Source organism: Equus caballus, chromosome 6 (genome assembly GCF_041296265.1).
Source record: "Equus caballus isolate H_3958 breed thoroughbred chromosome 6, TB-T2T, whole genome shotgun sequence".
NCBI lineage: Eukaryota > Metazoa > Chordata > Mammalia > Perissodactyla > Equidae > Equus > Equus caballus.
The window spans coordinates 49,757,673-49,829,761 of NC_091689.1; the positions used below are offsets into that span (position 1 = coordinate 49,757,673).

Here is a 72,089-nt window from a genome sequence, read left to right on the forward strand (position 1 = left end):
GAATGTGATTTTTTTCTTCTTTCATAGGATTGTTCTTCCTCAGCATTGCTTTGACTAAATGGGGACTTTTGTATTTCCATTCAAATTTTATGATTTTTTCTATTTCTGTAAAAAATGCCGTTGGAATTTTGATCAAGATTGCATTGAATCTATAGATGTATTTGGTAGTATGGACCTTTTAACAATATTAATTTTTCTGGTCCATGAACACAGGATATCTTTCCATTTGTCTGTGGATCTTTTTTCAATTTATTTCATGAAAGTTTTGTAGTTTTCATTGTACAGATCTTTCATCACCTTGGTTAAATTATACCTAACTATTTTGTCATCTTTGAGGCTATTGTACATAGGATTGTTTTATTTATTTACTTTTCAGATATTTCATTGTTATTGGATATAAACACAACTGATTTTTGTAGGTTGATTTTGTGTGCTGCAACTTTACTGAATTTGTTCATTATTCATTACTTCTAACAGTTTTTTTGGTGGAGTTTTTAGGATTTTCTCTATATAAGATCACATCATCTATACACAAAGACAATTTTTTCTCTTCCTTTCTGATTTGGATGGGCTTTATTTCTTTTTCTGCCTGCTTGCTCTGGCTAAGACTTCCAATGTTACATTCAATAGAAGTGGTGAGAGTGCTCTCTTTTGACTTGTTTCTGATCTTGGAGGAAAAGCTTTCAACATTTCACCATTGAGCGTTATGTTAGCTGTGGGCTTGTCATATATGCCCTTTATTATGTCAAGCCATGTTCCTTCATTAGCCAGTTTGTTGAAAATTTTTATCTTGAAAGGATGATGATGATGTGTTTTGTCAAATGCTTTTTCTGCATCTACTCAGATGATGATATGATTTTTATCTTTCATTCTATTAATGTGGTGAATCACATTTATTGATTTGTGCATATTGAAACATTCTTGCATCCCAGGGATAAATCTCACTTAATTATGGAGTGTGATCCTTTTAATGTGCTAATATTTTTTGGTTATATTTTATTGGCTAATATTTTGTTGAGAATTTTTGTGTCTATATTGATTGGGAATATTAGTTTGTAATTTTCTTTTCTTGTAGTGTCCTTATCTGGCTTTGGTATCAGGGTAATGCTGACCTTGTAAAATGAGTTCAGGAGTGCTCCCTCATCTTCAATTTTTTGGAAAAGTTTGAGATGTTAATTCCTCCTTAAGTGTTGGCAGAATTCCCTAGGGAAACTGCTTGGTTTTGGACTTTTTTTTCTTGAAATGTTTTGGATTACTAACTCAATCTTAGTTGTTATTATTCTGTTCAGATTTTCTATTTCTTCCTGATTCGGTCTTGCCAGGTTGTTTGTTTCTAGGAATTTATTCATTTCTAAGGTTGTCCAATTTGTTGGTGTGTAATTGTTCATAGTAGTCTCTTAACGACTCTTTGTATTTTTGTGGTATCAGTTGTAATGTCTTCTCTTCATTTCTGATTTTATTTATGTAAGTCTTTTTTCTTTTTTTTCTTAGTCTAGGCAAATTTTTAAATTTTTTTTTATCTTTTCAAAAAACCGACTTAGTGTCATTGATTTTTTTTCTATTCTCTATTTCATTTATTTTTGCTTTGATCTTTGTTATCTCCTTCCTTCTCCTAACTTTGGACTTCGTTTGTTCTTCTTTTTCTAGTTCCTTGATGTGTAAAGTTAGGTTGTTTAATTGGGATCTTTCTTTTTATATTAATGTAGACATTTAAGACTGCAAACTTCCCTATTAGAATTTCCTTTTTGTATCCTACAAGTTTTTGTATTCTTTATTTCCATGTTTATTTGTTTCAAGATTTTTTTAATGTTCCTTTTGATTTGGTTCATGGCTCATTCAGAGAGTGTTGTTTAATTTGACATATTTGTGAATTTTCCAGTTTTTTTCTGTCTTGATTTCTAGTTTTATACCATTGTAGTTGGAAAAAATATTTGTTATGATTTCAGTCCTCTTAATTTGTTAAGACTTGTTTTTTAATCTATCATATGACCTATCCTGGAGAGTTTTCTGTGTGCTTGAGAAAAATGTATATTCTGCTGCTGTTTGATGTAATACTTTGTGTACGTCTGTTAAGTCCATTTGATTTTAAAGTACAGTTCAAGACCTGCATTTTCTTATTGATTTTCTCTTTAGATGATCTATATGTTATTGAATGTGGGGGATTGAAATCGCCTACTATTATTGTATTGTTGTCTATTTCTCCTTTCAGATCTGTTAGCATTTGCTTAATGTATTTAGGTGCTTCAATGCTGAGTGCATATATAATTATGATTGTTATATCCTCTTGATGAATTCACCTCTTTATCATTATATAATGATCTTATTCATCTCTTGTTGCACCTTTTCACTTAAAGTTTATTTTGTCTGATATAAGTATAGCTACCTCTACTTTCTTTTAGTTTTCCTTTGCATTAAATAGTTTTTCCATCCTTTCTCTTTGAGCCTGCATGTGAACTTATAGCTTAAGTGAGTTTCCTGTAAGCAGCATGTAGTTAAGTCTTGTTTTTTATCCATCCAGGCATTCTATGGCTTTTGATTAGAGTATCTAATCTGTTTATATTTAGAGCAGTTTTTGATATGTAAGGACTTACTAATGTCATTTTATTAACTGCTTTTAGGCTCTTTTGTAGCTGCCTTGCTCCTTTTCCTCTCTCTTGCTGTCTTCCTTTGTGAATTAATGATTTTTCATAGTAGTATGATTTGATTCCATTTTATTTTAATGTATTTATTGTAGCTTTTGCTGTGTAGTTACCATGAGGCTTACATAAAACACCTTATAACTATAACACTCTATTTTACACTGGTAACTTCTATTGTGAACAAAAACTCTACGCTTTTAATGCCTGTCTCTCATATTTTTGAACTCACAATTTACCCCTTTTTATGTTGTGTATTCATTAACAAATTATTATATCTATAGTTATTTTTAATAGTTTTTTCCTTTAACATTTTTACTAGAGTTAATTATTTTCCAAACTTTTGTGGAAAAGGTCTAGTGTTTCTCAATTAAATATGATATTTGCTTCATTAGACAAAAAAACCTGTTGTGTTTAAGACGTATCCATCAATTTCCGCTTTATTTTTTAACAATAAATTGTAGGATTTTATCAATTACATTTTTTATATCTGTTAGCTCTCTTAATAAGATATATCTGGACTTATTACTTTTGAATAACCCTTGCATTCCTAGAATAAACTCAACATGGTCATGGTATATTTTGGCTACTAACAGTGTAATTAAGATTTTTAATGGACACTCTTATAAGAGTAATTCTTTTTAATTCTTTTTACTTTTTGATGGCCAAAGTCTTCTACTGTAACCTCATAAGTTAAATTATGCCATTTCTCTATAGGACAAAATATAGGATAATGAAAATGTTATTTTCTCCATAATTCTAAATCTTAATATGCCTCAAGTTCGGGCCGTGAAGGTCATTCCATGATGCTTAGGAGAAATAATTCAGTCTGAGTTGAATTTGAACAGGCTTCTACATCCTATTTCCTAACATTTTGTCATAATCATTTGTTTGTCTGATTTTATAAATAAATAAAAGGCATTTTTATTACATGTATTGAATGCTTGGAATGTATTCGTTATCATTACTAATTTTACAATGCTCAAAAATAATCTGAGAAATGCAGGCTATTCATTAATTGAATTCTGATAAATCTTATTTTGCTATCTTTGCCAATATTGTGAAAAGAGAAAAACTGTGTACTATTTCTCTGAAACACTGTTCTACTTGGTTTATCATGCTCTTTCTTGACAGAGTTTGGCAACTTCAAATGTAGTTTCCCTATTCCTGCAGGTTAAAAGGGTATTTGAAATATGAATTTTAGTATTAATAATTCAATTTATTGACTGAGCAATAAAGATAACCACAGTTATGGGGAGTGATTTCTTATCAATTATTATAATGCATTTGCAAAAATTATCTTTGCTAAAGACAAACTATTATGCAAAATATAGATGTTCATTCATTCAGTACAAACTAATTACTCATATGCGTCTATAAGCCAGCCTCCATCACATCTAAGTCTTCTTTAATGAGGTTGAGAAAAATAACAACATATATACTCAAGGTACTAAATGTGACTATTTCCTTTCTATTTAATGCTATCAGTTTTTTGATTAATAACCATCACTGAGTTCACACTCTTATCTGAACCTAGCAGTGTATGTATATAAAAAATAAAACTTCTAAAAAGTTTACCATCTAACAAGAAGCTGAAGCATTGCTATTGTATGAATTAGGAACGGTTTTAGGATTTTTTTTTTAGATTAAAATGGCAAGTACCAGGAGTCGTATTTAGTTCTGATTTGTATTATATCGTTAGTAAATGAAACGGGTCAAATGACTTGCAAATATTACATTAAAGTGAATGATTATTTGGAAAGCATTTATTTGTGTGAATATGTATGAGTGTATCTGTAAGTGCACATGCACACACACGAGTATGTTTGTGTATGTGTGGGTTTGGGGACTTACTAGGCGTACAGATTAAAATTCTTTTTCCCACCAGTCAATAAGGTCATTTATTAGCGAATTCTTAACATTCAATATAACGTGTATCATAGCTTCTGACCATCCAGAGTATTTTCATTATTAAATATGTATTTTTCTATTTATTTAGGCTTTATGCCTTTGATTACCTAATATCCTTTGAAATTCAAAACCAATATTATATACAATCCTAGTATTACAATTGCTATCAGTTCTTGCAAATGTGCTTTCATAAACTAATTCATGTGATTAATCTCTCAGATTATAGTGAGATGTTGCACCGGTACAAAATCTTATTGGGAATATCTGGAACAGTAAATGGTATTCTCGTTTTGACTTTGATCTCCTTGACTCTGTTGGGTAAGTTAAAAGATCTTGATTGAATAAAAATATGAAAAGGGTTTACATTTTTGTGAATCTTTTTTATATCCATTCATTCATTCATTCATTCATTCTTCGTTCCATTCACAAAGATTTAGTACAGAACTAGCATGTATAAAGCAGTATATTATGCTCCATAGTAATGTGTTTATATGTAGTCAAATCAGATAAGCATCTTGTCCTCACATAGCATATAGGCTAATAGGAGGAAAGTATGTGTGTGTGATGTATATCTGGAAACTGTATTTTTGGATTTCTTAGATACTTATGATTAGATAGAGTTTCATTTTTTTCTTAAAAATTTTTATATATTGTATCTTAGATTGTATTTAGTTACTCTTGTTTTGAGCCAACAAACATTTATTGAGCAACTACTATACACCAAACATTAATACAAATTCCTCAAATTAAAAGAAGGTAATAATTATGGTGAGAAATCTCACGTTTTAGTGGAAGAAACAGGTTTTAAAAAAATAATTATGGTATAATGGGGTAAACACAGTGTAGCTTCCAGCAAAACGTTAAGAAAGCATGGAAAGAGCATGCATACCCCCTCGGGCAGGAACTTTGCTTTATTTGCTACTGTATCGCCAGTTCTTAGGACATTGCCTAGCACAGATTAGATGCTCAACAAACGTGTGTTCTATAAATGAAATGACTGTGTAATGTTTGAAATTATTTTTGATTAAATGGACACGAAAATTAAAAATAAACTTTTTAGTTATCTAATTTCCAGTTATCTTTATCTTGTTCCAGTCATCAGAATCATTCCAAAGAATCTGTTTTTGAGACTTTGCACAGAGAAGATATTTATCCAACCTTAAAATAATCCTGTTTTCAAGTTTCTCAGGGTGTGTTGCTAAAATGCCAGAAAGGAAATAATTCAAATACCACCCAGCATGATGATATTGGAAACCTGAAAAGGAATAGTGACACGAGAGGAAACATAAGTAATAAGGACACAGGCCACTGTGTTTCAAGAACTGCAGACCACACAGGTATCTCTCAAGGCTTTGGTCTATAATAGTTTAGCCTTTTGTACTGTCTAAGTTTGAAAAACCCTATTGATTAGATTCAATTAACAAATAAAGATTTGATATAAATCTACTTTTTGCTCAAAACTTGATCCATATATATATATTTTTTATTGAGGTTATGATAGTTTACAACATTGTGAAATTTCAGTTGTACATTATTATTTGTCATAATCTTACAGGTGTGCCCCTTTACCCTTTGTGCTCACCCTCTTCCCCTGGTAACTACTAATTTGTTTCTCTTTGTCCATGCGTTTATTTATCTTCCACGTATGAGTGGAGTCATATAGTGTTTCTATTTCTCTATCTGGCTTATTTTGCTTAGCATAATATCCTCAAGGTCCATCCATGTTGTTTTGAAAGGGACGATTTTGTCATTTTTTATGGCTGAGTAGTATTCCGTTGTTTATGTATATACCATATCTTCTTTATACAGTCATCAGTCATGGGAGGTTAGGTTGCTTCCACATCTGGCAATTGTGAATAATGCTGCAGTGAACATAGGAGTGTCTAAGTCTCTTTGAATTGTTGATTTCAAGTTCTTTGGATAAATACCCAGTAGTGAGATAGCTGGGTCATATGGTTTTTCTACTTTTAAGTTTTTGAGAACTTTGCATACTGTTTTCCATAGTGGCTGCACTAGTTTGCATTCCCAGCAGCAGTGGATGAGGGTTCCTTTTTCTCCACAACCTCTCCAACATTTGTTATTTTTTGTTTTTGTTATTATAGCCATTCTAATGGGTATAAGGTGATATCTTATTCTAGTTCTGATTTGCATTTCCCTGATGATAAGTGATGGAGAGCCTCTTTTCATGTGCCTATTGGCCATCTGTATATCTTTGGAGAAATGTCTGTTCATATCCTCTGCCCATTTTTTAATTGGCTTATTTGATTTTTTTTGTTGTTGAGTTGTGTGAGTTCTTTATATATTACGGAGATTAACCCTTTGTCAGATATATGATTTGAAAATATTTTTTCCCAGTTAGTGGGTTGTCTTTTCATTTCACCCATGTTTTCCCTTGCCTTGTAGAAGCTCTTTAGTGTGATGAAGTCTCACTTGTTTATTCTTTCTATTGTTTCCTTTGTCCGAGAAAAGGTGATGTCCAAAAGATCCTTTTAAGACTGAAGTCAGAGAAGGTACTGCTTATGTTTTCTTCTAGAAGTCTTATGGTTTCAGGTCTTACCTTCAAGTCTTTGATCCATTTTGAGTTTATTATTTGAATGACATAAGAGAATGGTCTACTTTCATTCTTTTACATGTGGCTGTCCAGTTTTCCAAACACCATTTGTTGAAGAGACTTTCCTTTCTCCATTGTGTATCTCAGCTCCTTTGTTGAAGATTAGCTGTTAGTAGATGTGTGGTTTTATTTCTGGGCTTTCAATTCTGTTCCATTGATCTGTGTGCCTGTTTTTGTACTAGTACCATACTGTTTTGAATATGATAGCTTTCTAGTATATTTTGAAGTTAGGGATTGTGATGCCTCCAGCTTTGTTCTTTTTTCTCAGGATTGCTTTAGCTATTCGGGATCTTTTTTTGCCCCATGTGAATTTTAGGATTCTTTGTTCTATTTCTGTGAAGAATGTCATTGGTATTCTGATTGGGATTGCATTGAATCCGTAGATTGCTTTAGATAGGAGGAACATTTTAACCATGTTTATTCTTCCAATCCATGTGTGTGGAATGTCTTTCCATCTCTTTAGGTCATCATCAGTTTCTTTTAAGAAAGTCTTGTAGTTTTCATTGTATAGGTTTTTCACTTCCTTGGTTAAATTTATTCCAAGATATTTTTATCTTTTTGCTGTGATTGTGCATGGGATTGTGTTCTTGAGTTCTCTTTCTGTTAGTTCATTGTTAGAGTATAGAAAAGCAATGGATTTTTGTAAGTCAATTTTGTACCCAGGGACTTTGCTGCAGTTGTTGATTATTTCTAGTAGCTTTCTGATGGAATTTTTAGAGTTTTCTATATATAAAATCATGTCATCTGCAAAGAGCAAGAGTTTCACTTCTTCATAGCCTATTTGGATTTCTTTTATTTCTTTTTCTTGCCTAATTGCTCTGACCAAAACCTCCAATAAGAGTGGTGAAAATGGGCACCCTTGTCTTATTCCTGTTTTCAGAGGGATGGCGTTCAGTTTTTCCCCATTGAGTATGATGTTGGCTGTGGGTTTGTCATATATGGCCTTTATCATGCTGAGGTACTTTCCTTCTATACCCATTTTATTGAGTGTTTTTTTTTTTTTTTATCATAAATGAATGTTGGATCTTATCAAATGCTTTCTCTGCATCTACTGAGATGATCATGCAGTTTTTATTCCTCACTTTGTTAATGTGGTGTATCACATTGATTGACTTGTGGATGTTGCATCATCCCTGTGTCCCTGGTATAAATCCCATTTGATGATGGTGTATGATCTTTTTAATGTATTCCTTTATTTGGTTTGCCAATATTTGTTGAGGATTTTTGCATCTATGTTCATCGGGGATATTGGCCTGTAATTTTCCTTCTTTGTGTTGTCCTTCGTCTTGTTTTAGGATCACGGTGATGTTGGCCTCATAGTATTTGGTAGGAAGTGTTCCATCTTCCTCACAATTCTGGAATAGTTTGAGAAGGATAGGAATTAAGTCTCCTTTGAATGTTTGGTAGAATTCTCCAGAGAAGCCATCTGGTCCTGGACTTTTACTTTTGGGGAGGTTTTTGATTACTGTTTCAATCTCTTTACTTGTGATTGGTCTATTCAGATTCTTTATTTCTTTTTGTTTCAGTTTTGGGAGGTTGTAAGAGTATAAGAATTTATTCATTTTTTTCTAAGTTGTCCAATTTGTTGGCATATAGTTTTTCATAGTATTCTCTTATAATCTTTGGTATTCCTCTGGTATCTGTTGTAATTTTTCCTCTTTCATTTCTATCTTTATTTATTTGAGTCTTCTTTCTTTTTTCCTTCGTGAGCCTGGCTAAGAGTTTGTCAATTTTGTTTATTTTGTTGAAGAATCAGCTCTTCGTTTCATTGATCCTTTCTACTGTCTTTTTTGTTTCAATTTAATTTATTTCTCCTCTAATTTTTATTATTTCCCTCCTTCTACTGACTTTGGGATTTGTTTGTTCTTTTTCTAATTCGTTTGGTGTAGCTTAAGATTGCTTATTTGCGATTTTTATTTTTCTTGACTTGAGCCTGTATTGCAATGAATTTCCCTCTTAGGACCACTTTTGGTGCATCTCAAATGAGTTGGTATGGTGTGTTTTCATTTTTATTTGTCTCCAGATAATATTTGATTTCTCCTTTGATTTCTTCAATGATTCATTGGTCGTTCAGTAGCATGTTGTTTAATCTCCACATCTTTGCTCTTTTACCAGCATTTTTTTTGCAACTGATTTCTAGTTTCATAGCATTATAGTAGCAAAAGGTGCTTGATATTATTTCAATCCTATTAAATTTATTGAGGCTTGCTTTGTTTCCCAATTTTTGGTCTATCCTTGAGAATGTTGCATGCACACTTGAGAAGAATGTGTATTCTGCTGTTTTTGGATGGAGTGTTCTATATATATATATATCTATTAAGTCCATCTGGTCTAATTTTTCATTTAATTCTACAATTTCCTTGTTGACTTTCTGCCTGGATGATCTATTCATTGGTGTAAGTGGTGTGTTGAGGTCCCCTGCTATTATTGTATTGTTGTTGATGTCTCCTTTTGGTTTTGTTAATAGTTTTTTTGTGTACTTTAGTGCTCCTGTGTTGAGTGCATGAATATTTATTAGTGTCATGTCTTCTTGGTGGAGTGTCCCTTTTATCATTAGAAACTGCCTCTCTTTGTCTCTCTTCACTTGTTTTGTCTTGAAATTTACTTTATCTGATATAAATATGGTGACACTTGCTTTCTTTTGTTCACCATTAGCTTAGCGTATCATCTTCCATTGCTTCACCCTGCGTCCGTCTTTGTCTTTGGGGCTGAGGTATATTTCCTGGAGGCAGCCTACTGTTGGGTCTTGTGTTTTAATCCATCCTGCCACTCTGTGTCTTTTGACTGGAGAATTCAATCCATTTACATTTAGAGTGATTATTGAAATGTGGGGGCCTAATGCTGCTATTTTATTGCTCGTTTTCTGGTTCTCCTGCATTTCCTTTGTTTCTCGTCCCATGTATTTTGCACTACTAATTCAGTTAGGGAGTTTGCTATGCCGATTTTCTTAGTTTTCTCCTTATTTGTAATTTGTGTCTCTGTTCTAATTATTTGTTTAGTGGTTACCATGTGGTTTGCATAAATCAGCTTATAGATGAGATAGTCCATTTTCTGATAACCTCTCATTTCCTTAGACTAAGCTAGTTTAATCCCTTTCCTCTTCCTCTTCTAAGTTGTTATTGTCATGTCTGTTTTCTTCTTGTGTTGTGAGATTATGTTTAAAATGACAGAATTATATATATTCTTGGTGTTTTCCTTCTCTTTATCTTTAATGTTATAATTAAGCATTTGCCAACCTGTTCTGATGGAGAACTGCAATTCTCTGATTTTGTTTACCTACTTATCTCCTTGCTCAGGGTTTTGCAACCCTTTTCCTTTTATTTTTAGATATGAGGGCCTTCCTGAGGATTTCTTGTATGATGGGGTCTTGTGGCAATGAACTCCCTTAACTTTTGTTTATTTTGGAACATTTTATTTCTCCATGATATTCAAAGAATATTTTCGCTGGATAGAGTATTCTTGGCGGAAAGTTTTTCTCTTTCAGAATTTTGAATATATCATTCCACTCTCTTCTAGCCTGTAAGGTTCCTGCTGAGAAATCTGCTGACAGCCTGATAGGGTTCCTTGGTAGGTTATTTTCTTCTGTCTTGCTTCCCTTAGTATTTTTTCTGTCATTGATTTTTGCTAGCTTTGCTACTCTATGCCATGGAGTTAGTCTTTTTACATTGATAAAGTTTGGAGATCTATTGACTTCTGTCACATGGGTTTCTAGCTCCTTCCCCAGGTTTGGGAAACTCTCAGTTATTGTTTATTTGAACAAGTTTTCTGCTCCATTCCCCTTCTCTTCTGCCTCTGAGATACCTATAATCCTTATGTTGTATTTCTAATTGAGTCGGATATTTCTCAGAGAGTTTTTTCATTTCTTTTTAGTCTTAGTTCACTCTCCTCCTCTATCTGATTCATTTCTATATTTCTGTCCTCCACACTGCTATTTCTGTCCTCAATATTATCAGCCCTACTGTTCAAGCAGTCCTGATTTTTCTTAATCTCCTCCATTGTGTTTTTCATCTCCAACATTTCTGATTGGTTCTTCTTTATAGTTTTAAGCTCTTTTGTGATGTAGCTCCTGAATTCGTTGAGTTGTCTGTCTGTATTCTCTTTTAATTTGCTGAGTTTTTTTAATGATAGCTATTGTGAATTCTTTGCCATCTAGGTTATAGATTTCTGTGTCTTCAATATTTTTTTTGTGGGTACTTGTCATTTTCCCTCTGTTCTGTAGATTTAATGTATTTTTTCATACTGCTTGGTGGCATGGATTTGTGACTCCATATTGATAGAGCATTTGATTACTGCTTCCACTTGCTGCCACTGGGGGAAGGGGGCAGGACCTATGTAATCTACATGTACCAGGATCCCCATAAGCTGCTCTTGACCAAGCCTGGGCCATTCCTTGGAATTGCAGTGGTCCTGTAGGGTCTCCTGTGAACAGTCAGAACAATCACATGGAGCTGCAAGTTGCTGCAGCCTGCTCACACAGACCTGCCTAGACACACTCCCCTCTTAGGGACTGCAGCAGTGTTATGGACTTTCAAGGAAGTCAGGAACTTGTTCATCCAGACTTGTAGCTCCACCACCATCTGGTCCTAGGTTGTACCAGTTGTTGTGCTTGTTGGTTGGGGCCTCTCCACTGAATCTGAGCCTGTGCTCCTCCCTGGGCCTTTGGTGGGATTGTAGACTCTCCCACTGGTCAAGAGAGTGATCACACAGGGGCTCAGGGCTGCTGTCTCCTGCTTCCACAGTCCTGTCAGTTGTGCTGCCCCTTTGGGGCTGCTGTGCTACTGTGGACATTTGCAGTAGCCAGGGTACTTTCACTCAGGCAGCAGATACACTGCCATGTGTTCCCTAGGTTTGCTTGCCCAGCCATGCCATGTCTGCTCCTAGGTCACATCAACCTTTGTGCTTGGTGGGCGGGGCCACTCCACAAGAGCCAAGCCAAATGTCTCCCTGGGGCCACTGTGGGATAGTGGATTTTCCCAGTGGACCAAGAAGTGATCATGCTGGGTCTCAGGATCATCGCTGCCCACTACTGCAGTCCTGCTGGATCTCACTTGCCCTCTTGGGGCTGCAGCAGACCTATGGACGTTTAAGGCAGCCAGTGGTTTGCTCACCCAGCTGTGCTGCATCTGCTTGTAGGTCACACCAGCCTTTGTGCTTGGTGGGCAGACCCTCCTTACCAAGTCTGAGCCCGAGTCACTCCCTGGGGCTGCGTTGGGACTGTGGATTTTCCCACTGGTCCAAAGAGCAATCACAGGGCCTCAGGGCTGCAGTCATCTGTTTCCGCAGTCATGCCCAGGCACATGCCCACTCTCGGGGCTGCAGCAGTGCTATGAGCACTTCAACTGGGAGAGAGTCGCTCATGGATACTGGGCTGTCTGGGGGCCAGAGAGTTCTCATTTATCTCCATCTCTCTCCTGGGAGTAGTCCATCCACTTTCCTATGTATAGCAGCATGGGTCTCTCAGTTGTCCTGAGGTGGTGTGTGAGTATCCTTCATTGATCAATGAATGTGCATTTACTTGTAGTTAGAAGGGAGAGAGACAAAGAAAACTGTTCACTCTGCCATGTTGCTCTTGTCACTTTGATTCATACATTTTTAAATTTTTTTGTGGTGGGAAGAGAGCTGTAAAAATGTATACGGCAAATAGGCTTTTTCTTCCAGGAATTTAAAATCAAGTTGAGACACATAAATATGGAAAGTCAGTTGTGATTATAAGGCAGTATACAGATAACTATTTTTTTGTCTCTTACTTATTTATCCTTTTTGTGAAATATGAAATGGATAAAAGTAGGTATGTCTAATGAATTATCCATTTTGATTTTAAGCTTAGAACCTCCAATCACACAGAATTTTGGAAAGCTGTCCCTTCTACTACTAATTTTTTAATTTTAGTTTACTTTTTAACACTTTACTCTTTGAGCTTTCGACATTTATTTTATAGTATTATATGTGAGGAAGGTTCAGGTCAATTTATTTTATAAGTATTCAAGAAAGAATTTTTCTCTGTTCCACTAGCTTCTATTGTCCCCTTTATCACATATAAAAATGTCATATATATTATAGTTTACTTATTGACAATTTTCCTTTGGATTATCTATCTGTTTTGCACATACAATTCCCAAACCAATTGAAATATTGTAATTTTACCACATATTTTACACTCTGACTGGCTAATTCCTTATTATGTTGGGTATCCTAAGGGAACATTTCCAGAGGTAAAGAAGCTTTGATAGGTAAACATAAAATCATATAGATGCCATTAAACATTCATTAAGGTCTAAATACTGTATGCCAAACTATAAGATATTAATTTCTTTATTACTTTTTTCTTCTTTTTTAATTGAGGTAATATTCATAAGAATAAGGTTAACCATTTAAAATTAGACAATTCAACAGTGTTAGGACATTCAAATGTGCAATCACCATATTTACCTAGTTCCAAAACATTTTCATCATCCAAAAAATAAATGCTGTATCCAATAAGCAATTACTCCCCTTTACCTCTCCCCTTAGTCACTAGCAACCACTAATCTGCTTTCTGTCTCTATGGATTTACCTATTCTGGATTTTCATATAATGAAATCACACAATATTTGACCTTTTGTGTCTTACTTCCTTCACTTAGCATAATGTTTTTGAATTCACCCATGTTGCATCATGTCAGCACTTTATTCCTTTTTATGATTGAATAATATTCCATTGCATGTATATACTACAATTTATTTAAGATGACAATACTAACCTAAGTGATCTGCAGAGTCAAAAAGATCCTTATCAAAATTCTAATGGCTTTTTTTGAAGAAATGGGCAAGGTGGTCCTAAATTTCATATGGAATTGCAAGGGATCCTGAATAGCAAAAACAATCTTTTAAAATAACAAATTTGGAAGATTCACACTTTCCAGTGTCAAAACTTACTACAAATCTACTGTAATCACAACAGTGTGGTACTGACCTAAAGATAGACCTCGAACAGTGGAATAGAATTGAGATTCCAGAATTGAGCCCATACAGCTATAACCAAATGATTTTTGACATGGGTGCCAAAATTGTCAAATGTGGAAAGAATGATCTTTTCAGTAAATGAGTCTTGGTCAAATGGATATCCGCTTGCAAGGAATGAATTTGAACACTTAGCTCATACAACACAGAAAAATCAATTCAAAGACTTAAGTGTAAGAGCTAAACTATAAAATTTTTAGAAGGAAAAATGATATAAAATCTTCATAACCTTGAATAAGACAATGATTTCAAATAAGATATCAAAAGCACAGGTGACAAAAGAAAAAAGTAGATGAAATAGATGTCATCCAAAGTAAAGAATTTCTTCATGAAAGATTATTACCAAGAAATTGAAAAAACAACACACCAGGGTTGGCCCCATGGCAGAGTAGTTAAGTTCATTAACTCTGCTTTGGTGGCCCAGGGTTCGCTGGTTTGGATCCTGGGCACAGACCCATACACCCCTCATCAAGCCATGCTGTGGCAGCATCCCAAATAGAAGAACTAGAATGAGCTACAACTGGGAAATACAACTATGTACTTTGGGGGAGAAAAAAAGAACAGAAAGATTGGCAACAGATGTTAGCTCAGGGCCAATCTTCAAATCATGTAGCAAATAGGTGTGTAATATCCAGAATACATAAAGAACTCTTATAACTCCAAAACAAAAAGAGAAAAAGCTCAGTTAAAAAATGGGCAAAAGACATAAGCAGACATTTCTCCAAAGAAACTATACAAAACTATACAAAACTAGACAAAGCACGTGAAAAGGTGCTTAACATGATATGCCGTTAAGGAAATGGAAACTCAAAACCACAATGAGAAAGTGTTTCACATTCACTAAGGTAGCTATAATCAAACAGCAACAGCAAGTTTTGGTGAGGATGTGGAGAAATTGCTCAAACATTGCTAGTAGGAATGTGACATGATGCAACACTCGGGGAGACAGTTGGGCCGTTTCTCCAAAAGTTAAACATAGAATTCAAGCAATTTAAGTCTTAGGAATGCACCAAGAGAATGGAAAACATATATCCACACAAAAATTCATACATGAAGGTTCATAGCAGGATTATTCATAACAGCCAAAAAGTGGAAACAGTTCAAATGTCAGCAGGTGATATATGGATTAACAAGTTGTGCTACCTCCTTGCAATGGAATCCTATACAGACATAAAAGGAAAGAAGTACTAATACATGCTTCAATTGGATGAACCTTGAAAACATTATGCTAAGTAAAAAAGCCAGACACAATAAGCTACATATTATATGCTCTCATTTATATGAAATGTCTATCATAGTCAAACCTATAAAGACAGAAAGCAGATCAGTGATTGCCAAGGCTGAGGATAGTGAGAATGAGTAGTGGCTCCTTAATGTTTATGGGGTTTCATTTTGGCATGACGAAAATATTTTGGAATTAGGTAGTAGTCATGTCTGCATAAACTGTGGATGTACTAAAACGTAAGGTGTTTGCACTTTAAAATGGTTAAAATGGTGAATTTTATATTACTTAAATTTTACCACAATAAAAAAGGAGATTGTAATGGTTGCAAGTTTGAATAGTTTTCTTGGTCTGCACTTATATTTTTACATATACTTCACTGTATCTCATTATTTGTGAAAAGTCTCAGATATTTTCAATTTGAGAAGACCTCAAATTAATTTTAATTTCTGAAAATCAAAGGACTTGATGAACTTGTAATTATAAAGTTAAAAGACTCAATCTCAATATTATGTAATATCAAAAAGGAGATATTAAAGAGAGATTTACACACATAAAACGATAGCGATTCTAAAACTTTCACATGGAAGAATTCTAGAAAAGTGGTATAGAAAATATTTTATCTAATTGCTTGAGTAGTATTAATGCACTATATATCTTAATTGGTTTATGTTACTTTAGTAATTATATTAGACCGTGGCCTGGAAAAGAATCCCTTTATGTCTAGGTTTTCCTTCATCTTACTAAGTTAGTTTTCTTAATGCCCATGGGTTACCATTTGTATTTTGGATACCTTATGAGTCTGAACACTTTGTTACGAGTGATTTTGTCATAGCTCCACTCTTATTCATACAACACATAAGAATTATTATCACTGTCAATTTTCAGAGATGCATATGTAATTTAATTTTTCTGTGTTTCATCCATTTCCCTATAGGATTGTGCCCATCAGAATGGCTCAAATATCAAGAAAAGTGTTATTGGTTCTCTAATGAGATGAAAAATTGGAGTGACAGTTATGGGTATTGTTTGGGAAGACAATCTCATCTACTAATCATTCAGGACCAACTTGAAATGGTAAGTGGTTTAGTATTGTGGTTAGGGTATTAGTCTCTTTGCAGTTAAAAATGCTTTTCCTCAAATTTCTTCCCACCACTCCATTAAATTATCATTTATCTTGATTATTGAGGTTTTGGTGCCCTCTTAAATTTCTTGCTCAAAGCCACTGCCTCAGTTGACTCATGCTAGTCCTAGTCTGAATACCTGTATTCAAATGTAAGTAGTGTATGTGTATATATATATATATAATATACATTATATGTTGTGTGTGTAAATAAGATATAAAATTATTATAAGAATCCTCATGCAGAATGCTATGTGTCCAATAAAATTATCAAATCTTGCTTAGTATGTTTGAATTATTAAAATAGTCTGTTCATTTAGTTATTCATCACCCACTTTTTTTAGTCTTTTATACAGAAAAACCTAAAACAATCAAATTATGTGTGGATTGGGCTTAATTTTACCTCCCTGAAGAGGACATGGACCTGGGTGGATGGTTCTCCATTAGATTCAAAGATGTGAGTCTTTCCTAAAAGGCAATCTGATTTACTCTTTACTGTAGAGTTTATCTTCATAAAGTCCATAGGCTAATCCCCAAATCCTGTGATTAATAATCTTGAGATAGGAATATTATGCTGGATTATCCAAGTGGACCTAATGTAATCACCAGAGTCCTTATAAAAGGCAGGAAGTAGGCGCAGAGTCAGAGAAGGAAATGGGAAGACAAACACAGAGGTCCAAATAATGTGACTGTGACCTACAGCGTGCAGGGAGCCTCTAGAAGCTGAAAAAGACCATGAATGGATTTGTCCCTAGTGCCTGCAGAAGGCATCTCTGCAGACACTTGATTTCAGGCCTTAAGATCAATTTTGGACTTCTGATCTCTTAACCGTAAGATAACAAATTTGTGCTGTTTTAAGCCCCTAAATTTGTGGTAATTTATGTAGTAGTGATAAGAAATGAATACACTATGGTAACCAACTTAACCATTTTATTGTGTTATTTTCCCTTCACTCATTTCACGATTAAATATTACTCATTTTCTGTATCACTGCACCAAATTAATCAACGGAAGTCAATTGAAGATATTTTTTGGAATGGAGAGTAAAATTATGGGTGTGTGTCTTCTGAGGGTAGAACTGTACCACTGAACATTACTTGATACTCACTTACGAAGATGCTAACCTAGGATTTTTTTCTTATGCCAGATTCACTCAAAATTACCTTTAATATTGAATTTTAACTCTACGAAAATTTGCTTACTTGCCCCCTATTAATTTGGAAGCTTCGATGATCATGTGCATCTTTTCCGTGATTCTTTCTTAACCTGTCTCCTCGTTTTAAATAAATCATGGATACTACAGTATTTTATAGATAACTCTATTATTGTATTTAACACACTGTTTTATGGATAAATAATACAAAAAATATACAATTTATTTACGGTTTAAATGGATCAGTTTGTGTATTGAGTTTTTTACAGGCATGAATTCATTTAACCTGTATAATGATATCATGAGGTAAATGCTACTGTCACTATTGTATAATTAGATATGAGAAGCCAAGAAAGGTTAAACAAGCTGTCCTTGTGCACTTTATCTTAATTTTTAATCTAGTGGACCACATGGAACAAGGGAAAGAATATTAGAACCGGAATATGGAGACAAATTTATTCTCAGCTCTGTCATTTGCAAACAAATGCTCTGGGAGCTCTCTGACGATCAGAGACAGCAATAATAAGTTACAGAGATATTATAATATTTAATGAGTCAAAGTATTTGAAAATGCCTTAAAATTTTGAATTACCTTTTAATTAAAGGAGCATATTAGCTAAAAACACAAATGGTGTCTTCAACAACGATTAACAATGTATTTCTCCTCTCTTCTGCAGATTCTTCATAAAAGGTCCAGCTAAAGAAAACAGCTGTGCTGCCACTAAGGAAAACAAAATTTACTCTGAAACCTGCAGCAATGTTTTCAAATGGGTTTGCCAATATTAGAATTTAAAAAAAATGATAATGGAATAATCAATGATAAAATCTTTTGCCTATTAGGTTCTAATATTAATCTTTAGGGGTAAGAATTTAAAACTGCAATTGAACGCCAAAATAGCTTCTTTATTTTCCCTCAATCACCTACATTGGTCCTAGACTTGGAGTAACCCATGTCAACAATGTAAAATACACTTTTCCCATTTTTTATGTGATAATGTAATCCAGTGTGAGCTCATGCATTCATATTCAGAATTTTTGTTCACTTTTTATTTTACAAGTGTTATCAAATTATGCCTACTTTTCTATATTTTGCTTTTTGAATTCTTAACAATATCCTATACAAATTTTGTATAGATCTGAGTTGCATTGTAGTGTGGATTTATACATTTTTCACTCATATTGATGAGCATTAACTTTGTTTCCATGTTTTTGCTACTATAAACTACGCTGTAATAAATATTCTGAATATTTTCTTAAGTAGTAGCACTTTTATTTCTATGACATAAACTGTAAAACTGGAAATTCTGCGTAAAAAATGTTAAATATGTTCGTTTGCTTTAGATTTTATGTAATTTTTATCTAAATTTAGAAATTATCATGAACTTCTAAGAAAATTACAGGTACAGAAAAAAGAACTTATCTTTTTCCTGAATGTTTTGAGAATTAGTTTCCAAATTGATGCATTTTATTATAAAATTTCAGGTATCTTTGGGTACTTTTGTGTATAGTTCCTACAAAAACAACTCCTACTTAACTACAGTACAATTATTAAAATCAACAAATAAACATTGACACAGTACTACCATGTAATTCTCAGACTCACCTCAAGGTTTGCCAATTGTCAAGATAATGTTCTTCAAAGTAAAACATCCAGCTCGGAATAATTTTCCACATTTAGTTACTATGTCTTTTTAGTCTCCTTCCATCTAGAAGAGTTCCTTAGCTTTCCTTGACAATCAGAACTTTGGCGCTTTTGAGTACTACAGGCCAGTTATTTTGTAAAATTTTCTTCAATTTGAATTTGTCTGATTATTTCTCTGGTTATATACAAGTTAAACTTCCTTGGCAGAGAAGTGATGCTGAAAAGCTTTATTTTTCTCGCTGCATCCTTTCAGAAGGTGTACATTTTTATTTCTTCCCTTATTGATGACATTCACTTCATTCACCTGACTAATGTAGTCTCCACCAGACTTCATTGGAAAGTTACTCTTTTTCCTTTGTAATTAATTAATATCTTGTGGGTAGTGACCAAGATGACATTAACATTTTCTCAGCTTGACTATAATTTAGACAAGCTTCTTTCTTCCTGACTATCCACCTCTGACCTCCCTTTTTTTTTATATAGCATTTACTTTACAAAACTTGTAACTGTAAATTCTTTCTCTGTTTGAGATTTAAAGTTTTTTAAGAAACCTCTTGAAACTTTTACAACCTGGAAATGTCCTTTTCAATGACCTGCAAGCCATCTCTTTGAAATAAAATCATCAAGAAAGATAGCACCTCTATTTTTCAGCTTCTATGGGAGGGTAGAGGCCTAATTGCAGTAGATGCCCAGCTCCCAGATGTAAAACTACCTCTTATTATGAAAATCTGATAAAGTTTAATTTTCCTTTGGGTAAAGCCATTTAGCAAACACGGATGATGTATGATCTCCCCCTCACCTCAGCTCTTAAAGACCCTACTTCCCTTTGTTTCAGAAGATTTTAATTCAGACTGAGTTCTGGCCTATCTCGTCTATTGCAGTAACTTTTGAACAAAGCCTTCCCTAACCGTGTAACATTGTCAGTGTAATTTTTGCTTTGACAGGAGGTACTTCTAAATTTTGCAACTATCCAGCTCATCATCAAAATTTCTATTTATTCATTTTTGTGTTTGTATCTTTGTGGGCTCTCATTTTCACATCCATATTGTTCAATGGATTATAATCTATTTTGATGGTAAAATTGTTCCAAACCTATTCATGAGAGTGACCATTCAAGTTCACATTTGTATCCTTGATCTCCACAATCCTTTGCTGGTTTGTAGCTTAAAAAAAAGAAATGGTAATGACCTCACCAGACAACCAGCAACCATTTTTACCACTGTTTGAACTAGCCTTTATGTTTTAGCCTGATTCATACCATTAATGAAACAATTAACCAGACATGCATAAAAAGTATAACTTTGTTTCCTTTTCCAAATACTTTGCTTTTCTTTGTATCTTTTAAAATGTTATATTTTATTTTCTGTCTTCTCATCTGGAATTTAAGCTTTACGTGGGCAAGAGCTTTTCCCTGCTTGTATTCCTATTGTATCCCTATTATGCAAAGCAATGCCTGGAGAGTTATGGTTCAAGATGACAACACAGAAAGATCCTGAACTCACCTCTTTCCACAGACACACTGAGTCTACAACTACATGTAGAACAGTTTTCTCTTTAAAAAAGCTAAAGGCTGGCTGAGAGATGACTGCACATCAAGAAAATGAGAAGAGAACCACATTAATGTGAGTAGGAGAGGTTGCGACATAGTCTTGCCATAAATTTCACCCTTATCATAGTGACCCACAACCAGGAGGAAACTCTAAATCTGGAGCTTCTTGAAGAGTGAAGGGTTTGAACTCTACATTGGGCACCTCAGCTTTTAAGACCCGCACCTGAGAGATGAGTCCCCAAAACATCTGACTTTGAAAACCAAAGGGGGTCACATCCCGAGACCCACAAGAATGTAGAAATTTCAGAAAAGGCTTTTAAAGGGTTCACACATTCAGACTTACCCACCCCAGGGCCCAGCTCAGAGGCAGCCAATTGTGTTCAAACTTAAAGTGAAGAGGGCTACTGGCTTATATGAAGTTGTGGTGTGAGGGACAGGCATCTAACTTAACACACACATACAAGAGGCTGCTGGGGCACTCTCCACAGATGGAGATGGGTGGATGCCATCTTTGCACTCTCCCTTTGCTCTGCTCTCAAACACCAGTATCTCCTGAAAGGGAGCTTTTACATTCATCTGGTGCCCCAAGTTTTTGTGGCTACTACCCAGGAGACAGCTCTTCACTGTCTGGCTCTGGAGGCCAGGAGGGCTTGCATTCCTGGTCCCATGGGACTGTAGTAATTGGTGTTACCAAGAAAGGAGCTCAGACACCTCTCTGGTGCCCTTGTTTTTGTGACAGCTGCCAGAGTACATCTCTACGTCACCTGGCTCTGGCAGCCAGTGTGGCTTATTCTCATGGGTCTCACAGGACTGCAACAAATGGAGTAAAAGAGTTCTTAAGTAGCACCCACTCCCAGGGCACAGAGATAGGCAACAGACCCAGGAGCTCTTTCTGTGAAGGAGGCCCATTAGCTAATCAGTGTGGCTGTGATCTCAGGACCAGATTTTTAATTAAATTTGCATCTAGGGGCTGGCTGTAATCATTTCCAGAGAACTCAGAGGGTGGGCACTACCTTCACGTTCTCCTTCTGCTGTGTTCCAGAGTGCCAGTGTCTCCAGAAGGGAGCTTTACACATGTATGGTGCCCTGATATTTATATTGGGTGCCCTTATTTTTGTGGCTGCTTCCCAGGGAACACCACAAGATCACCTGGCTCTGGAGGCCAGAAGGGCTTATACTTGCAGCCCCATAGGACTGTACATATTTGCATACTTTAAAAAGCTGCTACCTAAGAATCTTGATTCAAATCAGCCTGAATCTAGGTGCTGAGATCTTCCTGTTAGGGACACCAACAGGCCTTGGCACATCCTGGATTACTAGGAGCTATTAAAAATATAATATGCTGGTTGGACAGGCACAAAGATTTGAAAGACAGCAAAGAGCTAGGCAGGATTGAACAGCAAGGTTTACCTCCTACACAAGGCCACTCCTTAAAGACTGGGAGAGCTGGTTGTTTCATCTACTGTATAGAAACTAAGACAGAGAGTCAAGAAAAATGAAGAAATAGAAGAATATGTTCCTAATGAAAGCACAAGATAAAAATTTCGGGAAAAAAAGCATTAAAGAAATGGAGATAAGTGATTTACCTGATAAAAAGTTCAAAGTAATGGTCATAAAGATAATCATTGAACTGGGGAGAAGAATGGATGAACACAAATGAGAATTTCAACAGAGATGGAAAATATAAGATCGAACCAAATAGAACTCACACAACTGGAGAATGTGATAACTGAACTGAAAAATACACTAGAGAGGTTCAACATCAGACTAAATGAAGCAGAAGAAAGGATAAGTCAACTTGAAGACAAGGCAGAGGAATTCACCCAATCAGATCAAAAAGAAAGTAGAATGAAAAAAAGTGAAGATAGCTAAGACACTTACGGGACAACACAGAACGAACTGACATTTGCATTATGGGTCTCTCAGAAGGAGAAGACAGAGAGAAAGGGGCGCAAATGTTATTTGAGGAAATAATGGCTAAAAACTTCCTTAACCTGGGGAAAGAACCATACATTCAGATCCACGAAGCCCAGAAAGTTCCAAATAAGATGAATCAAAGAGACCCATACCAAGACACATTGTAATTAAAATGTCAAAATTTAAAGACAAAGAGAGAGTATTAGTAGCAGCAAGAGAAAAACAAATTGTTACATTCAACAGAACCCCCACAAGACTATCAGCATATTTTTTTGGCAGAAACTTTGCAGGCCAGAAGGGAGTGGCACACTATATTCAAAGTGCTAAAATAAAAATACATCTAACCAAAATATTTTCCCCAGCAAAATTATCATTCAGAATTGAAGGAGCAATAAAGAGTTTTCCAGAAAAGCGGAACCTAAAGGAGTTCATCACTACTAAGCTGGTATTACAAGAAATGTTAACAGGACTTCTTTAAGCTGAAAAGAAAGAGCTCTGAATAGTAAGAAGAAAATATATAAAATCATAACTCACTGGAAAGGTAAATAAATAATAAAGATAGTGGGTTAGTCACTTATAAAGGCAGTATGAAAGTTAAAAGACAAAAATAATAAAAATAACTATGATTACAATAATTAGTTAAGAGATACACAAGATAAAAAGATGCAAAATTTGACACCAAAAACAAAATGTTGGGGGTAGGGACGAATAAAAATGTTGAGATTTATAATGGGATCAAACTTAAGTTTTTATCAACTTAAAATAGACTCTTATAGCTATAAGTTGTTATATGTAAGCTTTGTGGTAACCACAAGGCAAAAACCTATAATAAATACACAAAAATTAAAGACAGAGAAATATGAACATACCACTAAATGAAGTCATCAATCACAAAGCACACCGCTAAATAAAGTCATCAAACCACAATTCTCCAAACAAAAGGCATAGAGTGGCTGGATAGATTAAAAATCAACACCCATCTATATTCCGCCTATGATAGACTCACTTTAGAAGTAAGAACACACTCAGACTGAAAGTGAAGGGATGGAAAAAAATACTTCTTATAAATGGAAACCAAAAGAAAGCTGGAGTAGCTATAATTGTATCAGACAAATAGATTTTAAAACAAAGACTGTAATAGGAGGCAAAGATCGTTGTTACACAGTGATAAAGGAGTCAATTCAACAAGAGGATATAACATTTGTAAATATTTATGCACCCAACATAAATATATAAAACAAATATTAACAGACCTAAAGGGAGAAATAGCAATACAATAATAGTGGGACACTTTAATACCCTACTTATATCGATGTATAGATCATCCAGACAGAAAATCAATAAGGAACATTGGCCTGAAATGACACATTAGATCAGATGGACTTAATAGATATATACAGAACATTCCATCCAAAAGTAAAAGAATACACATTATTCTCAAGTGCGCATGGAACATTTTCCACAATAGCTCATATGTTAGGCCACAAAACAAGTCTTAATAAAGTTAAGAGGATTGAAATCATATCAAGCATCTTTTTCAACCTCAAAGGTATGAAACTGGAAATTAATTACATGAAGAAAACTGGAAAAATCACAAATTTGTGGATATTATAGAACATGCTACTGAACAACCAAGGTGTGAAAGAAGAAATCAAGAAAGGAATAAAAAATATCTAGAGAAAAAATATCTAACATAGCAAAATTTGTGGAATGCAACATCAGAAGTTCTATGAGGGAAGTTCATAGCAATAATGCCTACCTTATGAAACAAGAAAAGTCTCAAGTAAACAACCTAATTTTGCACCTCAAGGAACCAGAAAAAGAAGAATAAATGAAGCCCAAAATTACTAGAAGGAAGGAAATACAAATATTAGAGGAGAAACAAATGAAATAGAGACTAAAAAGACAATAAAGAAGATCAATGAAAGCAAGAGTTTGTTCCTTGAAAAGATAAACAAAACTGATAAGCCTTTAGCTATATTCACAAAGGAAAAAAGAGAAAGAACTTAAATAAATAAAATCAGAAATGAAGAAGGAGTTGTTACAACTGACACCACAGAAATACAAAGGATCATTAGAGAGTACTATGAACAATTATATGCTAACAAGTTGGATAATCTAGAAGAAATGGATAAATGGCTACAAGCATACAATCTACCCAGACTGAATCAGGATGAAATAGAAAATCTAAACAGACCAATTACTAGTAAGGAAATTGAATCAGTAATCAAAAACCTCCTGACAAATAAAAGTCCAAGATCAGATAGCTTCACTGGTGAATTCTACCAAACATTCAAAGAATAATTCATAACAATTCTCAAACTCTTACAAAAAATAGAAGAGGAGGGAACTCTTCCAAACTCAGCCTACGAGGCCAGCATTACCCTAATACCAAAACCACGCAAGGACAGCACAAGAAAATAAATTACAAGCAATATTCCTGATGAACACACATGCAAAAATCCTTAAGAAAACATTAGCAAACAGAATTCAACAATACATTAAAAAGATCATACACTATGATTGAGTGAGATTTATCCCTGGGATACAAGGATGGTTCAACATCCACAAATCAATCAACATGATACACAAGATTAACAAAATGAAGGATAAAAATTATATGATCATCTCAATAGATTCAGAAAAAGCACTTGACAAAATTCAATGTCCATTTATGATAAAAACTCTCAAGAAAACTGGTATAGAGGGAATGTACCTCAACATAATAAAGGCCATGTATCACAAGCCCAAAGCAACATACTCAATGATGAGAAGCCGAAAGATTTTCCTCTACTGTTAGGAACAAGACGAGAATGCCCACTCTCACTACTTTTATTTAACTTGCTATTGGAAGACCTAGCCTGAATAATCAGGTGAGAAAAAGAAATAAAAGGCATCCAAATTGGAAAGGAAGAAGTAAAACTGTCACTATTTGCCAATAACATGATATATATATAGAAAATCCTTAAAATTCCATCATAAAACTTTTAGAACTGATAAACAAATTCATTAAAGTTGTAAGATACAAAAATTAATATGCAAAACTCTGTTGTTACACTAATAACAAACTATCAGAAAGAGAAATTAAGAAAACAATCCCATTTACAATTGCATTAAAAAGAATAAAATATCTAGGAATAAATTTAACCAAGGAGGTAAAAGACCTGTGTATTGACAACTACATGCCATTAATGAAAGAAACTGAAGGCAGAAATAAATGGAAAGATATTTTGTGCTCATGGATTGGAATAATCAATACCATTAAAATGTCCATACTACCCAAAGCAATCTATAGATTCAACGCAATCTCTATCAAAATTACAGTGGCATTTTTCACATAAATAGAAAAGTAATCCTAAAATTTGTATAGAACCACAAAGTACCCTGAATAGGCAGAGAAATCTTAAGAAAGAAGAACAAAGCTGGAGACATCGTATTCTCTGATTTCAAACTATATTACAAAGCTATGGTAATTAAATCAGGATGGTATTGACATAAAAACAGACATATAGATCAGTAGAACAGACTAGTAAGTCCAGAAATAAACCCACGTATATGTGATCGATTAATTTATGACCAAGGAGCCAAGAATATATAATGGGAAAGATTAGTCTCTTTAATAAATGGTATTGGGAAAACTGGACAGCCATATGCAAAAGAATGAAGCTTGACTGCTGTCTTACAAAATACACAAAAATTAACTTAAAGTGGTTTAAAGACTTGAACATAAGATCTGAAACCATAAAACTAGAAGAAAACACAGGTGGTAAGCTCCTTGACATTGGTCTTGACAATACAGTTTTGAATCTGACACCAAAAGAAAAAGAAACAAAAGCAAAAGGAAACAAATGGGACTACATCAAACTAAAAAGTTTCTGTCCAACAAAGGAAACCATTAACAAAATGAAATTCAGGCAACCTACTGGATAGGAGAAAATATTTGCAAATCATATATCTGATAAGGGGGTAGTATCCAAAATATATAAAGAACTCATACAACTCAATATAAAAAAATCCACTTAAAAAGTGAGCAGGAGATGTGGATAGACATTTTTTCAAAGAAGACATACACATGGCCAATAGGTAATCATCAAGAAAATGCAAATCAAAACCACAATGAGAGACTTATACCTGTTAGAGTGGCTATTATCAGAAAGATAAGAAATAGCAATTGTTGGTGAACATGTGATGAAAAGGGAACCCTTGTGCACTGTTGGTGGGAATATAAATTGGTGCAGTCACTAAGGAAAACAGTATGGTAGTTCCTAAAAAAATTAAAAATAGAACTACCATGTGATCCAACAATTCCACTTCTGGTTATTTATCTGAAGAAAAGAAAAACTCTTGACTCCTTGTATGTGGAATCTAAAACAAAACAAAAGTCAAGCTCATAAATATGGAGGTGGTTGCCACAGGCAGAGAGTAGTGTGTAAGAGAAAACGGTGAAGGGAAATCAAAAGGCAAAACACACACACACACAAGAGCATTTGCACACACTCTAGAAGTTTGATGAAGGTACAACACAACTTTTGTTCCTTAGGGCCTAGTGTAGTAAATAGCAAGTAGTTTACACTTAATAAATGTTATTTGAAACTAATCAAATCAAGTTTAATTGAATCTAGCTAAAATAGAAGTATAAAGAAAAAGCTATGAGAGCAACAGAGGAAAGCAATTTCTAATTCTACCTGGAGGAATTAGGAAAAGTCAAAACAAAAATAAAGCAAAATATATTTTAATAAGTTGTATGAACCATTTTAACAATGTAATTTCATTTCGTGTGGCAAACATTTATTTAATTTAAATAATAAATGCTGGGGGCTGGTCCAGTGGTGTAGTGGTTAAGTTCACAGACTCCTTCTCGGAGGCCTGGACTTCGCAGGTTCGGATTCCCAGAGTGGACCTAGTGCTGCTTGTCAAGCCATGCTGTGGTGGCATCCTACATAAAATAGAGGAAGATTGGCACAGATGTTAGCTCAGTGACAATCTTTCACAAGCAAAAAGAGAAAGATTGGCAACAGATGTTAGCTCAGGGCCAATCTTCCTCACAACAAAAAGAAAAAAGTTAGCGATGTTGTTATTATTCCCAATGTCATAGCTCTCAGGAGTTTTATTTTATTGAAACAAGACGGATCTTCTGCAGTTTGCAGCTCCCTAGCACCATTTACTCAATTCTGATTACATCATGCTGTCCATCAATATTCTTTTCCAGTAACTCTCTCAACGGTTGCTATTGTGCCTTATTGCTGACCCCCCCAAAAAAATCTACTCTAAAATATGCATAAAAATGTAAACCATAATTAATTTTCTAGACACATTAAATTTATCATTCACAATTTTATAGCATAGATGTAAACAACATGTTTTCCAATAGTGTCTTCATCAAATTCTGTAGGCCACAATCTTTGCCTTCCTAGAAAAAAGTTTAGGGTAATCACATTCACAAATTTAGATGTAAGAATATTAAAAAAGAATATCAGCAAGAATCTATCTAGAATAAAAATGATATCACATCATGACCAAGTTGAATTTTGTCGAGGAATACAAAGTTTTTAACATTAGAAAACTTATAAATGCCATTTACCACATTAAAAGATTAAGGAAGAGAAACCATGAAGACATCAAAAGAGATGCAAGAAACAAAATCATATAAAAAAATTAAAAATCTCTTCCTATAAAAAAACTCTTAGCAAATAGGAATAGAAAAGAACTGTCAACCTAAAAAAAAAAAAACTAGATAAAACACTACTAAAGTTAAGATGTTAGGAGCATTTTCTATAAAATGTGGAAAAAGTGAAGCGTGTTCACCGTTAATATTGTCCTGGCAATCCTATACATTTTAGTTAGACAAGATATAAGTAATAGTTATAACACGGGAAAAAATAAAACTTATTAGACTCTATCTTTTGCAGTATTTAAAAGAAACCACAAATTATTAGAATTTTTGAGGGTTTTCAGAATGGATGTTTGACAGAAGAAGAATACCCAAAACAGTTACATTTCTATATAGAAATAACTATTTTAAAAGATAATAAAATTACATAATTGAAACAGCAAAAATATTAGATATGTATAATAGGGATACATATAATAAATAATATGCAGTAACTTTGTGGAAAAATTGTAAGATACATAAGAAGACAAAAATCAATACAAGATATATATCATAAATGAATAAGAAGATATAAATATAACATTCTCAAAATTGACATATAGGTTCTATGAAATTATAAGATTCTTCTAAAATTGATACAGAAAAGCAAAGATTTAGGCCATTTGAAAAGTAAAAAAATAAGTTAAATGAAAATTACTTTAATAATTATGAAGACGTTTTATCAGGCTATAACATTAAAACAGTAAAATGTTGAGAGTTAAGTTATACAGAAGGAAAGAAAAAAGTTTACAGATATTAAAACCATCTTACCCACGGTTTTAAGTCCATCATCAGAAACACTTACGTACTTAGTGTACTTTTTTTCTGCAAATCCATTTTCTTTCTGTGTAGCATCTAGCTGTTGCCACACCATCATCATTGAGGTAGGCACATTTTTCATTCCCTCTCACAGTAAACCTGTAGAAAAGAGATTAAGTACTAGGAACTAGGGAGTCCCAAGATTTCTCCCTTGCCCAACGTCATATTTTAAAAAGATATTACCCATCCAGAGTTCTGAAAAAGTGTGCAGTGACACAGTCCTCTCCCGATAGGTTAAGATATCTCTACCAAATTGAACTATAAGAGTCTGTCTTCCAAAATTTCGTATTTGTTAAACTGACATTGTTAGTTACATGTAATCGACGGAACTACCAGTTCATATAAACCAATGGTTCTTAACTGGAGGTCATTTTGCCTTCCCTCTACTCTCTGCAAGGGATACTTGGCAATATCTAGAGACACTTTTGGTTATCATAAGTTGAGGGGAGAGGGAGACAATTGTTTGTGTCTAGTGGATAGAGGCCAGAGATGCACAAGAAAACACCCCCTCCCCACAGCAAAGAATTGTTCAGTCAAAAATGTCACTAACATTTCTACTGAGAAATTCTAATACAAAGTAAGTGGCTAAGTGGATAGTAGTCACCAATTTAGGTGGCTATGCTGAGGTCATGTGTGCAGTAGACTCAGATCTTTAGATCCAATTTTCAATGTTATAAAATGGAAGACATGAAGCCCAGGATAAATTGCACTGTCAGTGCAAATAAAATCAGGTTAAAATGAACAACAGATTTAACTTGACCTGTAAAAAATGTCAACAGATAACAGGAAATTCGAAAAACAGGTATGGAATTGGAAAAGACAGGTTAAAATCAGGCAAAATTTTAATTGTTTTTGGACTGTGCTTATGAATCTCAGGTCTTTATTTCCAAAATAATCAAGTAGGCGATCTTTCCTTATCCTGATTTCCAGCTTCTCTAGCTGACCCTTAGAACTAATCTCAATACATGATACAATCTTCTGTATGTCATCTTTGCAACATGCACACAAACCTTGGGCTGTAGTGAAATGTAGCTAATGCATAGGTTCTAGAGAAGGTTGTGCTATCTAAATTTAAATAATGTCAGAAAGAAAGAAACTTACCATTTGTTAAATACGGTTCCATTTACCCATTTTCTTATTTGATTTTCTGTCATCTCCAGCCCAATCCAGTGATCACTAGTGCATTTGTGTCTCCTGAGAAAGTGCTTTTGAGACAAAATAGATTGCATCATTTTACTTGTCAGTTTTTTCTGTCATCTATCTTGTCCCTCTTGCTTTGCAGATTGTGAGGGGAGGCGACATATGTTCAACTCCTGGCTATGGGATTTTGAAAAAGAATTTTACCCTCTTACCCTCAGTTTTCTTATTTGTGAAACAAAGATGTGAGATAAATTTTCTTTAAGATACTTTTTGATTCCAAATTGATAAATATTCAACATGAAAATCTATTCCTCCAGGATTTTTAAACTGTAAACTCCTGGAAAGTTACCCTTTGCAATCGAGCTCTTGCACAGTATTCCTAATCATCAGATATTTATTACAATATTTTTACACTTCCCAGTAAATACTAGTATATTAAGTTTAATGTTATATTTTACTTTAACTTCTCTCTCAAAACAATCACATGTGCTCATGCACACACACACACACACACACACACACACACACACACATGCCTCATGTATCCAATTCCTTTAGAATCTAATTATCAAATTTTATTTTTCTGCCAAATATTTTGCTTTCTAAAGGAATCATTCAGGGAAAAAATATATATTTTCCTGATATTTCTTCTTTTTATTCATTCAATGTCGAAATTTCTTGAAACCTGAGAGCTTTTTCACCATAGAATTATATTATACACAGAAAGTCATTGAGTCTACTCCCCTACTAAATAGCTGGGAAACCGTAAGCTTCACATTGTATCATTTCATGTTTCAGTTTTATGATAAAAACAAGGGAATTATGGTAGATCACAACAATATTGCCCATTCCTATGTAATAACAGTGACACTAATAATATTTGGCATTTTAACATAGCATCTTCTGCAGCATTTCACGAATATATTTGAAAAAAAAGTCAATTCATTAGTCTAAGTTTTGGGTTTACAAAGGAACAGATTAAGAAAACATTGTCCCTGTATTCACAGGGATTCATTTATAGTGAGGAAAATTATATAAACATAGAGTTAGAAAATATTCTACCAGATAAAGAGATGATACTGAGTATTGTAAATACAAAGTGAAATTCGAGTTTATGGGAAGAAGCATCTGAGTCTCATGAGACCCTTTCACATGGGATGTGCTCTAAGAGGTAAGTCTGCAAGAGAGGAGGAGAAGATTCCATATAAATATAGAGGGCAAGGGAGAAGAGGGCAATTCATATTTGAGGTTTAGGGAAGAGATTGTTAGAAGGCAGAAAGAAATATTAGAAAGGATGAATGTATTGGAAACCAACAGGATACATGTTATTGGATAATTGGGAAAATTGGGTGAAATTCAGTAGTTTTGGTCCTGGTGACAGGGAACTCAGAGGTGCATTTCCTAGAGCCTGTCCTATGAAAAATGTCAATCGTTATTTGTTCAATAAAGATTTGCCCATGTAATCCATGTTAAAGATGCAAGATAATTTTAAATAGGTGGAAATAAATATGGGAAACAATTTATGAAACAAGCTTCACCTCATTTTAACTAAGGAGAACATTTTGTAATTTAAACAAATATATGTAATATTCTAATCAAACTATTTTAAATAAACAGTCCTTTAAAAAATTCTTCTACACATTGCTTTTATCACTCCTTCACGGATAACTTTACCTCATTCTGTTTGTCACTTAAATTTTGCCCAGATTATGTAGCACATAATAGCCATCTATGACCTTCAAAATATCTCAGGATATTACATGATCAAAGTCTTTTTTCTCTATCCAAACAGTACAATTATTCTCATCCGATAAGTTTAATGATTTCTGTTAAGCTCAAAAGTAATTATTTTTGTATACTTCTGTTCTTTGTGTTTCACTATATTCACCATTTTTGTCAGCCTTTCCTGATAAGATTCCTATAAATGACAATTTTTAAAATATTTGCTTTATTTCTCTATCCTTCAAAAATTTTATTAACACATTATTTTTCTATCTTGCTACTAATTTAACCTTGTTTTTCCCCAAGAGAACTGTAAAGGGCAGTTTAAGGATTTCTCAGAATGTTTATTTCAAATCTTGCAAAATTCAGCAGCAAAACTGCTGACTACAGAAGATCTGCCTACTAAATTGAGCCTGCATCTTACTTTTTAATTTGCAGTGTCTATTCTTAACATATCTAGTTTTTCACATTCTATTCAGATTTCTATACCTTTTGTTGCCCAAAATAGTTTAGTTTCTTTGTACTGACCTATACATTGCCCCCACCTGGTTCCCACCCATTTAAATCAATCTTCAGGCAGATTGCATACGGATGCTTTGTTCACTCCAGAAGTAACAAACAATTCTCTTTTACAATGTTGACTTCTGTGCTGTGCTGCTTTACATTTTAAGCACTTTTTAATAGCACATTATTCACAATTTTTAAAAAAAAATAAGTCACATTACCTCTTATATTGATCCTTTACTTTAAAAGAGACTAAACAAAAGTAAAAGTAAATGCTTACCACATAAGTGACTTGGCAAAGAACAGATTTCACAAGTGCAGAGGTTCAGAGTTTCACAATCCCATGTGAAAGATCTCAGAAATTCTCTTTACTCATAGGATTTTTGCCACGTGAATCAATATTTATTCAATAGAGATCCACTAAGCTTTTAATTTGTACCTGTCTTTATGCTACAGCAAAAGATACGACTTCAAATAAATCATGGTATCTGCTCACCGGAAGCTCACACCCCAGTCTAGGGGGCAACTTCAATTACACACCTACTACATTACTACTGGTGGTGAGTGCTCTGATGGCTGTTGTCATGGGACCTCAGGGACAGATAGCAAAGCAAAACTGAGAAGTCAGTGGAAGGTTCTTTGAAGAGAGTGGAATGGAGAATTCCATTTTTCCTGAGGCAATTCTCTGTTCGTGGAGTACTGGCTTTTAAATGCTTTCCAAATATTATCAAGCTCTTCTATTTATGCTCCTTAAAATATAAAGATAGCTATCAATCTACTACTTGATATAAGTCTTATACTAACCAAACAAAATATCACCAGGTTTTTCAACTGTATCTCACATGGCATGCTCTGAACATCTTCAATATTCTGCGTATATAGACAGGCATGTGTGAAAAGTTTTAAAAATCATAATTGCATTTGAATATTTCTAATGCCACTATTCAAGATAATTCATAAGAATGCATATTAAATTAGTTACCATTTCTTCAACGGTGTCAATCATAGTTAGGTCAGTATGTTGTGTGGAACAATTGTATCTACTTGAATTCCAATCCCCTTCTTCTTTAGAGAAATAATAACATTTATCTTGGAAACCAATCCAATCATGTGGGCAAAAATGTTGAGTTTCTGTACCTAGAATTGAAACAAACACATATTTTAAGGACCAGATGAAGTAATGTGCTACTGTGTTTTGAGATCATTGGGGAAGATAGGATTGCAGTGTAAAATATTACAATCATGATCCAGAAGTGCATATCTGTCATACAACTAGTTGAAAAACCAATTTCATTTTAGGTTAAATAACAGCAGTTCAGGCTTTGCCAGGACACCCATATTCCTTTCAATTCCAACCACAGTGATACGCAGGCCTTCCTAGGGCAACAGGTGACTTCACTTGTGTTAAGTCACCTTTGCCATTTCTTCCTAAATGGAATATAATGAAATCCTAGTACTATCTGGGAGTAATAAAAATATTAATTTATGAGGAAGGGGTGGAGCAAAATGGCGGGGTGAGCTGACCCGGGATTCTCTCCCCTCCAAAATACAACAAAAGATTGGAAGAACTGAATTTCAGAGAATAAACATAATGCCAGCTCGTTAGAGACCTACAATACCAAGAAGGCGGAGATCATAAACCCTACTTACAGCCTCGGAGGCGCTGGAACGTAGGAGGGAACATCGCTCCCTCCCCTAGAGTCTGATCGCTGCGGCGCAGGTCGGGAAGGAGCGGGGGAGGGGCCGCGCGACCGGGGGATCATCCAGGACTCCTGCCGCTGATTCAGTGGAGACCCACTGACGGGGGGAAAGCTTCCATCCACGGGGACCCCATAAACCAAGGGCCTTGGGAGAACAGAGAACAGAACTGATCTGAACCCAGACCGGCGCGTGTAACAGCCCCTCCCCCCCGGCAAAGCCAGTGGGCTCAGCCATCTTGCCCCACGGCGGAGAGCTAACACGCCGCTCTTGACCCCCATCTAGTGGCGACAGGCTGTAACTGCAACCAAATTCTACCACCATGAGAAAAAACCGCTCGTCTACCATCCAGCAATTTATAAAAGCCCCAGACCAGAAGGAAAACAATAAAAGCATAGAATTAAGTCCTGAGGACTTGGAATTAGGTAAACTAAGTGATAATGAGTTCAGAGCAGCTATAATCAAAAAACTCAATGAGGTAGAGAGAAAGAGAAACAAGCCGAGTTCTGGAGTTACTTCACAAAAGAGTTTGAAATCATAAAGAAGAATCAAAGAGAATTACTTGAGATGAAAAACACAATGGACCAGATAAAACAGAATACGGATTCCCTGAATGCCCGTGTAGACAACATAGAAGAGCAAATTAACATAATTGAAGATAGAGAGGCTGAATGGCTCCAGACAGAGGAAGAAAGAGAACTAAGAATTAAAAAAAATGAGGAAAATCTCCGAGAGATAATGGATTCAATGAGGAGTAAGAACATAAGGATCATAGGAATTCCCGAGAATATGGAAAAGGAAAATGGAGCAGAAAGTGTGCTTAATGAAATTATTGAAGAGAACTTCTCAAATCTAGGGATCAACGGAGAAATGTGTGTAGAGGAGGGTTTTAGATCTCCTAGATTTGTCAATGTAAAAAGAGCTACCCCAAGACACATAGTAGTAAAATTGGCAAAAAGGAAAGATAAGGAAAAATTCTCAGGGAAGTAAGAAAAAAAAAAAAGAGAATAACCTATAAAGGAGCCCCTATCAGACTGTCAGCAGATTTCTCTACAGAAATCCTACAAGCTAGGAGAGAATGGAGTGACATATTCAAAGCTTTAAAGGATAAAAATCTTCAGCCAAGAATACTCTATCCAGCAAGAATTTCCTTCAGATATGAGGGAGAAATTAAATCTTTTCCAGACAAACAAAAGTTAAGGGAATTTGTAACCAAAAGCCCTCCATTACAAGAAATCCTCAAGAAGGCTCTCATACCTGAAAAAAGAAAAAAGGGAGAAAGGGGACACCATCCACAGACTAGGGAGACTGATGGATAGAACCAGAACAGGATAGCAATTATTCAATTATAGCATTAGGGTAAAGGTAAGGAAACTACCAAAGCAAGGATGATCTTATCACTCTAACTACAAATTAATAAGACGAGTTGGAATAAAAAATGAAAATAATTATTTAGGAGGGGAAGAGCAAAGGGTCTAAATCAGTATTGGTCAAGTAAGTAAGAGACCACCAGAGAATAGACTATATTATACACGAGATTCTAAATACAAACTTCAAGGTAGACACTAAAATAAAGTACAGAACAGAGTCGCAAATCATAAATAAGGAAAAATCTAAGAAACCCAGCATAAGAAATTGCAGTATTAAATGGGTAGTTTAAAGCAAACAGGAAAAGAAATGCAGGAAAACAAGATAATGAGCAACAGATTAACAGCATTAAGTCCACATGCATCAATAATACTCTCAATGTGAACGGATTGAACTCTCCAATAAAAAGACACAGAGTGGCAAAATGGATTAAAGAACAAGATCCAACAATTTGTTGCCTCCAGGAAACACACCTCAGCCCCAAGGACAAACACAGACTCAGGGTGAAGGGGTGGAGGACAATACTTCAAGCAAATAGCAAGGAAAAAAAGGCAGGTGTTGCAATTCTTATATCAGACCAAGTGGATTTCAAAATAAGACAGGTAAAGAGAGACACAGAGGGACAATATATAATGACCAAAAGGACACTTCATCAAGAAGAAATAATGCTTACAAATATCTATGCACCCAACACAGGAGCACCAAGATTCATAAAGCAGCTATTAACAGACCTAAAGGAAGATGTTAAAAACAACACAATAATAGTAGGGTACCTCAACACCCCACTCACATCAATTGACAGATCATCCAGACAGAAAGTCAACAAGGAAATACTGGAGCTAAACGAAAAACTAAAACAATTGGACTTAATAGACATATATAGATCACTTCACCCTGAAAGAGCTGAATACACATTCTTCTCAAGTGCACATGGAACATTCTCAAGGATAGACCATATGTTGGGAAACAAGGCAAGCCTCTACAAATTTAAAAAAATTGAAATAATAACAAGCATCTTCTCCGATCATAGTGCTATAAGGCTAGAAGTTAATTACAAGAAAAAAGCTGAGAAAGGCACAAAGATGTGGAGACTAAACAACACACTACTGAACAAGCAATGGATCATTGAAGAAATTAAAGAAGAAATAAAAAAAAACCTGGAAACAAATGAAAGTGATAGCATGCCATATCAACTCATATGGGATACAGCAAAAGCTGTATTAAGAGGAAAATTCATTGCAATACAGGCACATCTTAACAAGAAAAATCCCAAATATGCAACCTTAAAGCACACCTAACCAAACTAGAGAAAAAAGAACAAATGAAGCCCAAAGTCAGCAGAAGGAGAGAAATAATAAAAATCAGAGCAGAAATAAATACTATTGAAATGAAAAAGGCAGTAGAAAGGATCAATGAGACAAAGAGCTGGTTTTTTGAGAAGATAAATAAAATTGACAAACCACTAGCCAGACTTACAACGCAAAAAAGGGAGAAAGCTCAAATAAACAAAATCAGAGATGAGCGAGGAGAAATAACAACAGACTCTGCAGAAATACAAGATTATAAGAGAATACTACAAAAAACTATATGCCAAAAGAATGGATAACCTAGAGGAAATGGATAAATTCTTGGACTCCTACAATCTCCCAAAGCTCACTCAAGAAGAGGCAGACAATTTGAACAGACCAATCACAAGGAAAGAGATGGAAACAGCAATCAAAAACATCCCAAAGAATAAAACCCCAGGACCAGATGGCTTTCCTGGGGAATTCTACCAAACTTTCAGAGAGGATTTAATACCTATCCTTTTCAAGCTATTCCAAAAAATTAGGGAAGATGGAACACTTCCTAATACATTCTATGAGACCAACATCACGCTGATACCAAAACCTGACAAGGACACCACGAAAAAAGAGAACTACAGGCCAATATCACTGATGAACATAGATGCAAAAATTCTAAACAAAATTTTGGCAACCAGAATTCAGCAATTCATCAAAAGGATCATACATCATGATCAGGTGGGATTCATACCAGGGACACAGGGATGGTTCAACATCCGCAAATCAATCAACGTGATACACCACATCAACAAACTGAGGAATAAAAACCACATGATCATCTCAATAGATGCAGAGAAGGCATTTGACAAGATCCAACAGCCATTTATGATAAAAACTTTGAACAAAATGGGCATAGAAGGAAACTACCTCAACACAATAAAGGCCATATATGACAAACCCATAGCCACCATCATACTCAATGGGCAAAAACTGAATGCCATCCCCCTGAAAACAGGAATGAGACAAGGATGCCCTCTATCACCCCTCTTATTTAACATAGTACTGGAGGTCCTGGCCAGAGCAATCAGGCAAGCAAAAGGAATAAAAGGAATCTAAATAGGGAGGGAAGAAGTGAAACTCTCGCTGTTTGCAGACGACATGATCTTATATATGGAAAACCCCAAAGAATCCATTGGAAAACTGTTAGAAGTAATCAACAACTACAACAAAGTTGCAGGGTATAAAATCAATTTGCATAAATCCGTAGCATTTCTATACTCCAGTAATGAACCAACAGAAAAAGAACTCAGGAACACAATACCATTCACAATCGCAACAAGAAGAATAAAATACCTTGGGGTAAATTTAACTAAGGAAGTGAAGGACCTATATAATGAAAATTACAAGGCCTTTCTGAGAGAATTGGATGACGACATAAGGAGATGGAAAAACATTCCATGTACATGGATTGGAAGAATAAACATAGTTAAAATGTCCGTTCTACTTAAAGCAATCTACAGATTCAATGCCATCCCAATCAGAATCCCAATGACATTCTTTACAGAATTAGAACAAAGAATCCTAAAATTCATGTGGGGCAACAAAAGACCCCGAATTTCTAAAGCAATCCTGAGAAAAAAGAACAAAACGGGAGGCATCACAATCCCTGACTTCAAAACATACTACAAAGCTACAGTAATCAAAACAGCATGGTACTGGTACAAAAACAGGTGCATAGATCAATGGAACAGAATTGAAAGCCCAGAAATAAAACCACACATCTATGGACAGCTTATCTTTGACAAAGGAGCTGAGGGCATACAATGGAGAAAAGAAAGTCTTTTCAACAAATGGTGCTGCGAAAACTGGAAAGCCACATGTAAAAGAATGAAAATTGACCATTCTTTTTCACCATTCACCAAAATAAACTCAAAATGGATCAAAGACCTAAAGGTGAGACCTGAAACCATAAGTCTCCTGGAAGAAAACGTAGGCAGTACACTCTTTGACATCAGTATTAAAAGGATCTTTTCGGACACCATGCCTTCTCAGAGAAGGGAAACAATAGAAAGAATAAACAAATGGGACTTCATCAGACTAAAGAGCTTCTTCAAGGCAAATGAAAACAGGATTGTAACAAAACAATAACCCACTAACTGGGAAAAAATATTTGCAATTCATATATCGGACAAAGGCTTAATATCCATAATATATAAAGAACTCTCGCAACTCAACAACAAAACATCAAATAACCCAATCAAAAAATGGGCTGGAGACATGAACAGATATTTCTCCAAAGAAGATATACTGATGGCCAATAGGCATATGAAAAGATGCTCATCATCGCTGATCATCAGGGAACTGCAAATCAAAACTACACTAAGATATCACCTTACACCCTTTAGAATGACAAAAATATCTAAAACTAACAGTAACAAATGCTGGAGAGGTTGCGGAGAAAAAGGAACCCTCATACACTGCTGGTGGGAATGCAAACTGGTGCAGCCACTATGGAAAACAGAATGGAGATTCCTCAAAAACTTAAAAATAGAACTACCATACAATCCAGCCATCCCACTCCTGGGTATTTATCCAAAGAGCTTGAAGTCAGCAATCTCAAAAGTCCTATGCACCCCAATGTTTATTGCAGCATTATTTACAATAGCCAAGACGTGGAAGCAACCTAAGTGCCCAGCAACAGACGAATGGATAAAGAAGATGTGGTACATATATACAATGGAATACTACTCAGTCGTAAAACAGAACAAAATCATTCCATTTGCAATAACATGGATGGACCTTGAGGGAATTATGTTAAGTGAAATAAGCCAGCAAGAGAAGGATAATCTGTGTATGACTCCACTCATACGAGGAATTTAAAATTATGGACTAAGAATAGTTTAGTGGATACCAGGGGAAAGGGGGGGTGGGGGGTGGGCACAAAGGGTGAAGTGGTGCACCTACAACATGACTGACAAACATTAATGTACAACTGAAATTTCACAAGATTGTAACCTATCATTAACTCAATAAAAAATATTAATTTATATTAGACTGTTATAAATCTAGGACACGATTTAATCTCAAGAAAGCAATGAAAATAATAAAACAGAATATAAACTAACAAGATATATGTGTCAAATTGCCTGTTGTCAACTAGGTACCACCATGACTGTATGATTTTGGGTTAACCAATGAAAAGAATCCACTTGAGATTTGGAAGGTGCAAGTAAAACAGAAGACATTATTCTTGGAGATCTTGGGCATTGGAACTTCACAGGCCTTTTCATGAGTTTCTCTTTTGTAGTCTTGGCAGTCAGATATGTTAGCTTCTTAGACTTTTCTCTAGTCTCTGAGTTCTCCAAACATGTTAACGCTTAAGCCAAAATCATTAGTGACTATTTCTCCTCCAGCTAAACAGCCTTTCAGACCATCACTCTCCAGCTCCTCCCAGTCATGTTTCCCTAATTCCTACACTAAAGTCCTATTCTTGTAACATTTGCAATGTATGTTTTCCTGAACACATCCATATAGAATCAGTTTTTGGTACCAAAAGTGGTGCTAAGGGAAGAGAATCTTAAGGATGAGATATGGTATTGATTTTTCAATGTAATTCACTTTAAAGACATTGATCCAATCACCAGTTGTAAATGGGATGCTGGTGATCTATGGTCCATAGTGGTAAAACAATTAGTTAAATTTTCAGCTATAGTCACCTGATGCCAAGTACCTATAAAAGTTAAAACCTTTAACACAATTCTCTTAATCACTGATATAATAAGAAGCAAAAAGAAGGATAATAATATCTGAACACTGTGATTAACAAAACTAAGCCAGTTGACATACATAGGGAGCTACATGCAGCAACAAAGTGCACATGAAACATTTACCAGAGCAGGCAATAAAGTGGCAAAAATAAATTTTAAAAGATTGAAGACATTTACAGTATGTCACCTGACTGCAGTAGACTTGAGCTATATATCAGTAGAAAAGAAAATTATACTATCTTAAAATTAAGAACTGTTCATTGAAAGATATTATACAGAGGATAAATTTGAACTTCATAGGGGAAGAAGATATTTACAGTAGAAATACAAAAGATTTTTATCTAGTATGTTAAAGAACTCATGACTCAAAAAAAAGACAGCTAACTCAATTAAAATATGGGCAAAGTATCTGAACACACCCATTACAAAATATGAACTGTTTGACTAAATTAGTCTTTAGTGACTAAATGAGCAATAAACATGAAAAGGAGCTTAACGGTATAGGCCATCAGAAAAATATCAATTAAAGCCACATAAGATATCAACACACACTCACTGGAATGGCAAAAATGGATAAAATTGACAGCAAAGTGATGACAAATATGTCGAGCAACTGGCATTTTAATAGCATTATGGTTAGATTATCTACTATTTAAGGTATTATCTACTAAGGCTAATCTATGCAAACTCTATGGTTTAATAATTCTTATAAGTACATTCTAAATGATGTTCACTATTCACTAAAAGACTAAAAATATAAGTATATTCAAAGCAACACAATTTGCAGTAGTCAAAATGTGGCATAATTCAAATGTCCATCAAAAGTAGAATGATTAATAAATTAATATATAACATGGAGTACTCTACAACCGGGATCTGCAGACCACAACTTGAAGCCAGACTCAGAGCTAAGAATGATTTTTACATTTTAAAATAATCAAAAATAATTAAAAAATGAAAGTAATTAAAAGAGGAAGAAGATTTTTGACACATGAATATTATATAATATTCAAATTTCTGTGTTCAATTTGGCCATGCTCCCTTGTTTACATATCTTCTGTGGATGTTTTTGGCTACCAATACAGAGTTGAGTAGCTACAACAGAGATTGTATGGCTAACAAAGCCTAAATTATTTATTATCTGATCCTTTATATAAAATATTTCCCAACCTCCTTTTACAACAATGAGTCAATGAATTTCTGCTACATGTTATAACATGGAAGAATCATGAAAACATAATGTGGAACAAAAGGAAAAAGATGCAAAGGATACATGCAAATTGCATGATGTTATTTGTACAAAATTTTTAAATGGGTAAAACTTGCCTATGGCAACAAGTGAAAATAGTGATTACCATTGGCATGAGAAAGTTCAGTGGGATGTGAGATTATCAGGGTGAACAATTTTGTCTTAATCATTTTTGCATCTCCCAATGTCTTACATAGGTTATGTAGTTCATAACAATTCACTCAGTGATACTCATTAAATATATTATGAATAATGAGAAGGGAGTGGGAACAAGAAAAGACTGTGATTGAGACAGAAAGGAACAGGATTATATAATAGGAAGCCCTGAAAAAAAAAATAAGTGAAGATATAAAGGATGTGATTTACTCACCTTTTAAACAAATTGAAAAATAAAGAATAGTTAGAACTATTCCCAAAACAAGTCCAATAAAAATTAAAATACACTTCTCCTTCATGTTCTTAATACCTGAAAAATCAAAGAAAACAAATACCTTTAGATTAAGAAACAGGCAAAAGAAAGACTAAATTTGCATTCATAACTATACCTAACAAACTATTTTAGGCAATTTATTATGATTTTTGAGGACATCTTTATATCCAATCCAAGATTTTGCTGTCATAGTCCAAGGAACGAAGTATGCATGACTCTTTAGGGTAGCATTTCCTTAGCCTGGCGCCAACCCCAGGCCTTCATGTCCTTCCTCTGTGGTGAAATATAGCTCACCCTAACATTCTTTGAATGTTTCGAAGAAAGTCTGCTTTCTAACAGATGAAAAGTTTATTTTAAAGGATAGATAGCATAGTATATTGAAAGGTCATAGAGTAATCAATCCAAAGTTTTGAGATACAGATTTTTGCCACAAACAAGCAAAGGGAAGTTGGACAAGTATTATTTCTTTTTCAGGTCATATATTTCCTCATCTGCAAAATCAGTAGAACAGAATAAATCTCTGGTGAGGGATTGTTTTTCTTTTATTAGTGCCCATTTAAGAAAAAAATATGGTTATAAGTTTTTTGAAATGAAACATTTATATTGTTTTACATGATTACGAAATATTCATCCTTGTAAAATTTTATGAAATTTAAAAAAGTGTGGAAGTTACTATGAGATAATATAACTTATTGAAAGCATTTATCATTCCCATTTTTTTTTCACTTAGTGAACTAGTTATTCTTTCATTAAATAAACTTTTTCCTTAGTGGATATAGGAAAGAAATGAAATTTAAAATGCAACTAAATTTATACTACTTAGAGATAGCCAGCATTATCATTTGGGATAACATCCTTCCATCCATACATCTTTCTAATCCTGTTTTAACACACATAGCCTCCCTCCCAAAGACGCATAATTTTAAATGAATGCAATAATCATGTAGCCATTGTTTTATAATCTAATGTTTTCAGCTAACAATTGTTCTTCCCATGTGTGGTAGACTGTTAAAAATGGCCCCAAATGAATCACGCCTCCTTGTGTCCACCTCCCCTTTGACACATGATCTTGCTATACTTCCCATCAAGAGGTACACTGTATCTCCTGAAATTTGAATATGAATTGGCCTTGTGCCTTACTTTGACCAATAGAATGTGGTAGAAATACATTCTGAGACTTTAGAGCCTAGGTCTTAAGAGACCTTGCAATTTCTCCTTTTACTCTTCTGAAGTCCAGCCACCATCTGAGGAAGGCCAAGCTTACCACTAAAGGGGCCCAGCCACCATCTGAAGAAGACTGGGAGAGAGAATATGGAGGATAAACATATTAACCCAACCACTATGGCTCAAATCTGTGAGTGATGACATTGTGGATCCTCAGTCCCTGCCCAAATATACCAGCTGGCATAAACATAGAGGAGGCATGAGCCATCCCCATTGAATTTTGTCCACATTCCTACCTCATAGAACCGTAAGGAAAATGGTGGTGGTTGTTTTAATCCACTAAACTTTGGGATGGTTGTTCATTCAGAGCAATAGCTAAATTTACGTATTATGTAAAAGTATATTTTGATATTGTAATTTTAATGGTTGATAATATTCTATCATATGGCTACACCATTAAAAAAAACACCAACAAACTAATCCTCTTCTTTTTTTTTTTTTTTGAGGAAGATTAGCCCTGAGCTCATTACTGCCAGTCCTCCTCTTTTTGCTGAGGAATCCTGGCCCTGAGCTAACATCTGTGCCCATCTTCCTCTACTTTATATGTGGGATGCCTACCATATCATGGCATGCCAAGCGGTGCCATGTCCACACCCAGGATCCGAACCGGCGAACCCTAGCCGCTGAGAAGCGGAAAGTGTGAACTTAACTGCTGCATCACTGGGCCTGCCCCCAAACTAATCCTCTTCTGAAGGATATTTAGGCTGCTCCATCCCTTTTTTAAGCCAGAACTAGAACAAGTGTAATTTAAATGTCTTGCATATTTGTCTAATTATCTTCTTAAGAAAAATTTTCAAAAATAAATAAATTGCTATATATTGGTTGAATGTTCTTCCAAAAGTATGGTACTAATCCATATCATCATGATTAATGCATGAAAATGCTGATACCCATAAAAATTCATGAAAAATTGATTTTTATAGAGTACCATAAAGAGTGAGAGGGAATGCAGCAAAGAGAATATCAGCATTGTTTTTGAGGCACCAAACTGTTATTATTTCAACTATCTGAGAAATATCATTATGGAATTACATCTAACTTCATATATTTATGCCAAATTTCTGAAAAGTCTTATCATTAGCTGTGAGTTTTTTCTGTTTGGAATTTCAAAGCTACACAATAAACATGAACTGTAGTACACACAATGCTTCACTTTTGAACCAGCACTGTGTTATTTGTTCATCCTTTAACAAAATGTTTACTTGTTAATGACCTATTATGAGCTAATTTCCATAATACAATAGTAGACTAAAAAGACATAATCCATACCCTCCTGGAACTTACAGTTGGTGCAAAAGACTGATAAAAATGAATTTGAAAATACAGATTGAAGCGAGTGTTAGAAAGGCAATAAGCATGGTCCTCTGATCGATAAAGGGGAAGCGACTAAAAGGGATAGTCAGGAAGGCCATTTGTGGAAATGACGCTAAAACCAAGACCTAAAATATGAGCAGTGGCCATCTATGCAAAATAAACAAGAGAAAGCACTTCAAGCAAAGAGAGCATGTACAAGTGCTTGAATCAGGAAAGAACTTAAAAGAATGTAGCAAAGTGTAACAAGTGTGACTGGGTCAGAGGTACCAGGGGAGAATAGTGACTACTAGGAGCAAAACCATGCTATGCTCTGAATGCCCTAGGAAAGAACTCGATTTGCCTCTAAGTATAATGGGAAGCTGCTAATTTTTTATGAGAGTGTTTGATATTACCAGATCTACATTTTTAAAAGTTGTGTGTGTGACTACTGGCTGGAGAGCCTGTTTAGGAGACTGTAAATAACCAATTAAATTACAGTGATGGGGGCCCGCCCAGTGGCACATCAGTTAAGTGCACACGTTCTGCTTCAGCGGCTTGGGTTTCGCCAGTTCCAATCCCGGGTGTGGACATAGCACCACGTGGCAAGTCATGCTGTGGTAGGCGTCCCACATATAGAGAAAGATGGGCACGGATGTTAGCTCAGGGCCAGTCATCCTCAGAAAAAAAGAGGAGGATTGGTAGACGTTAGCTCAGGGCTAATCTTCCTTGGGAAAATAAAAAAATTATGGTGATGTCTTAAATAAGATCTGTAACAGAGAAGATGGAAAAATTCAGCTGGAACACGTGAAGGTCATTGTTGTCCTTGATAGAGTGGTTTTAAGGAGTAACGCAGGAGGAAGTTAGATTGTTGGAAGTACGAAAGTGAAATCAGCATGTAGACTCTCAGAGAACTTTGCTTTGTGAAGCAGAACAAGCAAAGAATTTGTTAGTGGAATGAGATTAATAGTTATAGCAGGATTTTTTTAAAAGATGTAACACATAATGTTTCCATGCATTTGGGGATTATTTAGTGCAAAAGGGATAGATTGCTGGCACAGGCAGGAAAAGGAGGGAATCATTAAATTAAAAAGAATAATTCTTGCATAGGCTAGAAGGATTGGGGTCTTATTGGACCACAGATGGAGGGATTGCTCCCAGGTAAGAGAAATGACCAGACCTGCAATGTAGGAAAGGTCAAAATGAGGATAAACATAACATATGTCTGTCTTTTCAGCCTTTTTGGTGCTGTACATGACTCAGTTCAGAGCTTGAGTCCAGGTTCTTTCTAATGAGGTTTTTAATCACCTTACAAATATTATCTTATTAATTTCTTTAATTCCATATTAATTTTCCTCAAATATCAAGGTATCAAGAAATCAAATACTTGTTTTCTCTTTTCTATGCCGTCAGTCAAGTCAATAGGTCATTATGGTATCCTATTTGTCTGTCCATGAACTGGCATAGTGAACAAAAGGATATTACAGTTTTAAATATTACAATTTCAAAATCTTGGTCAAATGTTTACAGTGTATAATTTTATTTTCTTACCCTATTTGAGCCTATATCTCTTCATCCATTAAATAACACTATCTCTTTTTTTTTAATTAAAGGATATAGATGTGCTATGTTTTCAAACAGTCTAGCTTGCACGAGGAATTAAATAAAAGAAAGTTTTTGTTATTATTTTTTTATGGTGTTAGCTCTCCCATCTTTCCATATTTTAACTATTGTGTGTGGGGGAAGGTGAAGGTTATTTGTTGCTATATTAAGTGGAATTTTTAAATACACTTTCCCATATGCAATTTTTATACATTTTAAGTAGGTAGCCAGGCTCATTTTCTTTTCTTCCAGAATGACTGTTGAAAGAAAACCCAAACCTGCTTGAAATCAGTGACCCTTGAATTTGCGGAAAATTCCTAGCTTGTTAAAGGGATTGTAGGGGAGGAAGACATTTCCTCTACCCTCTCTGTGTTCTTCTGTCCAGAGAATGAATTAAATTCACATGAGACAGAATAACAGGCGAAAATTAAACAAAGCTTTTTAACATGTATACATGGGAGAGGCTCAGGCAAGCTGAGCAGCTTGCCAAAATGGCCACCACCTTAAATATCATCTTCAGCTAAAGGTAAAGGAGGATGTTGAGGGTTTGGGGGAGTTGATCATGGGAGATTACCACACAAGTACAGTAAAGAAAATGCAGATTTAAGTCCTTGCCTTTGGTATTGATTAAGAGTTTCTGGAGATAAGGTCATCCCCCTTATTCTTGGTACAGAGAGGCAGACACCTTTACAGATGGAGATTTCCTTTACAGTGTAAATGTCTCTTAACAAAGGGTAAGTAAATTCTACTTTTCAGAGTTGCTTTCCTGTCTGCAGTTTGTTAAAAGTAACCAGCCCCAAATAATCCTCATGCCCAAGAGACATATCTTGGGGTGGCCAATTCCAGTCCCCCACAGGATGATTAGGAGAATGATAGATGGATTTAAAAAAGAGGAAAAACCTCTGAGCCAACAGGAGGAAAGAAGGGAATGCACATCCTGACAATATGAGAAATGATAGTTTGCACATACAGGTTGAAACGAAATTAAATATATAGTTGTATTTAAAGTATTTTAGCTTGATCCTCTCCCTTCTTCACCATGTTTTGACATAAAGAGCCCTGGATGATTGACTTTGAAAGATTTTCCTGTTAGATTTAGAATTTGGATCTTACGTACTCTGACCTTGCTATTTGCTTGGTTAGTATTGCTACATCCAATGCTACCAAGTTATTTTCTAAGTTATTTTTAGTACCTTTTCTTTCCTTATTCATCTTAAGGTTGCCAGAGACATTACTAAGGATATCAGGATACCAGCATTTGTTTAGACAGGAGTACAATAGGGAGATAATCCTTCTGTTATTAAGAACCTCTAAAGTCTAGTTTATCTTGATTCTACTCTCTGGGCATAAACAATCTTTTAAAATATTGGCCAAATTTTTCATATCATGTATGCATTTGGGGCATTGAATGAGTATGTGGATCAAATTTAACATCTTCTCCAGTATTGGTTTTATTAACTACTTAGTAAAAATGAAACTAAATCCTGAGCTGTTTTAAGCTACGATTAATCTCTCTCCATTATCAGTTAAGATAAGACAAAGTGAATCTGAATTATAAGGAAAAAGAGTCAGTTACAAATCTAAATTTTGTTATCATTTTTCATTTATGGAGATGTTAACTTAAAAAGTATTCTTCTTTTGCCTTGATACAAAAAATACAAAACCCATGTCATGTCTTTAAAGGGTTTTGTTTAACGTTATGCCTCATAATTTCAGTAAGTAACTTTCATTTTGAACAGCTGAAAATGTCCTTACCTTGCTTCTTCTGTGTTTCTTTTCCTTGGTTGCTGTTATCATTTTCTGGTCCTCCTTGAGCCGGTGCAGCTACTTGCCTGCTTTGTGTCATATCTTCCAAAACCTGTCTTAAAAGTTTTTACTTTACTCTAAAAATGTTTTTGTTGTTTTTACAACACAGCTCCGGGCTAGAGTTATGCTGCTATTGAAAAGTAAAACAAGTTTTTATGCGCTATTTCTCAAAAGGGAAGTAATCTTATGACTATGATTGAGTTGAACTATCATTTACCACAATGCCTTCCTGGAGGGCGGAGGGCAAGAAGAAAACAAACAATCTTTGCGGGAAAGGAAGGAAGTTCGCTAAAAGTGAAGAATGACAAGCTCATATACTCTTAAAAGATGAATCATAGAGCAAAGAATCTTCTAGAGGAATTTGTTTTCAATTGTCCCAACAGTGTTCATAATTAAGGTCCTTCCAGAGCCATAAGAGATAAGGATACCAATTAATTAAAAGACATGCTTTAGGACGTTATAGATTAATTGTCATGTTTTAAGAATGACCATCTTAAAGGTGATGAAATCAAAAAAAGAAAAGCTATGCTTTAAACTGGCTGCTGAAACAGAAACAAAACCATTTCCTCTCTCTATCAAACACAATGAATATTACATATGTTCATATATAACATTCATATAATATATACTATTCATATATATTATATATGAATTTTATGTATATATGATATATTAGAGAGGAAACTAAAAAGAAGCAGCTGATGTTCTTTAAGCTGTTTCAGGATTAACACCACAGGGACACTGTGAGGGGAAGAGGAAGTGAGAACAGAGAGGAAAGTAGGATACAAAAGAATGGAAAGAAAGAAAATGTGAAAAAAATAAGAAGTACAGGATTACACTCTTCTGGGTGGCCTCAAATATATAGCTCTGGTCACTTCTGCCACCACCTAAAATAAAATTTTGCAAGGTAAAATACAGAAGGAAAGGAGAGATAGCAAAGTCGTTATTTCCATTTGGGGACAGAAAGAAGACAAATATTGGGAAAAAAATGAACATATTCTACCTGTGTCATCACCAAAAAATTCTGTCCATAGGACCATTAGAAATGTATGTATAGGAGAATATAGAGATTGCACTATCATCTTTGAGTGAAATTTAGTTTTCTTCCTAAGGGAAAAAAAGTTATATAAAATTTGACTCAAAATATAAAATGTTCCCATCACCTTGAAATGTTCGCTAATGTACCTTTGCAGTTCCTCCCCTGATCCCTGGAACCAGGTAACCATTATCCTTTTGTCAATGGAGATGAGTTCTCCTGATTTTAGAATTTTACATAAATAGAATCCCACAGTAAGCACTCTTGTGTCTGGTGTCTTTTGCTCAGCATAATATTTTTGGGTTTTATCCATGTTGTTGCATTGACCAGAAGTTCATTCCCTTTTATTGCTGAGTAGTATTTCATTGTGTGAATATATAATTATTTGTTTATCCATTACTCCATTGAGTTGTTTCCAATTTTTAGCTATTGTAATAAAGCCAACATAAACATTTGTGTAAAAGTCTTTCTGTGGACATATATTTTCTAATCTTTTGAGAAAATACCCAGGACTGGAATTACTAGGTCATATAAAAAATATATGTTTGTGCCCTCTCTCTTTTTTTTGGAGTAAGAACACAACATGCAATATGGGAAGTGATGGATATGTCTATTACCTTGATTGTGGCGATGGCATCATGGATGCTTGCATATGTCCAAACTCATCAAACTGTACATATTAATTACCTCAAGTGTTTTGTATATCAATTATACCTCAGTAAAGTTGTTTTAAAAAAGAAAATACATGTTTAATTTTATAAACATACAGCATTTTCTGAAGAGGTTGTACCATTCCTACCATGAATGTAGAATGGTTCCAGTTGTTTCAGATCAACAACACAACATTCGATATGGTCAGTCTTTTTCATTTTAACCATTCTAGTAGGTGTGTGGTGGTATCTAAATGTAGTTTTAATTTGCATATCTCTAATGATCTGTTGAGAATTTTCTCATGTGCTTATGGAAATTTATATATCTTTTTTTGTGAACTTTCTATTCAAATATTTCACTCATTTTTATGGGATTATTTGCCTTCTTATTATGAATTGTAATATATACATGTAATGTGTTATAACATAATATATAAATAATATGGAAATATGTGCTTTTGTCAGATATAGGTATGACAAATACTTTCCACCACTTGTAGTATATTTTTTGACAAAATCTTTCCCAAAAATCTTAAAATAACTAGAACCCTCTAAAAATGCTGAACCCCCTAAACCTGTGAAAGTGGTGGGTTCTCCCCGTTAATGTCTAGCCTTTCTCCTTGCTTCAAGCTGATGTCGAGTCCTCTGCTATGAAAGAAACTACACACCTACCTTACAACCATCGCTTCCTTCCCCTCCTGATCATAGGCCAATAATCAAGGTTAACTGCCAGCCTTGATTAGGGAGAAAAAGGATTATACTCAGAACGAATTCAGACATAACCAATACGTAATGACAACAACCTAGAGAGTACATAATGGGATTGGATTCTGAGGGTGCTGGATCAAAGAGAAACACAAAGCTCGATAAGGGAGATTTTTTTCCACATTGGAATACTCTCTTGAGACATAAAATTAAATAACTTGTCAAAATGTTGTGAGAGAGTCCTGATAATCTAAAATAACTCCAAGAAGCTTGAAGAAAGCAATGGCCCATGCTAAACAGAATAAAATCCCAAAATTGCTGTAGGAGATAGTTGATGAGAAGATAAACATGCTTAGAGAAGGGGGCATTCTAGAGTGGATATACTCAATATGGACAGAAAATTCAGCAGATGACTATGTCCTATGGGAAATCTATTAACAAAGCAATGAGGAATGCACTGGTGAATGCACATAAGCATCATGAAAAATCTTATGGCAGTTCTCCTTTGTAGGCCAAGGATTACAATAGGGGATGTTCTCACAGAATTGGATTTACAGATAACATTGGTAGTGACAGGATCTTGAAGTAGTAGAGGTCAAGTGGCACAGCTCAACTGTGAAACGAGACAGACACAATTACTGTAATGAGTGGTGAGTTTGGAGTAGCATACAAGATTACTGGCCCACAGAAAGTTAAAGAGTTATCAAACACTCCCAGGGGTAAGACAGATAGATATCCAAAAAGGATATTTCTACTTGTGTGCTCGTCTTTAATAACTGGTGCTACAGAGAAAAAAAAAAAATGCCCTAGTTTGTAACATGTGCTGATTTCTGTGATGTAATTACTTCCACCATGGCTGTTTTTGAGCTACCAATGTGACATCACTGAACACAGAGTTGAGAAGAGATGTGCAGTAGTACACCAGTACATAGTATTTCTGTTATATGGGTATGACATATGTAAATAATTTCATGCATAGATAATAGTAAAATATAATAAAAAGCCCCATTGAATTTTATTGTAGATGGGGCAGGATTTCAGAAATACTGCCTTACCTTAGTTTTATTAATTCCAGAGGGCATTTTAATTATGATTAAATAAGGCCTGATAAATATTCATAAATTGAGTTCTAAGTATCTTTTGCTTTTAATGTAATTTATTAATTTAAGTTTAGATAATGTAATTTTTAAATAATAACTATTTTTAACAATTGGCTCACAAAATCCTGAAGGTTTAGCAATCACATCTTGCAAGCGTACCACTGGGTTTTGCTCAACATCTACAATAGAAAGAAGTCAAAGATGAATGTACAGTAAGCTAAGGGCAACCATCCCCCCAAAAGTCATAAACTATTATCCGACTCTAGTTCTACCTGAGCCAGTTTTATGACACAGGACCCAATTATTGAAGGAGAAGGCAGGTCCTCAGAAGGAAGACCTCTTCAATACCATGACTAGTGTAAATATTAATGATTCCCCCAGTCCATCCCCAAAGGGACTTGTATTAGTCTTCTTTGCCTGCCATAACAAAATACCACAGGCTGGGTGGCTTAAACAGCAGAAATTTATTTTCCCATAGTTCTGGAGACTGGAAGTCCAAGATCAAGGAGCCAGAGGACTGATGTCTGGTGAGATCTCTCTTCTTAGCTTGTAGATGGCTGCCTTTCCACTATGTCCTCATATTATTTTTTCTTTGCATGCATAGAAAGAGAGCTCGCTAATATCTCTCCCTCTTCCTATAAAGACATCTTCCTGTTAGATCTTCCTAATTAGATTAGGGCCTAATCTTCCTATTAGATTAGGGCCCAACTCTTATGTCTTCATTTAACCTTAACTATCTGCTTAAAGGCCCTATCTCCAAATACAGTCACGCTGAGAAGTAGGATTTCAATATATGACTTTTGGGGAACAAAATTTAGTTCACAATATTCCATCTTCTGCTCCCCTCAAATTCACATCCTTCTTGCATTTTAAATATATTCACCCCATCCCAATTGCCTTAAGAGTCTCAACTCATCCAGCATCAATTCCAAGTCCAAAGTCTCATTTAAACCAGGTATGGGGAGACTCCAGCTATGATTCACTCTGAGTTAAACTTCTTCCCTAGCTCTGAAACTGTGAAACCAGACAAGTTATGTGCTTCTAAAATACAATAGCGGGATGGGCTCAGGATAGAAATTCCATTTCCTAAAGGGAAAAGTCAGATAGAAGAAAAGGGTGACAGGTCCCAAATCTGGTGAGGCAAATTCCATTAGATCTTAAGGTTCAGGAATAATCCTCTTGGCTGAATGCTGTGCCCTGTGGGCCCACTAGGCAACAGTGCCATCCCCACGGCCCTAGATGGTGATGCTACCTCTTTAGCTCTGAATCGTGGCCTTGCCCATGAAGCCCTGGGTAAGGGCAGCCTGGCCTGCTGAAACTGGGAAAGTGGCCCCACTATCTGAAATAGATGAGGAAATGGTCTTGTCCCCTGCTTCCCTACTCCCACCACTCTTTTTTGTATTCTCTGAGCCTCTGGTGGGAGTGGGAGCCCTAATGATGTTTGAAGAGTCTTCAGGATCATCCTTCCATTTTCTAGAAGGAGAAAGCATGTTCACAGCTATATAGCTCTATAGAATCCCAGGAATCTGAAAACTGCTTTTGTTCAAACTTGCTATGTCTCTGCTTGTATATTCCGACCTCTATTCCTGGCTTCTGATAAGATGGTTGTTTAAATCCATGGGTAATCTCTTTATGGAGTGATTGTCCAGCCATACCCTTGATATTCTCGCCAGAACATGTTTTCTCATTTTTTGCTATATGGATAGGCTAAGAATTTTCCAAACTTCAATTTCTGATTCCTTTTTGTTTAATGATTCCTTCAATTTATCTCTCTCCTTTCACATTTACTATAAGCAATAAAGAGAAGCCAGGCAGCACCTTCTACACTGTTCTTAGAAATCTCCTCAGCTAAATAGTCAGTTTTATTGTTCACAACTTCTACCTTCCACAAAACACTAGAACACAATTCAGCCACATGCTTTGCCATTTTATAACAAAGATTACCCTTCCTCCAATTTTCAATATCATTTTCCTCATTTCCATCTGAGCTCTCACCAGAAATACTTTAATGTTCATATTTCTACCAAGATTCTGTTCATGGTGATATATGTATTCTCTAAGACAAAGGCAACTTTCTCTACAGCTCTCCCCTTTTCTTTTTGAGTCTTCACAAGAATCACCCTTTAACATTCATATTTTTATCACAATCTTTTCAAAGCAATCTAGACTTTTTCTAGGATATACCTCAAAATTCTTCCAGCCTCAATCCATCATCTAGTTCCAAAATCACTTCCATATTTCTAGGTATCTGTTACAGTATCACCCCACTTCATGGCACCAATATCTATACTAGTCTTCTGAGGCTGCCATAATAAAATATCACAAGTTAGGTGGTGTAAACAACAGAAATGTATTTTCTCACAGTTCTGGAGGCTAGAAGTCTAAGATAAAGATACCAATGTTGATGTCTGATAAAGACTCTCTTCTGGCTTGCAGTCAAGCACCTTCTTACTGTATCCTAACATGCCATTTTCTCTGTGCATGTACAGAGAGAGAGCTCTCTGATGTCTTTCACTTCTTGTAAGGACACCAGTCCTATGAGATTAGGGCCCAACCTTTAAGCCCTCATTTAATCTTATCTCCTTAAAGGCCCTACCCTTCAAATACGGTCACATTGGGAGTTAGGGCTTCAAAATATGAATTTGGAGGGGACACAATTCAGTACATAACAAGACTTATGATCATTTATTTGAATAACTGGGGAAAGATCTAGGACATACATTTCTAGGATGCTGAAATGCAGGTGCGAGTTGGCATTGATTCCAAAGACCTGATCATGACTCTCCAGTGAGCATAGGCGCCTATGGAGACCAGGCAATATAAAGAGTTCTTGCCTATGTCTGGATTACAGTAGGGCCATGACCTCATCTATTAGTCATTTCTGTGATCCTTGAATATATAATTGAACATCACATACTTAGGAGTTCGTACAACCTCCATATTTGTTCCTTGGCTAATTGAGTAAGTACTATAGAGAGAAAAGCCAAGTGGAGCTTCTGAAACTACTTTATAACCCTGCATGGGTCATGGTAGTAAACCCAAAATAACTTTGCATCACAGAAGGGATGGCAGAGATTAATGATACTCATGAATACCTCAAAGATAAAAGGATGATGGTATCCATTTATCTCTATTTAACTCATCAGTGCAACTCTTACAAACTATATGGATTCTGGAAGATGACAACTGACTATTGCAAGCTCTGTAAAATAATAATCCCAATTATAGCTGCTGATTCAGATGTGGAATACATGTTAAAGTACATTAACATAACCTCAGATACATGGAATGTGGCCACTGACCTGCCAAAAGAGTTATTTTCCATCTCTATAAGAAAGGAGTATCAGAAATATTTGGTGTTTATTTAAAGAAGACAAGTGTTAACATTTATATTCTTACCCCAGGGCTGTTAACTCTCCCTCCTTTTGTCATAATATAGTATGAAGAAACTTTTGTCTGCCTGGACATCCTACAGAGCTCATCACAGCTTTACAATATTAATGACATCATGCAAATCGGATTCGATGAGAAAGAAGGGGAATGTATGTTGGAAGCATTGGCGAGGCACATACACTGCAGAGAGTTGTAAAGCCACAAAGATTCAATGGCCAACTGTCTCACATCAGTGAAATTATTATGATTACAGTGGTCTGGGACATGCTAGGGCATCTCTTTCAAAAAGAAGGAAATACAGTTGTTGGGTAGGCCTCATTGGCTATGGGAGGATGCATTTTCCACACCTGGGAATAGAACTCTGATATATATATTAGGTGACACAAAATGCGTCCAGAGCAAGCTCTCAGACTAAGAAAGGGCTCTGAAGCAAGTCTGGCTGCATTAGAAGCATTCCTGCCACTTGAGCCATACAACCTATCATACACTATGACACTAGAGTTATCAATGGAAGGAAAGGATTTTGTGGAATTTATGGCTAAGCCTTGTTAGGAGAAACACAATGTAAATGACCCCTTGAGTTCTGGAACAAGGCCAGGTCAATTACAACTGATAATTATAGTGCTTTTGTAAAACCGCTCCTGGCACCCTGCTGGACTTCTGTAGAAATAGATCACCTGACATGGGTCATCAGGTGTCCATATGGCTAGAATTGCCTTTAATGAAGTGATTCCTGTCCGACCCACCAAATATAAGTTCAGGTGGTCCCAGCAGCAATTCATCACAAGGTGAAATTTGTATATCCAGAATCAGCACAAGCTGATTCTGAGCAAAAAGGCAAGCTGAAGATTCTATGCCAATCAGAGAGCACAGAGACAAGCTTCAGATCCAATGTTAACCAACATTATTTCCCTGGCATCTCTTCCTCTGCTCACATATATGGTTGTTTCAGACATTTCTTATTACCTGCTGATGGAGGAAGAATAAAGTTGATTCTCAGAGCTTGGTTACTAGAAAGTTCTGCTTGGAACATAGGTACAGGCTCTAAGTGGACTATGGCTACACTGCAGCCCCACTCACTGGGTTTCATGAGGCAATAAAAGTGGTCCATGTTAAAAATATATATGAATTCCTGGGCAGTGGCTGATGACTTGGCCAATTGGTCAGAGGACTAGAAAGAAAAAATATTAGAATATAGGGACAAGGCAGTTTCGGGGAAGAGAGGAATACGGATGGACCCAATTAACCTCTGCTCACAATTCAGATGTCAGTTAACTGTCATTTACTCAGGGAAGCATTCCTCAAGTCTTAAGACTACGTCAGATAATCCTATTTTACATTCTCATGGTAGCCAAATACTGTTCCTGCAAAATGCTTATTATATTTTAGTTTTATATTCATGGCCTTACTGATCCTACTGTTCTATTCTTTTCTAATTCCACTCTAGCTACAGTGGCCCCATGGTCTTATGAACTTTGAACTTTCTGTTCTTTCTGCCTAGAAATTTCTTTCCTCAGATATCCACCAGATTTATTGCATCAATTTCTTCAAGTATTTGCTCAATGTCACTTCTCAGTGAAGTTGACCATGACAAATCTATATGAAGTTGCAAACCACCCTCACTTGTTCCTTATGGAGAAAAGTCTTAACTTCAGGAACATGTTATATACATGATTTGAATATACATTTACATACTTATTTTGCTGATTTTGTGTCTCCTTCACCAAGAAAGGCTGTATAAACAAACTTTGTTACTTCTTTACTAATTTACTGCCCCAATTGTCTTTGTCTTGTCAATTCTTCACAAATTTAATGTTTCTTTCTCTAAGAAGTATAAAAGCTGCCTGCTTTGGTCATTTCTTCGAGTTTCATATTTCTATGAGCTCCTGTATGTACAAAATTAAAATTGTTTTTTTTCTTGTTAATCTATTTTATGTCAATCTAATTTTTTAGGCCAGCCAAAGAACTTAGAAAGGAAGAAAGGAAAAAGTTTCCTCCTCTATAGTAGACTGAATGCTCCAATGGAATAGAGTGTGCATTGGCTTGGATAAACTGCACTAAAATGTTACCTCTTAAGATGGGCAGTAATGAATTAAATAGGGAAATGTGTAAGGGGTTAAATTGACAGGACTTCATAATTAGTTGAGTAGAAAACATAGGATAGATCTAAAGTTTGGGACAAGTTTTAGACGTGTTCAAATTGAGATACCTCTCAATTTGATATCTCTAAGCTATCTCAGTATTTAATCCCATCAACTCTTATTGCCATCAGACCCATAGTTAGATAATTAGATATCAACATAGCCCAGACAGAGAAGATAAAGGAATTTTTTTTAAGAGACAGGTTATATATCAAAAAAGCATCACACAACTAGCCAATCTATATTGGTAAGAACCTGTGAGCATGCATTAACTGGATTCTAAGTATGGCAGTGCAATGGGATAAATAGATGAATTGATAGAGATGAATTTTTTGACATAGAGTTAGGATTTAATGTTTGCTCATCACCCAGGAGTGGAGTTAATAATTATCTGTGTTGGCTACTAAACACCTGTATATAGTTAATGTTGTTTCAATATTGGAAATTATATAACAAACTATAGGAAAGAATCTGAAGGCTCAGGGAAATGGCTATGTTGAAATGAATCTATTCTGTGCAACCTGCTCAAGCACCTCTTGATTATGTTCCCCAGGAGGGCCCAGAAGGTATGCTTGCAACAAAATCTTAAGAATGTATTGGTGAGGGCAATTAGTGATGGCCTATTGTGATTGTAGGCCAAAGATGTAGTAGGAGATGCTACAGTGGAATCGGGTTCTCTGGTAACACTGGTGATAATCTAGTCCTAGAGGTCAAGTGGATGCAATTGTTACAGTAAGCAACAGGAGTTGACTGGTAATCAAAATTTTGATCCACAGAGATCTGTGACAAAGGCTAGTTGATTTTGGAGTTGATTCCTAAAAATGAAAAAAAAAAAAAGAGAATAGCTTACTAGGTAGTTGCTTGATATGCTGCGAAGATTCTAGGAATCTAGGAATCTTGGCCAGAAACTCAATTCAAATTTTCAGATAGGAGATTCACTATCTTTTATCCAGTTCCAGACTTAAATACAGTTACTAGCTAAAGCTATTCACAGATTATGAACCTCTCAACTGGGGAAAGGGCAGGCTGCATCCCTTTATCGAAGGATACTGTAATATGATTACAGGTGTCATTGTGACCACTTCTTTCCCAAAACCTAGCCCAGAAAAACCTTCAGCCATTTTCTTGGATGATTGTATACTCGAAAAAAGAAATATTAGCTTTTATTTACAAGGACAAATAACAAAGATATTTCTTTACTGTCTTGCCTAGGTGTTTGTGAGCTCTCCTGGTCTCTGCCGTAAGATATCTCAGAGGAAACCAGCTCATATTAATATATTTCAGAACATAGTATAGCTCAGACTCTATTGCACAGAAAGGATTCATTATATTGATGATATTATGCTAAGTATACCTTGTGAAGAACAAGCAGTAAACATCCTATAACTTTTGGACGATATGTGTTCATCAACAAGGATCTGATCTAATTTGACCATTTTAACCCAATGAACCCTAAAATTAGACATGCATAGCAGCATTTTATCATAAATGCAAAAGGGGGCATACTGGAGGCTAGGCCTGCACAGTTCCAAAGAGGCACAGTAAACTGCATGAGTGGATGGCTCAGACTGCCATGGTACATTTTGTGTTCATTTTCTTCCTTCACCTCAACCACGCATAAGGTCTTGGTGTATGTGGCGTGGGGTGTTAGAAAAGATTCCATATGATCATATAGTAGAGAAGTAAAAGGAAAAGTTTTATCAATAGATATGAAAAGTATGCCACTAGAAATAGATGCCACCTACAGGCCTGTTCAGAGAGTGACCTGAAAAGACAGAAGTTAAGTTAAATCTTCACATTAAACAGAAATTTGGGTGATATGTCTGGTTGTTCACCTAGAAAAAAAGATGAGTACCCAGAGATATAAATCTAAACTGACTCATGGTCAGAGAAAAATGAGTTAGATAGCTGGTCAAGAACTCAAAAAGAACAAAACTGGAAAATTAGTAACAGGGAGATCTGGGGGAAATGTATATATAGGGATTATTCACAATGGACACAGATTGTGAAGCTATTAATTTCCATGTAAATACCCACAAGTGATATCCACAGATGAGGAGCAGATTGTCAGTAATCAGGCAGACAAAATGTTATGTGCTGTATGTATCAGGCAGGATCTTTCTCCAGACACTCTGATGTTTGATTAATGGACCAATGTAGAGTGGCCTTGCTGCCAAAATGGAGACTATGTATGCATCAACAAGATGATCTTCTATTACCCAAGGATAATCTGGAACTAATGAGCACCCAATAAGCCAAATGCAGAGGCCAAATCTGAGATCCCAGGTAAGGCACCAATTCTTAGAGGGACAGCTGGCTAGCCTGGTGGCAGATTGATTACACTGACACTTTATCATCCTGAATGGGGCAACATCATGTTTTAATAAAGTAGACTCATATTCCAATAATGAACTTGTCTTCCTGCCCATAAATCTTCCATGGTACCATCATCCATAGACCCAAGGACTCATAGCATGCTGTATCCAACTCCCTTTTATTCAATCTACTGTTGTTTCAGCACAAATCGTTTCTTGAGAGCCACCTCAAGCATTGTGACCACACTTCTCTCAGGGATTTTGAACAATTATGTAGACTAATTTTTCTGAGAACTGATTTAATGCAGACATGATATTACCTTTCCTCGTGCCCTCATTATTTGTGCCTCACCTCTTGGTCTGTGACTTACCCATTACCACTGAAGAGTAAGACTTTCCTCTGTGTGTACACATGCACAACACGGAAGTATAGTACAGGTAGTACCCTACAGAGCAAACATTTTGCCAGTAGGAAACTAGAGCTATGAATAAGTTTTTCTCACTTGTTCCGTTTCTGCTCCCATAAGGATTGTCCTGAGAAAAAATAGTCTAAATGGTTTGTCTAAAGATGATCCAATGAGATAAAAAATGATCTATCCTTGATATCAACTGATGCTCAGCTTATATTTACTCTTTTTTCCTCCTATTTCATTCCTCTTTCACTCATTCCTCTTTTCCTGTATTGCACTTCTGCAAAAAGCATTAGATGTCTTTGACTCAAGCTTTGTTTTCTAGGAAGCACACTTTGGAAAACTGGTAACTGAATGGTTTCAAAATGCAGATCGTCTGGATGGGATTGTTGAATTAAATTGTCATCAGGCTGAGTGCAATAGGGACTCCATTACTAGAGGTAAGTGGAGCAGTAATGACCTCGGATATGTAGATTATCAAAATACTAAGATGTTCACTTGTGCTTAATTTCTATGAGAACAGAGGAAGGTGAAGAGTTACCATATGTCATAGTTGTGGTGCTTGGTTGGTATGGAGGTAATCACAGGCATTATGGTGAGACTGGATAATATAATTAATAGAATTAGAATACATAGAAAAAAATGAAAGTTTCTGGTAAGTAGCTGAAAATTTAATGAATTATGTGAAATATGGAGTGTCTTTATGGCAGCTTTGTTGAAAATTCTCATCTTCTGAAGCTTCAGAATAGACTGTAAGGAAAATCGAGCCCAAAACCCAATTGCAAAAGTTATGTAGGTACCATAAGTAAAAATCAGTCCCAGATAGAAAAAGTCAATATTATGTTCCAGAAAACCTGACACGGGAACATCTGGTCAGATGAGTCTCCAAATCTTGGATTCCTGAATTCCTCTGTGCCCTCAAAAACTACAAAACTCTTCTTTATCCTTTGCCAGAGAATACTAGTCTTCTTTCAGCTAGAAACCATTCAATGACCTTACCTTAAGCAGGTAATTCACAGGATGAGTCTTCTTGTCATTGCCATTGTTTCCAGATCATAAAGTGCATACTCTAAATAGGGAAGAATAGAATCTGCTTTGAGAGGTAATAGTTTACATGGTGAAGAAATTATAAGGCCTGGCAGTAACTGAGATATCATCTGTGGTGTCGTGTTGCATAAGGAAGGATGGAACACAAGATTGTACAGGGGATATTTATTGATACTGATATCAGGATCCTCACTTGTAACTTGAAATTTTCTGTTCTTATAGGGACATTTCTATTTAGTCCTATCAGCCTGCTAGAATGGCTACACTGAGCTAGTACACAGTGGTGATCTACTTTAAATGGGGTAAAAATGACAGATTTTCCTAAGCATAGTTTTGGAGAAGGGGTGAGAAGTTACTCCCAGGTACTAAATACTTTAATAAATATAGCATTAATTTTGGGGGAACAGATAAATTCTAGCCAACTGCGCGTATTTATCTCTCACAAATATTGTTACTGAGCCAGGTTCATTTTTGCCCATTGCCCGGAAAGCCAATCACCAAGACAATGAAACTGCAGCAGAGCGAGGATTTAATCAAATAGCAGCCAAGAAAGGAAGCGAGAGCACGGGTCTCAAATCAGCCTCCCTGAAAATGGGGTTTCAGGGATATTCATGGGGTGTGGGGCAAGGTGGTCTCAAGTGTGGGAACAGATGATTGGAGGTGTACAGAGTTCATTGACCTCCCCGCCTTCCAAGGACACTGGGCCTGGGTCCTACGTAAAGGAACATATCTGTGCTCAGGGCCAAAGATGGCCACTTCAGCCCTGACTCTAAGGCTAGGTCCACTCAACATAATGTCATTAACGAAGCAGTGTGATATCTTGCAGAAGGGAAGGTGATCAAAATCCCTGCAAACTAAATTATGACATAAGACCAGAGAGTTGATGTAACCCTGACGTAGGCCAGTGAAGATGTATTGCTGGCCTTGCCAGGTGAAAGCGAACTGTTTTTGTTGGGCCTATGGACAAATATAGAGAAAAAAATATTTGCCAGATCAATAGCTACACACCAGATACCAGGGGATACGTTAATTTGCTCAAAGAATGAAACTATATCTGTTATAGAAGCTGCAGGAGTCACTGCCTGATTAAGTTTAGTAGCAGCCAAGGTAATAGTAATTACTATTTTCTGAGTAATATCACATGAAAACATTTGAGAAGATGGAGAATGAAGATGGTTATATGATACTGGATTTCAAGAATCGTTTCAAATCCAGGCAGAGATCTAAAAAAGGTAGGAATATTGTTTCCCCTCATTCAGGCTCCAGCTTAAAATTGCATTATTCTCAGGAAGATAATTATCTATGAATATTTTTAAAGTGTTAAAATTAACTATGTTTTTGGATTTCAAAATATTGTCATAAATTGTCTGATATAGGTTATTTAGACTCATATAAGCATCAGCAATAAATGGGCAGTATTTTTGCAGCTATGAGGCCAGAGAAATGCTCATAGGATGATGTATAGTCTCCTCAAGATTGTAGCGTAAGAATAAGAATGTAACTTTCAAGAGAAAGGTTGAAATTAGTCTTTTTACAGAAATTATTCCTCTTATAAAACATAAAGTTCATGGAATCAATTATTTGAGTATGATATCTTTATGAAGATTTCTATTATATGTGGAAGATAAAGATCTAGTGCTGATGGTGTGAGTAGCAGTGGTCCTACTGTGTTTTTGTGTGTTTTTTTTTTTAATATCTCTTACAGGTTCTATTGACAAGTTTAATGAACAACATACTGGTGTATAAATTCAGTCTGTCTAAAATAAACTTTTAAAACAATCTGTTGAAATAGCCAAGATCTAAACTGGGATGACATGGGCCAGGAATTCAGAATTTCCAGTCACAACCACAGCTCTGACATATGTACTTTTTGAACATCCACATGTACTATCTCAGTTTCCATCTAGTAAACTCAAAATAATTTTTTTAAATGGTACTTTTCTCATCATCTGAAGGCTCAGGGTCCTTTTTGTGGTCTCAACATCAGGAAAGAAATGCTTCTGCTTTTACTAATAAATTCCTTTGATGTAGTAAAAACTAGGACAGCTGAAGTCAAATTAACTGAATCAGACCCCAAACCCCACAGACTAAGTGCATGCTTTTGGGCAAATCTTTTTGTCTTTTTAAATCTCAATGCTTATTTACAATAAAGCAAGTCTATTTTGTGATTTTTATGTAGATATTAAACTAAAATATTAACTATTTCTTCTTTAATTTATAAAAAACCTTATTAGACAAGTGAGTAAAGATATATAAAATCTGAGTATAGGTACATAAAGTACAAGATAACATTCATCTACATTATGAATGAAAGAAGGATAGGGCTGGGAACATGAATTAGGCCTGAAATCAAGCGAAAGTTACATACTGTGAGCATATTTGTGCTTTCCATAAGTTCGTTTCTAAGATTCTTCGTTATTGATGAGTAAGGGAAACCTGATCAGTTATTTGACTCTCCTTGTAAGATAAAGTTTCACCTATTGCTTAAGATGGGTAATAATTAATCTTGATAGTAAATTCAGAAAGGAAATTTTCCTATCATAGAACAGAAGTAAATAATGCAATTAATACTCTTGTAGTAGTGATAATAACAGGTTTCATAGAGCGCTTTCTTAATATTACTCCACCTAGGCTCATGACATCTAGTCGAGCAGTTCTAGAATGGGCCAGGGCAAAGCACTCCAGGTACTCGGCTCTCTGTTCACCTGGCTTGATATAATATGTAAATTATGACCTGTATGAAATAATATTTTAATTTATAGCTATAATATTATTTTACAATGAGTTTCTACTTCCTTCTCTGACAACTATGGAACCAGTTAACTGCTGGTCCATATGCCTAGGATTGGTATACCCCCATAAAATTACAGAAATGTGTTTTGAAGATTTTTCAGTAAGTAGAGGTCATTTACGTTCGCTTGAGCAAAAGAAACACCCATAGGCAAGAAAAAAGATAGAAACTTATTTTGAATTTATTCTGTAATGCAGACAGTTTGATAATTTCAGAAGTTTTACTGCATATAACACTTCCTATAAATGTGAACTATAGATATAATCAGATGCATTAAGCCCATAAAAATTAATTGAAGTAAAATATGTACATATTACCCAGATTTGAGAAATAGCACGTTTTACTATAACTTAAAAGACAAATTATTTGTGAAATGCACAACCAAGGTGATGAAATTAAGTGCTTGTTTATTTAATAAGCTATTAAAAACTGGGGAGCAATTATCTGAGTATCACCAAATGATTGGACTTTCTCTCTGTCCGCTAGCATGGCAAATTGTTTGGCTAGAATCCTTCTAGATTGAGATAATATTCCTGTGATGCCTGCATGCAAAAGAATATCTGTTTTAATTTTGCCTGTGGAAAGAGTGTATATATCCAACTTATTCAAAAGTGCTAGTATGCGGTTGGAAATATATAAAATTGAAAGAGGATCATAACATATATATCCCTGATAATGTCTCTGAAGTTTCCTCTTTAACTCCTCTGTAATAAGATCATTTCTGCTGACTCTGATCCAAGAGAGTACTATGGCACAAAATTCTACCTAAGCATCTTCAATCAGAGATCTATACTTCGTAGGCTGACACTGATTTCTGTCTAAAAAGTCAAAGCCAGGGAAATACAATATATCATATGTAAAGATGAAATAATGTGAATATTCCCAGTTCAGTGACTGGTACACAATAGAACTTCAACAAATGTTCCTTTTCTTCTTTTATTTCTTATAGTGAGTCATTAAAATAAATAATACACATAATAGTACCTATATACATACCTATATTGTATGTACATGAGATATTCAACAATATACTATAAAGGTATTTTATTATTAACATCTATTATTGTTAGATGATTTTTCTGAGCACGTCTAAGTCAGGTTAGGCTAAGCTGTGATGTTTGGTAGGTTAGGTGTATTAAATGCATGTTCCACTTACAATGCATTTATCCAGATGTAACCCTATCATAAGTCAAGAAAGATCAGTAACGTGTATATAATATATATATTATTCTATATAGAGAATATAAAAGATATATATTTATATTATATTTTATATATTACTATTAATATTTACATATCACTACACATTATGTGTGTAGTATATTATATATATTATATTATATATACACATTATACATAAATTATATATATTATTTATATACTATATAAAGAATTTAATAAGTCATTTTTAAGTAATCAAAAATCACCAAACAATCAACAAAGCAAGACAATGGCACTACAATCCAGCACGTTAAATAACAACAGCATCTCTTTGTTTTTGGACTGTAAATAGTTTTCATTTTCAAATTTTCAACCTATTGTAAATTTTAATTCCATCTCTAAAATGAAACGGATTATCTCTGTAATAAAAATAAAATAGGAAAATGTTTATAAAGTGAATAATTAAAGAATTTTAAAATTCACCAAAAAAAAATCAACATTTAAGATTTCTCCCCGTATCCAGTGTATTATTGTCTTACTCTAGAATTTGGATGCATTGGAATCCTTATTTTCATGATGACAGTGGTTGGCTTGAACTTTTGGGGTAAGTATGGAGTTTTTATTTTTTCATTTTTAGAAAATAAATGTGGATCTTTAGTTATTTTTAATATCAAAATCAGCTCCACATTGTAGCCCAAAATTGTAAATTAAACTGACCAGTCTATATGTCATATTTCAAAATTATTTTGAATTTAAGGAAAATTAAGAAACACTCAAATCTAAAATGAGCATTTATTTTACACCTTTTCTTGTGAAGAACCTCCAGTAATATTTTAGTGATGTATATTTACAAAAAGAGTATATGCTCACTTTGAGAGAGAACAATTTAAATGTATGAATGTTAGTTGTTTTTTTAAGAAAAAGACGTATTTGAAAACCATTTTAGATGGACTTCTGTACTTTTCTTTTTCCTGAAGTGATATTTAATGTGCTTATTCTGTAGTTGTTCTTATGAAATCCCAGACCAATTTGTGGTTTCTATAATATTTTGTTTCTCCCTTGAAAATGTGATTCTTGAAGATGTTGGGCTAAAATGAGTAGTGTATTATATGCCACATTTACATGGAAACATAAACTCTGGGGGTCTTTGAGATGAGATGTCTAAATTTAGATGAGCCCTAAAGCAACTTCTCTAAGGCAGACAAAGAGGTAAACAGTCTATTTTTGTAGTGGGTAATTATATTTGTTTTTGTGTTTTTCCTAGTACAACAGTGGAAATATCAGATCTTTCTAAGGTAAAATAAATATTCTATTTCATGTAATTCTTTTACACTTTCATAGCATTTTGGCGGGAAAGTTGTCAACCAATCATATTCCTTAAACGTATCCAATCCTTATATTGAAATCAATTACAATAGTATGAAATTCTCCACCTACTTAGCATTTAATATTAGATGACTAATGTTAGTTTTCATGAATTGATCTAAGTAAGCACTGTTTTCTGTTAAGCAGTAATTCTGGGAAGTTGAATACACTGTAATAATTATAGCTTTAAACAAAGCCCTTAAAATTCAGGAGCAAATGGTTTCTTGTTAGGCACTAAGAATGATGTTTATAGGCTGCCACTGATCTTTTATGACTCAATTTTCTCTTCTGTAAAACATAAGTGGTAAAAAGACATAAGTGGTGCGATAATCATTCTTTTGGAAGATGCTATTGAGAAGAAATCAATAAAACTTGACACATTGATGAAATATTAGTAGGGACAGTATTTCTTCCTAGTGATATTTTTTATTCTGATAAATTAGCCACAATTTCAATATTTATGTTTCTTTTAAGTTTGTGCTTGTACTTTGACAAGTTTAGAAATATTTACCATGGCTTCCATAAATATTTATGCCTGCTCTTTTCCAAGAGTCTGTATTAGAAAAATGAAAGATAACAAAATAGAATGAATTAACTAAGTCACAGAGAATGGAAAGAGAAGAAAATTGTAAAGAAAATGAAAAGTAGATGGGATAAGGCTATTGGATAAATCAACGGAGAGAACCACTGTTCAGAGAAAGTACAACAGGTGGCTACAGTGTAAATGGAAGGTATTCCTCACGGCAAAACCCAGGCAAGGCTCCATTTTGGGAGCAGAGAGTACAGAGTGCAAAGAGAGCCCTAAGCAAAGTAATTAACTGAAAGACTTTCTAAGGAATGTTCTTTAAGGTTGATGTCTTGACAACCTCTTATTGCACTCACACAGTAGCATTTGCCACCACATCACACCAAAAACAAAAATAAAGACAGAATATTCTCTTAAAACAATGAAATATATAACTAGAATAAGCTAGGGCTCCTCTTTTATAGAGTAGTGTTTGGTGCAATAGAGTGTATACCCGCTTGTTTTGGTCCTGGGGTGGGAGAGGGGAATATTGAATTGGTATACTGCCTTGCTTAGCTATTTCCTGTGCTCTTTCTATCTAAACATTCAGTGTAGCTAACCAAATATCCCAGAGCATAGAGAAAAGTGTCAGAAAAAAATCAACAAATGCCAATAAATATGAAAATATCTGAGACAAAAACACAAAATACTGTCTATCCAGAAGGACAGTATCTCTTTAACAACTTCTCAGAAGAAGAGAATAAGAGAAAAAGTGAGATGTAAGATAATAAAAAATATATATATAAATATTTTCAGAAGAAAAAAACAAAACCAAAAAACATGAGTTTTCAACTTATAAGAGCCAATCAAATTCCAAATAGGATACAAAAATAGGTATAGATAGATGGATGGATGATAGATAGATGATAGTTAGATAGATAGATACATAGATATAAACCCTTATCATATTTCAGGACACCATAGGTAAAGACATGATTCTGAAAGTTTACATAAAGAATTAGTTTTCTGCCAAAGCAAAGAGAAACAAATTGGTATCAGATTTTTAAATGCCCGTAAAAAGACACCACTGTAGCAATGTCTTCAAAGTTATGAGCCAACTGGATTTTAATTTTAGCTTAAAAAAGGGTAGTCAAGCTGTATAATTTTTCCACGTGTTCTTTTGGAAGAGAAAAGGGAAGGCACGTTGATGTTAGATAGAGTAAATCTATCCCAAGAATGTAATGAAAAAACATTTCAGGTTATCAACTGCTCTGTGTTCCTGGAAAGCAATTAATTCAGTCTATATAAAAATGATCTATAAATAAAGCAACTGATAAGCTGAAGGGACTTTATATGGTAAAAAGAAATTCTTTTCTTTTGGTCTGGAACAAAAAGAAATAACATCATTTAAAAAGTTCGGTGGAAAAAAGAAAATAATATATAAAAAAGTAATGGGTATGAAGTTTAAGAATGCACACAATATTTAGAATTGTGATTAACACTTAAAGGAATAAAAATACGTATGGTAAAATGTGGCTAATTCTGAGGAAGAAAAGAAGTAGAAACATAGAAGAAGAGAGAGACTGAACTTTTATTTGCACGCCTCTATTCTGTGCTAGTATTTTTATTCTCATATGCTTAGACTATTATTCGTTTTTAAATGTTTCTCATTGTATCTTTTCTTTGCCTTGAGTATAGATAAAAAAACGGATTTCCCCCAGAAAGTAAATATCAGCAGTCTAGCAGGTAATGTTCTTTTTTTGTCTGTAATGTGCTGCTCTGTGTTTGAATGAAGAGATTTCAGTCAACTGTCATATGAATTTAGGAAAATTAAACATCAGTTTTTTAAACTTTCAAATGAGGATAAAATAACTACATCCCAGAATATTTAGTGTAGGTTAAACCAACTGTGATGTTTAATTTTATGTATAAGCTGGGCTAGGCCATGCATGGTACCCAGATATGTGGTCAAATATCTGGGTTTGGTCAAAAATCTAGATATTTCCATGCAAGTACTTTTTAGATGAGATTAGCATTAAAATCAGTAAATTTTGAGTAAAATAGATTACCTTCCATACTGTGGTGGGCCTCATCCAATCAGTTGAAGGCCTTAAGAGAAAGATTTCCCAAAGGAAGAGGGAATTTGCCTCCAGACTGCCTTAGACCTGAGCTGCAATATCAGCCCTTCCCTGGATCTCCAACATGCCAGCCTGCTCTATACATGTTGGACTTGCCATCCCAAATAATCACATGAGTTAATTCCTTAAAGTAAATCTCTGTTTCTCTCTTATAAAACATACGTATATATATGTATACACACACAAATTCCATTAGTTTTCTTTTTCTGGAGAACTCTGACTAACACACCAATTAATATCTTATGGAGGCGATATGAGGCAGTGGTTAAGAACATGGGCTCTAGAGCCAAACTACCTGGGCTGGAATTTCAGCTCTGATATTTACCTATTGTATGGCTTTGTGAAAGTGATATAATCTCTTTGTGACTTAATTTCTCATCTTTAAATTGGGGGTGATAACATCTACTTTATAAAGTTTTATTTTACTGTAGATAATAAAAAAATAGAATTGTGTAATAAATCTCCATGTTCATCATGGAGAGCATGCTCAGCAGTCAATTCCACGATCTGCTGGCCCATCTCACCAAGAACATTCTGCATTCTGGTGGCAAAGATAATGATTTCTGTCCTGGTTGGTGTAACTTGGACTTGTACTCAAGAGAAGACATCTTCAGCCAGCTCCCAAGTGAAAACTGGTTCAGTTCAGCTTTGAAAATGACATCAGTGATAAACTTCCTCTTCTTGGAAATTTGCCCTCCCATCTTGCTGGCACATGCTGCCAACAGGAAAGGAAAGGCACTCTGTGTCTTTTGATTGGCAAATTTAGTTCACTTACATTTAAAGTAATTATTGATAGGTATGTACTTATTGCCATTTTGTTAGTTATTTTCTGGCTATTTTTGTAGTTGTTCTCTTCCTTTCTTCTTCTCTTTCTCTCTTCTCTTGTGGTTTGATGGCTTTCTTTGGTGTTGTGTTTAGATTCCTGTCTCATTTTCTTTTGTGTATTTACTGCAAGTTTTTTCTTTTTGGTTACCATGAGTTTCACATATAATATCCTTTGTGTATAGCAGTCTCTTTTAGGTTTATAGGAACTTAAATTTGAACACATTCCAAAGCTTAACATATTTACTCTTTCACATGTTTTATATTTTTGATGACATATTTTACATCATTTTTTTGCATCCCTTAACTAATTATTGTAATTTTAGTTAATTTTTACTACTTTTGACTTTTGGCCTTCATACTTTCTTTATAAGTGATTGATCCACTACTTTTACTATAATTTACCTTTCCCAGTGAGATTATTACTTTTGCATGTTTTCGCATTATTAACTAGTGTCTTCTTTTCAGCTTAGAGCAGTCCCTTTAACATTCCTTATAAGGCTGGTTTAGTATTGATGAACTCCTTCAGCTTTTGCTTATCTGGGAAATTTTTAGTCTTTCCTTCAATTCTGAATGATGACCTTGCTGAGTAGAGAATTCTTTTTGTAAAAATTTTTTTCTTCTCCTTTTTTTTTTTTTGTGAGAAAGACTTGCCCTGAGCTAAATCCATTGCCAATCCTCCTCTTTTTTTTTGTTCTGCTTGAGGAAAATTAGCCCTGAGCCAAAATCTGTGCCAATCTTCCTCTACTTTATATGTGGATACCTCCACAGCATGGCTGATGTGTGGAGAAGGTCCACACCCAGGATGAGAATCTGTGAACCCAAGCGGAACGCACAGAACTTTAACCACTTGGCCATGGGGCTGGACCCCTGAGTAGAGAATTCTTGATTCAAAATTCCCAACCAAGAATTCTCCTTTAACTTTCTAACTGAGATTCTATGCAAAGTTCCTTGTTTTCCTCTCATTTATTCAAAACACATTCATATTTCAAAATAAAGGCAACAGTTTGTGTACAGTATATAAATGAGGTAGTTATTTAACTCCTTCAAGAAGTTGCCTGCAGTTCATTCTAAGCCATCAGAAATTTACACCCTAGTTACTCTGAATCAAAAAAAATTGCTAAGCAATTAACAAAATTAACTTATAACTATGAACCAATGATTAAATAAAATCTCTAATATGAATCAAGTAAAAATTTAACTTAAACTGAGCCAAAACATAATACATCAAACTGTAATACACAATGTCATCTGAAATTCATTACTTTCAAGTTTTCTTGTTGACAACATGGTGCACAGATGTAATAAACCTATACTTGATTACATGTTGACATTTGCCAAGTCATTTGCATTCACATATATTGTCAGGTAAAACGTTTATGAATGAGGCTCACAAGAATTTGTTTATCAGAAAACTTCATCTGTAACTAAGAAAGTAAGCCTTTATTAAAGATATGGGAGAGGACTAGTTTGTGTGTTTCTATGTGTTTGCCCTGTAACCTAGATATTATCTTTTTCTCCAGCTTCTCTACTCTACCGTGCCTATCTATTTGCCTACGCTCACATCCCTTCTTGCACTCATATCTTATAGTACATAGGCAGGAAATTAAACTCAAGTTAATGTAACAAAGGCAATTTTTATATAATTTTTTTAATGTTCTGCAGAATTTGAATGTTAAGATGCACCCAGGGATGTGTCATAAGCCCGTTCTATTTCCTTGTCGTTACTTGGAGAATTGAAATTTTTTCAATAATGTATTGTTTGGTCACTTTTGATGTTACTATTCTAGTTTATATTCTACAATCTAAGCTTTGTTATTTTAATGCATAATTCTAATCATTTATCAGTGATGATTATTTATGGAATTAGACTCCTTCCTGGTGTGTTTTCCCTTGCTTTTAGAATATTGTTGAAGTAAATGCCTGTTCATAGATGATTCTCATGTAACATTTCTTTAAGCCAAAGTCACTATGGTCAGTGTTTTGTAATATTTATACATGTAGAGCACATATATTTCCTAAACTTTCAAGCTGTAAGTCTTGGCTGGCCTATCAGTATAGATTCCTTTAAATTTGTTTGTCATCATCATCATTGCAGTCACCGGTCATCTAGTTATTTATTGTTACTTTGTTTGGTCCTATTAAACAGGCATTTCCTGACTTGTGCTCATAAAGAGCAAATCTGTGTCTTGAATT

At 35.0% G+C, this 72,089-nt stretch overlaps 2 protein-coding genes across 5 annotated transcripts in view; one reads left to right on the forward strand and one right to left on the reverse strand.

Annotated features, from left to right (window-relative positions):
• KLRF1 (killer cell lectin like receptor F1) overlaps positions 1–18,911 on the forward strand; it is a 22,981-nt gene extending 4,070 nt beyond the window's left edge. Inside the window, exons 2-6 of one of the 2 annotated variants that reach the window (XM_001499407.5) lie at positions 4,767–4,865; positions 5,729–5,884; positions 16,316–16,455; positions 16,846–16,958; positions 18,332–18,911. In XM_001499407.5, coding sequence (XP_001499457.1) covers positions 4,767–4,865; positions 5,729–5,884; positions 16,316–16,455; positions 16,846–16,958; positions 18,332–18,440 — 617 coding nt within the window. In that variant the 3' untranslated portion in view covers positions 18,441–18,911. The remainder of the gene's footprint in view (positions 1–4,766; positions 4,866–5,728; positions 5,885–16,315; positions 16,456–16,845; positions 16,959–18,331) is intronic. The other variant, XM_023643109.2, reaches the window with a different exon arrangement.
• Positions 18,912–27,478: 8,567 nt separating this feature from the next.
• CLEC2B (C-type lectin domain family 2 member B) lies at positions 27,479–48,601 on the reverse strand. 3 transcript variants are annotated; one of them, XM_003365170.5, is made up of 6 exons: positions 48,264–48,601; positions 42,333–42,428; positions 33,580–33,734; positions 30,333–30,436; positions 29,222–29,330; positions 27,479–27,698 (listed from the first exon to the last, which is right to left on the reverse strand). In XM_003365170.5, the coding sequence occupies exons 1-5, from the start codon at positions 48,352–48,354 to the stop codon at positions 29,222–29,224; spliced, it is 555 nt and encodes a 184-aa protein (XP_003365218.1). In that variant the 5' UTR covers positions 48,355–48,601; the 3' UTR covers positions 27,479–27,698. The 3 variants fall into 3 exon arrangements, with proteins under 3 accessions (XP_003365218.1, XP_023498878.1, XP_014596211.1); XM_023643110.2 differs by having other exon boundaries at positions 29,218–29,330; XM_014740725.3 differs by having other exon boundaries at positions 29,184–29,330.
• Between the last annotated feature and the right edge of the window lie 23,488 nt (positions 48,602–72,089).

Excerpts from the sequence above, each read along its gene's own strand:
- CLEC2B (XM_003365170.5), bottom strand. The coding sequence starts at position 48,354 with ATGACACAAAGCAGGCAAGTAGCTGCACCGGCTCAAGGAGGACCAGAA. Across the intron at positions 42,429-48,263 it reads AGAAACACAGAAGAAGCAAG|GTATTAAGAACATGAAGGAG; the intron begins GTAAGGACATTT and ends TTGATTTTTCAG. Across the intron at positions 33,735-42,332 it reads TTTTTCAATTTGTTTAAAAG|GTACAGAAACTCAACATTTT; the intron begins GTGAGTAAATCA and ends TTTCAATTCTAG.